Below are 72,089 nucleotides of genomic sequence, written 5' to 3' on the forward strand. Positions count from 1 at the left end.
AGTGAGATAGTGAAACCTTTGTTTTCTGATGGCTCAATGTACTCAATGTACACAAACTTTGTTTTATACACAAAGTTATTAAAGATATTGTATTACATGACATTCAGGCTGTGTGTATAAGGTGTATAAGAAACATAAATGAATTGTGTGAATGTACAAACACTTTGTTTAATGCACAAAGTTATTAAAAATATTGGCTAAAATTACCTTCAGGCTGTGTGTATAAGGTGTATATGTAACATAAATGCATTCTGTGCTTAGACTTAGGTCCCATCACCATGATATCTCATTATGGTATGCAATTATTCCAAAATACGGAAAAATCTGATATCCAAAATACTTCTGGTCCCAAGCATTTTGGTTAAGGGATACTCAACCTGTAATACAAAGCTGAATAAATGGAGAGTCTTACATATGCCTGGTAGGCAGTGACATGCTGTAAGGGGAGGCAGAGCCTTTCCTGTCATACTAATGTAGGGCCGTTGTGCCAAATCGCACAGCGGACAATTATCGAATGACTGCGCATGTGTATGGATCGTAATGGGCAGGCACGAGGCCAAACTGCAAAAAATCGTTTTTGATCGCTAGGCGAATGCAGGCTGATTGACAGGGAGCGGACGTATGGAGGTGATATCTGCCTGTTTTATGGGAGTTTCAGGAAAAGCTCAGGCGTTCCCATGCGTTGTCAGGGCGGGTATGTGACGTCAGCTCCGGCCCGATCAGCCTGTTCTTTTTCGCACTGTAGGAGTAAGTCCTGGGCTATGCACAGACTGCACAGACTGGAAAAAACATTAGATGATGAGTGAGTTGTAAATGGATTTGCAGCTGGCCGGCATATGCATAGCTTTTCGCACGGTGTATGCAGACATGCACGGGGCGGTTTTTCACTCTGTCTGGGCGCAACTATCTGGTTTTGGGTAAGGGTTTAACACTGAGGGGGAGGGTTAGCCATAGCCAACAACCATCGGAGTGTTAGGGTGGAAGGGGCTAGAAATACATACCCCCTCCGATGTCGAGATCTTCAGTGTCGGGATGCCACGGTCGGTCATGTGACTGCTGGCATGCCAACTGCCGGAATTTAGTCTGTATTCCAATTGCAAAGAAGAACACTGGGCCTAATTCAGTAAGGATTGCAATTGCAAAGCTGTTTGTATGTTTGCTTCTACCAATAGATCCAGTGGCAAACGCAGGATTTGCATGGGGGGGTTTCCAGAACTGGGTGGAGCCAATCACGGGGGTTGGGGACTGAGGTGACCCAGTATATGCTGGGTCCGTAAAACTAGTGTGTCTGTGTGTGTGTGTGTGTGTGTGTATATATATATATATATATATATATATACATATCTACACATATATAGGGTTCACTATGGTATGCCGGCGGACAGGCTCCCGGCGACCAGCATACCGGCGCCGGGAGCCCGACCGCCGGCTTACCGACAGTGTGGCGAGCGCAAATGAGCCCCTTGCGGCCTCGCTGTGCTCGCCACGCTACGGGCACGGTGGTGCGCTATGCACGCCACGCTATTTTATTCTCCCTCCAGGGGGGTCGTGGACCCCCACGAGGGAGAACAATTGTCGGTATGCCGGCTGTCGGGATCCCGGCGCCGGTATACTGTGCGCCGGGATCCCATCAGTCGGCATACTGAAGACCACCCCATATATATACCGTGTGTGTATATATATATATATCTATATATATATATATATACACACACACATACATATACACATACATAGCATATTAAACATGCATATATATATATATATATATATACACATACAGTACACGTATATATACACATGTATATATATATCATATGTGTGTGTGTGTGTTTATATGTATGTATGTATATACATGTGTATATATGTATGCACATGGATATATATGTACTATAATTAAAATAAAGTAAACTTTTATTGCACTTACAAGTGCCACCAGGAAGACAGCAGGCTGCAGAGGACGCTAGACAGCCATTAATAATACTCATGCAGCTAAATATTAAAAAAAAAAAAAAATTTTTTAGTGGAGGGGGGTTTCTGGGTGCTCGGAAACCCCCCCTGGGTGCGCCACTGAGATCTAATATCATATATTCTGCTTTAAAAGCATAGGGGGAAATTAAATTGGATGCAAAGTTTAGCGAGCTAAAAAATCTTGTGTACCTCGTGCCCAAATTTGGATTACCATGGGTATGCGCTCCCAGTACCCGTGGTAACCAATTAAAAAAAAGTGTATTTTTTTTTAAAAATGGGGTTTTTCAAATTTTTCGCCCTCAATTGAATTATTTATAGTGTTTGCACAATCACATGGCTATAAAGAACCATTTGAAATAATAACCTCCAGATAATGTTTGTGATACATTTCGCTGATGTGACTTGGCTTATTAGTAATGCAGTGTAGTGGCAACAGTGGTTCTCATTGCTGCCTCACAGCATCAGTGTCAGGGTTCTGAATCAGACCTGGTCATATGTGTGTGGAGCTTGTACTGTATGTTCTCCTGTCTTTCCTTTGGTTTCCCCCAGGTGCTTCAGTTTCCTCACAGTCCAAAGACATATTGTACTGGTAGCTGAATGATGATATTAAACCTACTGTGTACTGTATATATGTCCTTGTAGTGGATTACTAACTTCTCTACAGCAGGGACTGATGTGTTTGATTGAATTATTCTCTTTTTAATATGTAGGCATTATCTTACATAGTAATAGGCAGGGCTGTCTCCAGGCCTACTAGCACCCTGAGCGAGAAAAATTAAAAGCCCCCCCCCAACCCCTATGCGCTCCAGGAAAAGTAGGCGTGGCCTTCTGGAAAAGTGGTCGTGGTCTCGTAACTTCATATTATCAGACTATAAATATATTTTCACACCCCCTCTACGCACACAATTAGCAGCCCTACACATAACAGCCACAGTAGTGTTCCTTACACACAATGGCCCTCATTCCGAGCTGATCGCTCGCTAGCTGCTTTTAGCAGCAGTGCACACGCTAGGCCGCCGCCCTCTGGGAGTGTATCTTAGCTTAGCAGAAGTGCGAACGAAAGGTTAGCAGTTCTGCCACTAAAAAATTTCATGCAGCTTCAAGACTTACTCCTAGCTTGCGATGACTGCAGTTTGTTTAGTTCCTGGTTTGACGTCACAAACACGCCCTGTGTTTCGGCCAGCACTCCCCCATTTCTCCAGCCACTCCTGCGTTTTTACCTGGCACGCCTGCGTTTTTTAACACACTCCCTGAAAACACTGAGTTGCCGCCCAGAAACACCCACTTCCTGTCAATCAAACAACGAACACTCGAGCGACTGAAAAGCGTCGCTCGAGCTTGTGTAAAACTACAAAGTTTTGTGTGAAAGTACTTAGTGCATGTGCGCTGCGTACCATGCGCATGCGCATAAATGCCATTTTTTCACCTGATCGCTGCGCTGCGAAAAACGGCAGTGAGCGATCAACTCGGTATGAGGGCCAATGTCTCCAGTATAGTGTCAGATACACATAATGTCTCCAGTATAGTGCCAGATACACATAATGTACAGTGCCAGATAGATATGATATGCCCCCCAGCAGTGCCAGCTACACATGACATGCCCCGCAGCAGTGCCAGCTACACATGACATGCCCCGCAGCCGTGACAGCTACACATGACATGCCCCGTAGCCGTGCAAAATGATGTACATACTGTAATGCTTGGTGCCCACATCCTAAAGCATGGACAGTGTGCGCCGAAGGCACGCAGCAAATATTTAGGGGCGTTGCTTCGTGGGGAAGGCGCGTGGCCACATAATAGTGGCAATTCGCATTACAACACACAGTAGTGCAGTTAATACACATTGTACCATGTAGAACCTCCTAAACACTTTGCGCCAGGCAGAGCACGTTAGACACTTTGCGCCAGGCAGAGCACGTTAGACACTTTGCGCCAGGCAGAGCACGTTAGACACTTTGCGCCAGGCAGAGCACGTTAGACACTTTGCGCCAGGCAGAGCACTGAGACACATTGCGCCAGGAAGAGCACTGAGACACATTGCACCAGGTAGAGCACTGAGACACATTGCACCAGGAAGAGCACTGAGACACATTGCACCAGGAAGAGCACTGAGACACATTGCGCCAGGCAGAGCACTGAGACACATTGCCTAGCCACAGGCGCCTAGCGGGAACACTACATGATATGCTCCCCAGCCGTGCCAGCTACACATGACATGCCCCCCAGCAGTGCCAGCAACACGTGACATACCCCCCAGCAGTACCAGCAACACATGACATGCCCCCCAGCAGTGCCAGCAACACGTGACATACCCCCTAGCAGTACCAGCAACACATGACATGCCCCCCAGCAGTGCCAGATACACATGATATGCCCCCCAGCAATGCCAGATACATAAATGCCCCCACAGTGACAGATAAATAAATGCCCCCACAGTGCCAGATAAATAAATGCCCCCACAGTGCCGATATGCCCCCACAGTGCCAGATACATAAATGCCCCCACAGTGCCAGATAAATAAATGCCCCCACAGTGCAGATATGCCCCCACAGTGCCAGATACATAAATGCACCCACAGTGCCAGATATGCCCCCACAGTGCCAGATACATAAATGCCCCCACAGTGCCAGATAAATAAATGCCCCCACAGTGCCAGATAAATAAATGCCCCCACAGTGCCAGATAAATAAATGCATCCACAGTGCAGATATGCCCCCACAGTGCCAGACACATAAATGCCCCCACAGTGCCAGATAAATAAATGCCCCCACAGTGCAGCTATGCCCCCACAGTGCCAGATATGCCCCCACAGTGCCAGATACATAAATGCCTCCACAGTGCCAGATACATAAATGCCCCCACAGTGCCAGATAAATAAATGCTCCCACAGTGCAGATATGCCCCCACAGTGCCAGATACATAAATGCCCCCACAGTGCAGATATGCCCCCACAGTGCCAGATACATAAATGCTCCCACAGTGCAGATATGCCCCCACAGTGCCAGATACATAAATGCCCCCACAGTGCCAGATACATAAATGCCCCCACAGTGCAGATACATAAATGCCCCCACAGTGCAGATATGCCCCCACAGTGCCAGATACATAAATGCCCCCACAGTACAGATATGCCCCCACAGTGCCAGATACATAAATGCCCCCACAGTGCAGATATGCCCCCACAGTGCCAGATACATAAATGCCCCCACAGTGCAGATATGCCCCCACAGTGCCAGATACATAAATGCCCCCACAGTGCCAGATACATAAATGCCCCCACAGTGCAGATATGCCCCCACAGTGCCAGATACATAAATGCCCCCACAGTGACAGATATGCCCCCACACAGTGCCAGTGCCCCCACAGTGCAGATGACCCCACAGTGCCAGATATGCCCCCACAGTGCAGATATGCCCCCACAGTGACAGATATGCCCCCACACAGTGCCCGATCCATAAATGTTCCCCACAATACCTGCGGCGCTGGGAGGGGGAGTGCTGCTGTCTGAGGCACTGCCTTTAAAAAGACCCTGACTGCAAGGGTTGAAACGCGTCGGTATACGGTGTTGCGGACCCCTTGATTCCAGAGTTGTCCGGTGAGCACTGAACGGTACCCAAACATCTCATCCGAAGGATTGCCTACCCGGGTGGACTTTCTTTGGGTGTTTAACAACGCTTGCTTGAGAACTGTTTATTCACCAGTTCTCCACAACATTTGGTAATTGTTCAAGTCCTCTGGGGACACTTAAATGGAACCATAGTGGGAATTTGTCATTTTGTCTCATTGTATGTTCATGTGTAATTTATGTATTAAATTGATATTACTACACATGAGAATCTATATCTCTTTACATATGCTGAGCTGCTGAAGTCTGAGCTCTAAAGTGAAGAGGAGGTTGATGTCCACATAAGGAAAGTAAATTTATTTAAAATTTTCCACTATACAGTGATGTCACAATTTTGAGAGGGCGCCTTGTTAAGTGGGTTCACAGGCACAATTTTCTAGATATTTCTTGAGTGTACTGGAGAGACACTCACTGTCTGGATCTACTAGATAAGGCTGCCTATTGGTTTTCGCGCATAAGATTTATCACCTTAAGCATTCTATATACATGATGTTGACATTGTTAAACATGGCAGTATGTGCAGAATGTAGACATGTTCACACTGTTGTCATGTGAAATGTTGACATGTGAAACGCTGACATTCTGTATGGAACACAGCAGGGAGGTTTGGGTTAGGTAGTGGGAGGGAAGATCAGCATTAGGCACTAGGGGCAAGGTTAGGGTTTAAGGTTAGGAGTTAGGCATACTCACCACTGCAAGTGCCGCTGCAGCCGCACAACCCGCCATTAGACCCCCAGGGATGTTTTGTCAACATTCTAATCATGTCGACATTTCATCATTCTAATGATGTCGACATTTCCTCTGAATGGCATTTAGCACCAGCTAACAATTTCCTACACACCAGAACAGAATGGCGTGAATAAAAGAGCAATAAGAACAGTAGTTGAAAAAGAACCAGAGGGGAAGGCAGAACGATGCAGATACTGATGGACCGGGTTGACTGCAACTACGCCCATCCAGTCTACAATGCTTCAGGCAATGGCTCTGTCAGCCTGAACCTTGAGCCGCCCCTACTTCAGATACTTTAAAGGGACAAGCTCCTTAAAAATGTAAGGATGAAGATACTGTAATCCCCTTTCTGGCTGTTCCTCCTCCTCCCTCCCCAAAGCCCCGGTCTGCCTGCCTCCAAGGCCCTGATCTGCCCTGCACCCAGCTCCAGCCACTACAGTGTATGGATATTTACTGTGCCAAAATAATATCTTGTCCTTCCACCTAAAAATGTGGCACCCCTGCACGTCATATTCCTGTTATGTAACCAGAGACAGCCTTAAGCGAGGGATGGTGTTGTAGAAAAGGGCTCTACACTGTCTTTCTTACCAGCCACTGGACAGTAGGACCTGGAGTGCTAGTCTAAGGCGCGACTTCCAACCTGCACTACTGTGCATGCAAAGCTCCCCACCTCATCTTTTATTATTATTATTATTATTATTATTATTATCATCCTTTATTTATATGGCACCACAAGGGATCCACAGCGTCCATAACACAGTACATAATCAAATGAGAAAACAAGAAAATAGCACTTACAGTACAAGACAATATAGATCAGGTATAGAAAACCCTGGGTTAGGTGCCATCAAAGGGAGTATGGAGTATAAGATAGTGTAAGTAAGAAAAGGAAAGGCACATGAGGAAAGAAGTCCTTACTCTTGAGAGCTTACAATCTAAAAGGTGAGGGGCTAACAGACCGGAGTGATACAGAAGGGGTAGAGAGTGAGCATAGACAAGAGGGTTAGGAGGAGAGTTGGCTGGGTTTGGTGAAGAAGTGGGTCTCAAGAGCCCATTTGAAGTTTTGTAGAGAGGTGGAGAGTCGGATGGGGAGAGGTAGAGCATTCCAGAGATAGGGAGCAGCACGTGCAAAATCTTGTAGGTAGGAGTGGGAAGAGGTAATCAGTTGGCAGGAGAGACGGCGTGCATTAGCAGAGTGAATGTACAGAGAGATAAGGTCAGAGATGTAAGAGGGAGAAGAGTGGGTGAGGGCTTTGTAGGTGAGTGTGAGAAGCTTGAATTGGATTCTGAATGGGAAGGGTAGCTAGTGAAGGTCCTGCAAGAGAGGGGATGTGGATGTAGTATGTTTGGTGAGGAAGATGAGATGGGCAGCAGCATTGAGGATAGATTGAAGTGGGGAGAGGCATTTTTGAGGGAGACCAGATAGGAGGAGATTGCAGTAGTCCAATCTGGAGATGACCAGTGAGTGGATGAGGGTCTTAGTGGCATCCTAGGTGAGAAAGGGTCTGATCCTGGAGATGTTTTTGAGATGGAAATGGCAGGTTTTTGAGAGGTACTGAATGTATGGTTTGAAGGAGAGGAAGAAGTCAAGGTTTACTCCAAGACATCGCACTTGGGGGCTAGAGGAGATAGTTGTGCCATCAATGGATAATGAAATTGTGGGAGGTGGGGTTATACGGGAGGGAGGCAAGATGATCAGCTCAGTCTTAGACATGTTAAGTTTAAGAAAGCGCTGGGACATCCAGGAGGAGATAGCAGAGAGACAGTTGGAGATACGAGTGAGGAGAGCAGGGGAGAGGTCAGGGGAGGAAAGGTAGATTTGCTGCCAGCACTGCATATATAGGCACCAGTGAGTGCATGCCAGACCACTACAACACACAGCATACCTTTATAATGCTCCTGACAGTAACTGGACATTCCTTACATCCTGTACCTATCGCATATTGCTGTTAACCCTGTGTTCTCCTGATACCTGCTTCTACTAGTTAATAAGCCATTACCTGGTTACATTTATCTGCCGTGTGAACTGTCTTCCACTGCATACCACTGCCACCTACTAACACCGTAGGATCTACCAACAGTTCTGAAGTCTAAATTATCATTAATAAAGCTCTTTACAATCTACCATTGCTTAATTGCATTCATCATTTATTGCCATTTTTTCATTTTTTTTGCCAACAGCTGATTCAGAGTAGTTTCTTGAAGTATACCTATATGGACCTTATCTAAATTTTAAGCCACAACAATACCTGCATTCAAATGAGTGAGAATGAACCATTTTCTGAAGTCAGTTTGGTTGTGTATATAGTTTTATTGGGTTCGGTATGGCATCCCCACAGTCGGGATGCTGGCGGTCACATGACCAACAGCGGCATCCTAACATTGAAGATCCCTACATCAGAGGGGGAAAGTATTTTTACCTCCCCCCCCCACCCCTACTCTAAACCTCGGGGGGGGGGGGGGTTGGTGGCTAGGGCTAAACCTTAGGGGGTGGTGGCTAGGGCAACCTTCCTCCCCCCAGTGCCTAACCCTAACCACCACCCCAGCCCCTAACCCTAAGGCAAGCTCCAATAGTTACCTTTGGAATGTTGGCTGTTGGTGTTCCGGAGACGGTCTCTTAAGTGGTGTCAGGATTCTGGCGTCGGTCACACGACTATCAACATCCAGGCTGTCAGGTAGCTGAACGCATCCCGTTTTTTCCTCCAGCTGTATAACATAGCCCACTAACATCAACTACTGTAGTTACTAATGTGAATTCACAAGCAATTGGGAGATTAAACCAGAGCACATGAGAGTAGCGAACCAAAGAAACCTGCAAAATCTAGTTTACTTCTTCACACACTATTAAGGTATATTGGGGGTCATTCCGAGTTGATCGCTCGCTAGCTAGTTTTTGCAGCCGTGCAAACGCTATGCCACCGCCAACTGGGGAGTGTATTTTAGCTTAGCAGAAGCGCGAATGCTTGTGCAGCCGAGCTCTGCAAAAACAGTTTGTGCAGTTTCTGAGAAGCTCTGAACCTACTCAGCGCTTGCGATCACTTCAGCCTATTTGTGTCCAGATTTGATGTCATACACCCGCCCAGCGAATGCCCAGCCACGCCTGCGAGCGATCAACTCGGAATGACCCCCATAATTCAACAAAGTATGAATATAGATCTATAGGAAATGTACTTGATTTGTGAAATTACGTGAAACTGTGAAATTAACTATAATCTATTAACAATGAAAACCAAGAACATACAGTATTTGCTGATAGCTGAATTACAATAATTAAACATACTAAACATAGACTGATGAGTTTGGATGATGTGTTCAAATGAACCACAGTTCTTGTAAGGAAAAACAGGAAATTTCAATCCATATGAAAAGTAGAGATGTGCGGAGGGCACTTTTCGTGTTTTGGTTTTGGTTCTAATTCCCCGCTCGTGTTTTGGATTGGTTTTGCCAAAACCTCCCTTTCGTGTTCTGGATCTGGATGATTTTTGAAAAAAAAAAACATAAAAAGGCTAAAATCACAGAAATTGGGGGTAATTTTGATCCTACGGTATTATTAACCTAAATAACATTAATTTCCACTAATTTCCAGTCTATTCTGAACACCTCACACCTCACAATATTGTTTTTAGGCCAAAAGGTTGCATCGAGGTGGCTGTATGATTAAGCTAAGCGACACAAGTGTGCGGCACAAACACCTTGCCCATCTAGGAGTGGCACTGCAGTGGCAGACAGGATGGCAGATTTAAATAATAGGCCCCAAACAGCACATGATGCAAAGAAGAAAAATAATTGCAATGAGGTGGCTGTATGACTAAGCTAAGCGACACAAGTGTGCGGCACAAACACCTGGCCCATCTACAAGTGGCACTGCAGTGGCAGACAGGATGTCACTTTAAAAAACTAGTCGCCAAACAGCACATGATGCAAAGAAGAAAAAGAAGTGCACCGAGGTTGCTGTATGACTAAGCTAAGCAACACAACCACCTGTCCCATCTAGTAGTGGCATGCAGTGGCTGAATGTCGAAAGTGGCCCGCAATTTTTCAGTCCACTGACAGCATCTCCTGCACGCCCCTGTCATTTAAAAAAAAATCTGCAATTGGTGGACTTATACGGCAGTACCCCTGGACTAATACAGCAGTACCCCTGGACTTATACGGCAGTGTCAGACAGGATGGCACTTTAAAAAACCATGCCCCAATCAGCACATGATGCAAAGATGAAAAAGAGGTGCACCAAGGTTGATGTATGACTAAGCTAAGCAACACTAACAATTGCCCCATCTAGGAGTGGACTTATGGCAGCAGAGGACACAACCACTGTTACTGGACAGATGCAGCACAAGAGGACACTGAGGACGGTGACACGTCCTCTCTCTACACTCTCCAATGCTAGAGTGAAAATATCGGGAATGCGCGGCTCCTTATATGGAATCCAAACCCGAGAATCCGACAGGGGGATGATGACGTTTTGCCTCGTTATGGTTTCCGAGTCAGGCGGGAAAACCCGAGCCTGACTCAGATCCGGGCTTGTGACGTGAAGTCCGGGGAAGTCTGAGAACCGAACCCGCTCATCTCTAATGAAAAGCATACAGTACATTATTGATGAATGTAGTGCTTGATTGCAAAGTGACAGAAACGAAAGATAAACATTATATATAAAATACGGAGCACTCATTTGTATCCGTTCCAATAATGCCCTGTAGGTGGTGCTAATCACTTAGAAATTCCCTCTCTTAGCATAACTGTCTTTCATAAAAGGCTTACTGAAATAATCATTAAAACATTGCCCTACTTAAAGCAATCCGCTAAGCGAATACATTCAGTACATTCTTTGGAATCATGTGTTTGACTATTTCTTTTCCAGATATTTATGTCTCACTTGTATTAGATTGTACTGCTGCCAAATAGCAATGGGTTAGTTATGATGCAATGCCAATCACTGCTTCCTATTCCTATTTATTACTGGTAATCAGAACAACAATGTTGCTAAAACAGTAAAAATGAACACCAATAACCTACATTTACTGTAATGTTGTCATTATACAAGGCTGAAATACTAATTACTAGGCCACGGATTTCTTAGGATTTAAAAAACTAAAATTAGTTGTTTTTTTTAATTCATGTTTTAGGATTTTATAGGTTTTAAAAATTGTAGCTTAGGAATTTATAAGTTGCATGAAAATAAAGCAATCCACGCAACGTATTATGTGCCTTTATTACAAATGTGTCAGCGTTTGCTCCCAAGATGCGATATGCCACAAGAGGCTGCGATCCATTTACAGCCGTTGCTTTCCCATAGAAGAGAATGGATCACAGGCTGTGTGCATACACACCCACTGTACGAGGGCACATCTGAATTACATATGAAAAAGATTAATTTAACACATTTCCACAGAAAACTTATACAGTTTCACCTTAAGTAACAGAATTAGGTTCTTTTAGGTTCTAACAGTCAAAATAGATAATTTTAGGTCCCGTAGAAATTAAGCATATTATTCCCTGGTACATGAAACATAAAAGGCTACAGAAATTTTGAGTGCAATGGGAAAGTTTTAGAATAGGTAAGAATCCTGGGCTTACTAAATAAATTTAGTACATAAAGATTAGCTCTGCCTCACTGTCACTTTAGTGACATACAAAATGTAAAGGGAAAATGCACCCCGACTGACCTGTAAGATTTATTGTCACGTCATCTGTAATGATTCCTCTTTGTATCAGTCCAAAGGTCATAGCCAAAGGGCCATTCTAAGCCTAGTTCTCTGTACAGTCATACCCAATATACTACAATCCTTATTAAGATTACAACCAATACTACATGAGGGTTGACTTAGTAGATATCTGCAGCCCACATAAACACCATCGTTCATAAACACATGGCTAGACTGTCAGAAGACTACCAAGTACCAACAGTTTTAGAGCACGTGTAATAGAATTTACAATGTTTCAATCAAACTGTAAAATATAATGTGGGATTAGATTTATCTTGTTCTCATTATGTGGCCCACCATAATTTCACAATCGATAGCTTGTTGTCTGACTGATGTATTTAAGACTCTCACTTCAGAGCACTCTTATTCAAGAAATGATGTGGTTTAAGGACTGTCATAAATAATAAACACATTGTGGTAAGGCCTAGAAGTTCTAGCCTATTTGTAGTTCTTGCTTCAGCACATAGTTGCAATCTATACATGGGTTTTCATAATAAAATGACACTTGATAAAGTACTGAGGTGCTGAGGACCAGTGGAACTTATCCTCAACATTTATTATGAATATGCTGATAACGAGTCAGTCCTTATCTCTGAAGTTGTTAAAGGAGTCCCCAGTCAGTCATTTAATTCCATATGCGTATTAAACTTACATAAACTCATTTGGGCTAGAGTAAGAGTGCTGTTCAATACCAAACCGAATAAGGTAGAGACGGCAAAAAACAAACAAACAAAAACATTTAAACAACAATATATTAGACATGGATTACATAACCATTCAAGGAAAAAACATTGGAGCATGTGTCTGATTTACAGTTACATACAGTCGTGAGTGCAGAACTTTCAGCTGAATAAATCATGTTGCACTGAAAGGATTGCAAATACTGCATGCTCTTGCATGCTGCACATACGTACTGGCGACCTCTTTGCTAAACCTGATTAGATTTGGGCACATCACCAGGAATACCATCCTACTGGTCCTGGGGCACTAGTACAAAGATATGTGGTGGTGGTGATGATGATGATGATTATGGTGACAAAAAGCAACAGTAGCTACATGCTTTAGATTGGCTGTTTAAATATAGACGCCTCCAGCTGCTAATACTTCTTTCACTAATGATGCATCTATATTATGCAAAGTTGGTGCCAGGGACGGAAACTTTAAGCAGCTCCCCTCATCTTGAATCGTACTCCCAATGCTTACCTTAGTAGATGAGAGGCGTTGGATGGGCAACCTACACTCTTAGTAGTACTGTAAGTCAAGTGCCAGATCTCAGTGTAATAATAAAATAGAGGAAAAGCACCCAGCACTCCATGAAGAGGCGCCACAGGAGTCTAAGAGTAGGTCTGGCTATATAACTGCAGTACTCATTTGATATTTCCGTTTGGACTACTGCAGGAAAGAAGAGTCCTATTTAATTTTTAAAAGCGGAAGCAATGGTAGTGGAACTGTTTTCATTTAATTACATTTAGTTGACTTTTACATTTATTAATAACAATCAAGCCACAGTTCTCTCTTACTTATGTGACATGTCAATACATTATTATATTGGGAGTCATTCCGAGTTGATCGCTCGCTAGCAGTTTTTAACAGCGGTGCAAAAGCTATGCCACCGCCCACTGGGAGTGTATTTTAGCTTAGCAGAAGTGCGAACGGTTGTATCGCAGTGCGCATGCAAAATTTTTTTGTTTAGTTTCAGAGTAGCTCGAAACCTACTCAGCGCTTGCGATCACGTCAGACTATTTAGTTCCGGATTTGACGTCACAAACCCGCCCAGCGTTCGCCCAGCCACGCCTGCATTTTTTCTGGCACGCCTGCGTTTTCCCAAATACTCCCTTAAAACGGTCAGTTGCCACCCAGAAACGGCCACTTCATGTCAATCACTCTGCGGCAACCAGTGCGACTGAAATGCATCACTAGACCCTGTGCAAAACTACATCATTCGTTGTGCCCGTACGTCGCGCATGCGCATTGCGCTGCATACGCATGCGCAGAACTGCCATTTTTTAGCCTGATCGCTGCGCTGCAAACAAGTGCAGCTTGCGATCAACTCGGAATGACCCCCATTGTGTACTAATAGAGGAATGAGACATTATCATTTATTACTACCCCTTTTGAGCAATGTCTCTATGCTGCCATTAGCTGTAAATAAACCCCATTATACACTTGCCACAAAGACTACTGTTTTTGAGATATATCTGACTCAACATACACACGTAAGTACCAGGGATGTGCAGTCAGGGGAGGCAGAGTCTCCCCTGTCATGCTCCCTATCATACTCAGAGTTCTCATTATAAAAATGATTGGAAGAACAGAAAAAGAAGATATTTATAACTTACAGTATAAGCATCTTCTTTGTATTAATACAATCATCTTTATAGATAAAACTTACCAGAGTTGCAGAGCTCCTGGAACTGCAGGGAGAGATAGAGATGTGGCAGTGGCAGCTCAGCCTCATCTCTCACACTGTCAGACACTGCCTGTACAGATGGGCGGGGCTAATCAGACCGCATAGAACAGAGAAATGTGAGGCATGCCTTACAGTGGGGGCATGTGTGAGCTCTGATAGACAGCTCGGATTGGTCATGTGACCAATCTAGGAAGTGAAGAAAGGCAGACATCGGAGCTGAGCTTCTTGGCAGGGGAGGAGGGAAATAGGGACCTGCAGTGCCAGCAGCAGCCACCCGTGCACAGTGACTGGCGTGAGTATGCTGCCAGTACCTAGACTCTCTGTGAGTGTGTGTGTAATATTTGTAATGAGTGTGGGGACAGGACTGTGTGTGTGTATAATCTATAGTGAGTGTGGAGACAGGACACTGTGTGTGTGTGTGTGTGTGTGTGTGTGTGTGTAATCTGTAGTGAGTGTGGGGACAGGACACTGTGTGTGTGTGTGTGTGTGTGTGTGTGTGTGCACGTGCGTGTGTGTAAACTGTAGTGAGCGTGGGGACAGGACTGTGTGTGTGTACTCTGCAGTGAGTGTGGAGACAGGACACTGTGTGTGTGTGTGTGTGCGTGTGCGCGTGTGTGTGTGTGTACGCGTGCGTGTGTGTGTGTGTAATCTGTAGTGAGTGTGGGGACAGGACTGTGTGTGTGTAATCTGTAGTGAGGGTGGGGACAGGACACTGTGCGAGTGTGTGTGTGTGTGCGCGTGAGTGTGTGTGTAATCTGTAGTGAGCGTGGGGACAGGACTGTGTGTGTGTATTCTGTAGTGAGTGTGGGGACAGGACACTGTGTGTGTGTGTGTGTGTGTGCGCGTGCGTGTGTGTGTAATCTGTAGTGAGCGTGGGGACAGGACTGTGTGTGTGTATTCTGTAGTGAGTGTGGGGACAGGACACTGTGTGTGTGTGTGTGTGCGCGTGCGTGTGTGTGTAATCTGTAGTGAGCGTGGGGACAGGACTGTGTGTGTGTAATCTGTAGTGAGTGTGGGGACAGGACACTGTGTGTGTGTGTGTGTGTGCGCGTGCGTGTGTGTGTGTGTGTGTGTGTGCGCGTGCGTGTGTGTGTAATCTGTAGTGAGCGTGGGGACAGGACTGTGTGTGTGTATTCTGTAGTGAGCGTGGGGACAGGACTGTGTGTGTGTATTCTGTAGTGAGTGTGGGTACAGGACTCTGTGTGTATGAGTGTGTGTGTGGTATCTGTGGTAAGTGCTCTCCCTCCCCAGGTGCTGCTAACAATATCACTGATGATTGTATTGCCCTGTGCAACCTGCTGCACCAGGCCAGCTGTGTTTCTGCAGGTGAGGGGGCAATGGGGGGCACCTCACCACACCAGTTTACTCACAACACTAGGGGGAAGGCTGTGGCCTGGCTATTACTGTATATATGTTCTCCCTGTGATTGCATGGATGTAGTGTGGGGACATAACAGTTAAATTGTGTAGGGGGTGAGACAGACTCCTGGCACTGAGAGCATCCACCATTTGTGCCTCCCCAGTCTCTGACCTCACCGCACGTCACTGGTAAGTACACACTTACATGTTGTTTTTTCTATGTATGTTTGTTGTACAAATACTGTATGTACATCAAACTCTAAATACTGTCGGCCCTTTGTTTCCAATGACAAAGAATAAATAGTTTCAATAGTTCATCCACATTAAATGGCATAAAAAAGTAACATGTGCATTATGAAGAAACAGTTTGTTAGCCATTGAAAAGAAAATACTAATCTTAATTTCAATAATGGCTAATGGTTTCGTCATAGGAGAACCGGAGCATACAAGTTCTAACTGTTGACTCATGACATCTTTAGCAAAGTTGAATCATAATGTTAAAATGAATTAATTTCTTGACCTTTATTGCGTACAGAACTTCTATGGGTAGATCATTATTTTCTTTCATTGAGTTTTACTGAGGAACAAGAGAATATGTCATTAGGGAATTTTTAGGGGGTTTTGTAGTTATTAGGTAAGCAAATAGTTTTCAGAAACAAATTGTGAGAAAATCAATGTTTCACAGTGAGAAGATTTTAGAAGGGAACATAATAGTTACCTTGTATGATTTAATAGGTCACAACATATAGGGAGTTTAACCACAAAGTGGACATCTTTTAAAATGCTAAATAAGGCTTGGGACTATAATGTGAAAGTCATTTATTCTTTGCATGTAACATTATGGGTGGGATGTAATGGTGGCCAATTTCGGCGACCGTACAGGATGCCGGGCGAACTTGGACTTTTTTTTAAAGAAACAATCACTTGCAGTACAAGGCAAAACCATGCTTTATAAGAGATTGACCCTTAAAAAAAAACATCTGAGTTCGTCCGACATCCCACACGGCTGCCGATCTCGGGCGACATTACATCCCGCCCTATGACTCTAAAGTTTACATGTTGTGCTGTAAAATTATGTCTAGTGATGTGCTAGATTTCTGATGAGTGATTATTGTGATTAGCTTTCATCAAATAGAACTAAAATAGTAAAAGCAAATTTTTTATTAGTTTCTGTGTGTTATGGGAAATTTCTGCTATTGACACATAGACTTTCTAAGGTTAATACAGTAAACCTGCAAATCTGTTTTGGAATGTCACTAACAACTGCGTATCCAGTCTGTGGGGTAAATTTACTAAGATTCGTATTTTCCAGATTCAGGTCAAAGTTCAATCACGAATGACATCGAAAGTGTAAAACTGCAACTTTTTGAATTGATTACGACTAATTTACTAAGCTGTCGTATTCGGGTTTTTCTTTTGTTCCGATGTCGATGTCATTCGTGGTTTTTTTTCTATTTTTACGGCAGTGATTAGCAAAACACTGCCGACTTTTTTTACAATCAATCTCGGCCGGATCTGTGTGATCCGTGCTGGGGTTTATTTTTTTTTTATTTTTTTAATTAAACACTGTAAAATAATAAAAAAAAATGCGTGGGGTCCCCCCTCCTAAGCATAACCAGCCTCGGGCTCTTTGAGCCGATCCTGGTTGCAAAAATATGTGGAAAAAAATGACAGGGGTTCCCCCATATTTAAGCAACCAGCATCGGGCTCTGCGCCTGGTCCTGGTCCCAAAAATACAGGGGACAAAAAGAGTAGGGGTCCCCCGTATTTTTAAAACCAGCACCGGGCTCCACTAGCTGGACAGATAATGCCACAGCCGGGGGTCACTTTTATATAGTGCCCTGCGGCCGTGGCATCAAAAATCCAACTAGTCACTCCTGGCCGGGGTACCCTGGGGGAGTGGGGACCCCTTCAATTAAGGGGTCCCCCCCCCCCAGCCACCCAAGGGCCAGGGGTGAAGCCCGAGGCTGTCCCCCCCCATCCAATGGGCTGCGGATGGGGAGGCTGATAGCCTTTGTTGTAAAAGAAAAGATATTGTTTTTAGTAGCAGTACTACAAGGCCCAGCAAGCCTCCCCGCATGCTGGTACTTGGAGAACCACAAGTACCAGCATGCGACGGAAAAACGTGCCCGCTGGTACCTGTAGTACTACTACTAAAAAAATACCCAAAAAAAGACAAGACACACACACCGTGAAAGTATAATTTTAATACATACATACACACATACATACATACTTACCTTAAGTTCCCACGCAGGTCGGTCCTCTTCTCCAGTAGAATCCAAGGGGTACCTGTTGAAGAAATTATACTCACGAGATCCAGGGGTCCAGGCTCCTCGGGAAATCCAGGGGTAATCCACGTACTTGCATAAAATAAGAAAACGGAAAGCCGAGCCACGAACTGAAAGGGGCCCCATGTTTTCACATGGGACTCCTTTCCACGAATGCCAGAAACCCACTCTGACTGATGTCTAAGTGGGTTTCTTCAGCCAATCAGGGAGTGCCACGTTGTAGCACTCTCCTGATCGGCTGTGTGCTCCTGTCCTCACTGACATGCAGCACACGGCAGTGTTACAATGTAGCGCCTATGCGCTACATTGTAACCAATGATGGGAACTTTCTGCCCTGCGGTTGACCTAAAGTGACGTCACCGCTGAGCAGAAAGTTCCCAGCATTGGTTACAATGTAGCGCATAGGCGCTACATTGTAACACTGCCGTGTGCCGCCTGTCACTCAGTACAGGAGCACACAGCCGATCAGGAGAGTGCTACAACGTGGCACTCCCTGATTGGCTGAAGAAACCCACTTAGACATCAGTCAGAGTGGGTTTCTGGCATTCGTGGAAAGGAGTCCCATGTGAAAACATGGGGCCCCTTTCAGTTCGTGGCTCGGCTTTCCGTTTTCTTATTTTATGCAAGTACGTGGATTACCCCTGGATTTCCCGAGGAGCCTGGACCCCTGGATCTCGTGAGTATAATTTCTTCAACAGGTACCCCTTGGATTCTACTGGAGAAGAGGACCGACCTGCGTGGGAACTTAAGGTAAGTATGTATGTATGTGTGTATGTATGTAATAAAATTATACTTTCACGGTGTGTGTGTCTTGTCTTTTTTTGGGTATTTTTTTAGTAGTAGTACTACAGGTACCAGCGGGCACGTTTTTCCGTCGCATGCTGGTACTTGTGGTTCTCCAAGTACCAGCATGCGGGGGAGGCTTGCTGAGCCTTGTAGTACTGCTACTAAAAACAATATCTTTTCTTTTACAACAAAGGCTATCAGCCTCCCCATCCGCAGCCCATTGGATGGGGGGGGACAGCCTCGGGCTTCACCCCTGGCCCTTGGGTGGCTGGGGGGGGGGACCCCTTGATTGAAGGGGTCCCCACTCCCCCAGGGTACCCCGGCCAGGAGTGACTAGTTGGATTTTTGATGCCACGGCCGCAGGGCACTATATAAAAGTGACCCCCGGCTGTGGCATTATCTGTCCAGCTAGTGGAGCCCGGTGCTGGTTTTAAAAATACGGGGGACCCCTACTCTTTTTGTCCCCCGTATTTTTGGGACCAGGACCAGGCGCAGAGCCCGATGCTGGTTGCTTAAATATGGGGGAACCCCTGTCATTTTTTTCAACATATTTCTGCAACCAGGATCGGCTCAAAGAGCCCGAGGCTGGTTATGCTTAGGAGGGGGGACCCCACGCAATTTTTTTAAATAAAATAACAACTTTCCCACCCCTTCCCACTGATATACATGCACGGATCTCATGGATCCCTGCATGCCTATCCAATCACGGAAAAAAAAAGTAGGTCTGTTTTTTTTTAGCACTTTTTTACGAGTTGTAATTTTTCACGGCAGTGTTTGTTTGTTTTTTGCTTTGCACTTCTTAGTAAATGACCGAGATTCATACTTAAACAGCCGCGTTTTGACCGATGGTGTATTCATTCGTAATTTTTTACTTGGACTTGCAAAAAATTACGAATGCCCTCATCTCTGCCGTGATTAGTGTTTAGTAAATTACCGAGATGACACTTTGATGAAAAAACGGCATCTCGGTCAAAATCGGGAGCTTAGTAAATTTCCCCCTGTGTATGATTTGTATTGTATTTTAGTTTACAGCACTATGCAATAGCTTGGAGTTTAGACCAATCAGAAGGATTATGCAAATTTCTGAGAAACCTTAATAAATATTTCAATGGAAACATGTTCTGTTAACTTCAATAAGTACATTTACATATGAGAGCTAACTGAAAAATAATGACTAAATTACGGTACTCGTAGCCACTAATTATTTCTGCAGTTGAAATGGAAGTGAAATGACTAAAGTTAAGGAAAGAAAAATATTGTGAATGTCAAGGACATAGGAAAAGTCTAGAGGACGGAACAAAATGACTGCTGCATGTTACATTATAAACAATGTCAGGGAGGTCCCATGGGACGCACAGAAGTATAATAACACAGTCTCAGAGTGTGTTGGTAATGCAAGTAACAAAGGGGCAGATATATTAACCTGGAGAAGGCATAAGGAAGTGATAAACCAGTGATATATGCAAGGTGATAAATGCACCAGCCAATCAGCTCCAATATGTAAATTAACAATTAGGATCTGATTGGCTGGTGCCTTTATCACCTTGCACATATCACTCATTTATCACGTCCTTATGCCTTCTCCAGGTTAATACATCTGCCCCAAAAAGTTGCTTAACCCACCAACAGCAACAAACTGTGCAGTCAAATGCATTATTCTTAGGTGTGATTAGACATGCTGATGAAAACAGGATGGAATTCTATGTACTATAGCTGGAAGATGGCGTCTGTGAGGGCAAGAAGCCACTGGTACACTGGTGCCTGAATTTTTGGTGGCTAAGTGGCAGATTCCATTTAAGCACAAGATTCCATTAGAACTTTGCACAAATGTAAAACTGCGCACATAACTGATTTTTGCTTGCACCTCTATAGGACATAAAAACAAACAAGGTTTTCCTTCCCAGATAACTCGTGTAGTATTAGCATGAGTGTTTCCAATGCATCTTCACAGTTCGTGAAATTTGCCCTCCAATTTTCTAAATTCAATAATATAACATCATATAAAAAATGTTAAAGTGAGCAATGTTTACTTTATTTTTCAAGAAAGCTAAATCACATATTCACTCTAATTTATTTGTATTCTTTCAGATATTAAAAGTTATAAGAACTGCCTTCTTGGACAAAGTCAAAAGTAGTATCTTCGTTCTCTAACAACTAGATTATTGCTTGGTTATGTGGCATCCCAGAATATTGTGTGTGTGTCACTTTAAAAGTGAAAGCTAGTTTTGCAGCCCAGTGAGTGTCATGCTGGTACAGCAGGAGTTAAGGACAAACCTGAGCCCAGTCACGTATTATGAACTGATGAGCGCTGATTGGACAGAGAGCCAGAGGAGCCTTTTGGAAAGAAGGAGGAGTTGGAGAGAAGCCAATGAAGGAGCTGGATGTATTGTGAGGAGCGGAGTGAGAGAAGCTAAATTGGTGCAGACTGGATGAAACTTTGAGCAGTGGTTAGACCTGAGCAGTGCTGCAGAGTTAGAGCAGTGGGGTGCTTTTGGGAGTGCAGAGAACCAGGACAGAGGGCGTGAGATGTCACAGCTGGGGGCCAGGGACCACCAGGCCTATGCAGAGGCGCGGACGCCATGACCATCTTGAGAAGTTGAATACCGGTGAGACAGGTCCAGCCAGAGTGCGTAACCTGAAAGGTTCTGAGTGAGTAAATCAAGATTGTTTTGTGGTGGAAGTGCTAAGCCCAATTGGCTATATGTTACCCACACACTGCTCATGACTGCTTGAAAAGGAGGGCTGTGATCAGGACCTTAAGAAAGAATCTCACAGAGTGATCCCATGTTTGAGTACAGTTGACCACTACAGTAGCGTTTTTTGTGGAAGACACATAAGAGATACATTGAGCTATTTTAAAGAGTAAAGACTGAGTCATTTGTTCCAAGAATAATTACCACCAGAAAAGTTATATTATTAGAGAATCCACGATACCTTTGCTTTCATTATCCTTTTTGAAATACCCCAGAGAACAGTGACATTTTGCTAATGAGCCCAGGAACAATATTATCTACACTAGTGCCGTTTCCATCCCATTGCAATATTGTGACATTGTAGTATCCATATCCCCTTGTGCAACAAAAACAGTTTACCACAGCCCCATTGCAAAATGATGGCACTTCCGGTTTAAAAGAGAGCTTCAATGTAATTTGCCTGTGAAGATTGGTACATTGTTCGGGAACTTTAGGAATATAGAAATTGGCATTGAGATAGTATTTTTCATCACTCCTCTCATCACCCTCATTATTATAATCTTTTTGGAATATGCATGTACCTGTGATTATATTGATTGAATCGTATAATTCTTGAGTGATCCTGTATTGACTTGTCTTCTTTAATTGTTCATTATCATTGTGATTATGTTATTTTGCAAATTAACCCATCACCATCATCAATCCAGAGTCTTTGCAGCTCCATAAAAGACATTTCTTGTTGGAGATTGCTGTCAATGCATTCCTGTTGCATATCAATCTATCCTACCTCTCTGAACAAAGTACAGGAAAAAAGGTATGGGGACAACATCTTAAGGAAAGGATCCATCACATAGCCACCTAAAATCTGGGATTCCTCTTCTAACCACTTAGACACACATGCCATCCTCGGGGTGTTACAGTTACATGTTATCAATAGCTTAAGACTCTTATCCAATCCACTGAACAAAAAGAAACAAAAACACACAATGACAAAAACTTCTCAGAACCATATTCATAGTTACCTTTAAACATAGGACCTCAGTAAGAGACATAAGTCGCAATTTGGCTTTACATTATGACATTTTACTGTGCCTTGTATACTTTAGTGGACTTTCAGATCCATACAAGTTGCACTTGGAACATCCACAGTTTGTGGACATGCATCTGCAACTCAACCACAAAAAGGAATGTGCATGTTTAAGTACAGGTAGTGTAATGGTTAATGTTACTGCATCACAGCACTGAGGTCATGGGTAGGCTTCTCACCATGACCCTAACTGTATGGAGTTTGTATATTCTCCCCATGCTTGCGTGGGTTTCCTCTGGGTACTCTGGTTTCCTCCCACAAACCCCCCCTGCCCCCCCCCCCAAAAAAAAAATATCTATATCTACTGGTAGGTTAATTGGCTCCCAACAAAAAATTTACTCTAGTGTATAAGTGTGTGCAAGTACACGTATGTAGGGCAGACTAGATGGGCCAAGTGGTTCTTACCTACCATCAAAATTATAACCCCTTGTTGATGCATCCTATTTTGAATGGGTGGCATCTCCAGATTTCGAGGTGTATCTTTTGCAGGTACTCAACCTTAGGTACAGAGATCTTTGTTATGTTAAAAAAAAGATAAAATGATTAAATGAGAATACAACCCAAAGTGAAATGAACACTGTGCTCATATCAGGCTCTTATTAGAGAAAATGCAAGGGGAAGAACATTGTGCAGTCCCACTAGAAAAAAAATTAAAACAGCACCTGGCTGGTTATCACAGGGTGTTCTGGTATCACTTTTGCAGGGTAACCCCAGTGAGGGGCTCAGTCCCAGCCTATTAGCATGAGGCTGAATTCTTTAGGGGTCTTGGGCCAAAAACTAAGAGTGGGCTACTGTATTCTTCATTCTTGGAAAATCAGCTCATTACTGGTCTCTTCCAAACGCCACTAAGCAGAGGATGTTGGAGTAATAGTGTCAAATAGTATAATGTTAGTATGAGGCACTACTGGTTCCAGCAATCCCTTGCAGCCATTAACTGTTTGGGTATGTTAGTTATTTTAATAATTACAAGTGCCAGCATTCTTAGGTGTGATCTGAAGTGCTACAAAGTTAAGTAGGAAGAAAAATATAAAGACACGGTTTAAATTCGATATTTAAAATAAAGATGTGCCCAGTTTAATTAGTGTTCTTTATTGCGTGCCTTCCTTGGTTTCGTATTTTATTTAGTTAATTCAGTTCTTCTTTTGCCTCTTCTTTTTTTCCTTCGTCTTCAGCAATCTAAATAAAAATAAATAACCCTAATCAGGGGCATAACCAGACCTTTGTGGGACCCATAGCAACATTTTGAAGGGGCCCCTGTCCCAATGGTTCTTGAGAGCCGCCTCTCTGCAGCAGTTGTTAATTTTAAGCCCCATAATAGTGCCCTGATCATTTTCTGAAACATAGTAGTACCCAAGTTAATATTATGCCCATAGTAGTGCCCTAGTTTATTTTAAGAATCATAATAGTTACCTAGTTCAGGTTAAATCACATTGTAGGGCTGCCAGTACAAATCATGCCACACATTATCCCCAATTCACATTATGACACAGTGTCCCCAGTTCATATTATGCCACATTACAGTGTCCCCTGTTCATACTGTACCACATTAAGAGTGCACACCAGTTCAAATGATGCCATGTTACAGTGCTCTACTTCATTTTATACCACACTAGTGCCCCAGTTTATAATATGTAACATTATAGTTCCCTTCACATCATATGTCCAAACCAGATTCTGACACATTACAATGTTTATATTGTGCCACATTACAATGGCCTCCAGTTCAAATTATGGTACATAACATTGCCCCCTTACCATTATAACATCCACTACACACTCCTCTAACTGAAAATGTAATGTCACACAATTCAGGATGGGCGATGGATCAGACACAGGGCTTAATTCAGCATGGATCGCTATTTAGAGAAATTGCAGTTGTCAGCTAGTAGAAAGGTGCTACCTCGACAGGAAGAAAAACACCCCGTGCAAAATTGTGAATTAATCGCAGTTCGCTATCCTCTTGCAGATGCATACGCAATTCCCAGAACATCTAAGAAACTTTGCCATCTGAGAAAATCTGAGTAGGTCTGAGGCTGCCACTAATCTGCGACTGAGACGGTCTGGAAGTGGTCTGCGCTGACATCAGACACCCAAAAACGCCTGGGTACGCCTGTGTTTTTTTCTGACACATCCAGAAAATGGCAGGTTTCTGCCCAGGAATGCTGGCTTCCTGTCAGTCAAACAGTGGCTTCACTGAGAAAATGATCTGTACGCCATTTCTGTCACTATTTCTCCTATCGCATGCACAGTGTGACTGCATGCGCAGTCATTCGATAATCGCTAAATTTGCGATTTCTCTAAATAGCGGTCCATGCTGAATTAGACCCACAATTGCTTAGCAGGCAAATCTGGGAGACTGGTGTGCAACTTTAAAACCTAGGTACAGGCCCCCCTAAGCCTCTGGGCCCCATAGCAATGGCACCGATTGCACCCACTATAGTTACGCCCATGACCCTAAAAGACTACCCATGACTTACTCCTAGTGAAGCCCCAACAAACAACATACTGAGGGCTTGCCTGCACGCAACAACAAAAAAAAAAGTTATTTTGTAGCTAAACCTACCGAGTGTTGAATAGTGAATATTGAACTAGTCCCCTATTTGAGTGTAGCAAACTTGTTCTTAAGGTTTTGCCACCTCAGCTGCTCTTCTGTTGCCCAGCTTGCATTGTGGGCTAGTAGGCGCTTGATTTTTTTGTTCACCAGAATTGGTGTGAGTGTGTTCTATCACATGCCTTTCATGTGAAAGACATGCCTCTCAGGTCCTAGAGGCAACAGATCAGTGATACAGAAAGCAGTGTTGGAAGCCTCAGTAGGTCCAGGTCCTGACATCGTATGTAATTGTATTTAACCTAACATTCTAACAGGTCACTGAAGAACCCAGACAGGTGTCACTTCATTGGCCAATCTCTTACTATCATATACCAAAAAATTATGTACTCTAAGCTGGAAATTGTGTCTTAGTATAAGACTTATGCTTTTGTTTGGCACCTACTGGCAGTGCCTCTGGCAATATATGTATAGGATATACTGGTACTTTGCAATCTTCTGACAACCTTTAAATAGTTGATCACAATCTTTTGAGAGAGATAAAGTTGAGAAGTTGCCATGACAACAAATCAGCTTCTCAATGTTGTTTCATAGGCTTACTAGATAAATGATAGCTAGAAGCTGGTTGGTTGCTATGGGCAACTTCTCTATTTTATCTCTCTTGAAGGTTTTATACATTTCACTTAAGTGAGAAGGTGTCTTTTATTTTCAGATAATGCAGCCAGGAGTCAGGAAATCAACTGTTCCATCTGGCTCATACATTTCAAGAATCTTTTCTTTCTACCACTGATGTGATCATTGAATTGGACTATTCTTGGGTCTATTACTCTATTGTGGAACTAAAGGCTACTTTGTTAATCATAAAGCACCTAAGCCAGAAGAATTTAATGTATAGTATATGGAGTTGAAACACCAAACTCAATGAAAATAAATAATCTGCCATTTAAATAAATCTAATGCTTTTTTAGTGAAACCATTCTATCCTCCTCTGACTGAAGAAAATGTCATTGACAATGGTCTTTCACAACACCCTTGGACAAACCATTATCCCTAAGTACAGCTGACTGAGCTTCATTCCTAGGCGATCTATCCATATCTCCTAATCATCGAGATGATATTCTGCATAATGAGCACGTATTTTCTTGTTTCAGTTGTAAAGCACTGAAGAGTATGTTGGCATTATATTAGTGTTTTCATGATAATAACTGGTACGGCCTTTACACTGCTGCTTCTGAGACCTTTGTTGCTTTATACATATACTGTACTCTTCAGTTTCAGAGAATTAGTTTTTGAGGTTCCACCTGTTTTACACCCAGTTTTTGAGATAGTTGTCAGATGTACCTTATTGCCTATGGCATCTGCAGAAATCCTTCAGTATATTGCCTTAACTTTCTCCGAACACTAAAGAGGTCAGTACCGCTTGCACTGGATCACATTTATTTATTTATTGAAAACATAACTTTGGGCAGATTTAACAAAGAGTGGTTTTCTAGTTATCACTCATGAGCCATTACTAATCTTAAATGGTGCTCTAACTAATCAGCTCCTGTTGTGTGTTGACAGTTAGGAGCTGATAGGTTGGAGCACCATTTCAAATTTGTAACTAGTGATAACTAGAACATCACTCATTGTTAAATCTGAGTCTGGCTATTCATTATGTATCTGAGTACTCTCAGTACTGTATTTTGAACTTGAACTATTATTCAGAATTTTCACTTGAGCAACTAGCAACAACATCAGCCAAATAATGTGATTATCCTGCCTCTTAACAGCTACCTAGCAAGATGAGCTTGAGAGCTACAGAAAGTGCCACAATGACACATTTAATGAAAATAATGACTTAATGATACTATGGTAACCAAAATGTGTTTTTCTCTAACGTCCTAAGTGGATGCTGGGGACTCCGTCAGGACCATGGGGTTTAGCGGCTCCGCAGGAGACAGGGCACAATAATAAAAGCTTTAGGATCAGGTGGTGTGCACTGGCTCCTCCCCCTATGACCCTCCTCCAAGCCTCAGTTAGATTTTTGTGCCCGGCCGAGAAGGGTGCAATCTAGGTGGCTCTCCTGAGCTGCTTAGAATAAAAGTTTAAGTTAGGTTTTTTATTTTCAGTGAGTCCTGCTGGCAACAGGCTCACTGCTACGAGGGACTTAGGGGAGAGAAGTAAACTCACCTGCGTGCAGGATGGATTTGCTTCTTAGGCTACTGGACACCATTAGCTCCAGAGGGAGTCGGAACACAGGTCTCACCCTGGGGTTCGTCCCGGAGCCGTGCCGCCGACCCCCCTTGCAGATGCCGAAGTTGAAGAGGTCCAGAGGTCCAGAAACAGGCGGCAGAAGACTTTCAGTCTTCATAAGGTAGCGCACAGCACTGCAGCTGTGCGCCATTGTTGTCAGCACACTTCATACCAGCGGTCACTGAGGGTGCAGGGCGCTGGGGGGGGCGCCCTGGGCAGCAATGTATTATACCTTTTTTATGGCTAAAATACATCACATATAGCCCTTGAGGCTATATGGATGTATTTAACCCCTGCCAGATCTCACAAACTCCGGGAGAAGAGCCCGCCATTTTAGGGGGCGGGGCCTATTCTCCTCAGCACACGGCGCCATTTTCCTGCTCAGCTCTGCTGTGAGGAAGGCTCCCAGGCTCTCCCCTGCACTGCACTACAGAAACAGGGTTAAAACAGAGAGGGGGGGCACTTATTTGGCGATATGATTACATATGTGAAAATGCTATAAGGGAAAACACTTGTATAAGGGGTTGTCCCTGTATAATTATAGCGTTTTTGGTGTGTGCTGGCAAACTCTCCCTCTGTCTCCCCAAAGGGCTAGTGGGGTCCTGTCCTCTATCAGAGCATTCCCTGTGTGTGTGCTGTGTGTCGGTACGTGTGTGTCGACATGTAGGAGGACGATGTTGGTGAGGAGGCGGAGCAAATTGCCTGTATTGGTGATGTCACTCTCTAGGGAGTCGACACCGGAATGGATGGCTTATTTAGGAATTACGGGATAATGTCAACACGATGCAAGGTCGGTTGAATACATGAGACGGCCGGCAAACAAATTAGTACCTGTCCAGGCGTCTCAGACACCGTCAGGGGCTTGTAAAAACGCCCATTTACCTCAGTTGGTCGACACAGACACAGACACGGACACTGACTTCAGTGTCGACGGTGAAGAAACAAACGTATTTTCCTTTAGGGCCACACGTTACATGTTAAGGGCAATGAAGGAGGTGTTACATATTTCTGATACTACAAGTACCACAAATAAGGGTATTATGTAGGGTGGGAATAATCTACTTGTAGTTTTTCCTGAATCAGATAAATTAAAGTGTGTGATGATACGTGGGTTTCCTCCGATAGAAAATTATTGGAGGTATACCCTTTCCCGCCAGAAGTGAGGGCGAGTTGGGAAACACACCTTAGGGTGGATAAGGCGCTCACACGCTTATAAAAACAAGTGGCGTTATCGTCTCCAGATACGGCCGCCCTCAAAGAGCCAGCTGATAGGAAGCTGAAAAATATCCTAAAAAGTATATACACACATACTGGTGTTATACTACGACCAGCAATCGCCTCAGCCTGGATGTGCAGCGCTGGGGGGGCTTGGTCGGATTTCCTGACTGAAAATATTGATACCCTTGACAGAAACAATATTTTATTGACTATAGAGCATTTTAAGGATGCATTTCTATATATGCGAGATGCGCAGAGGGATATTTGCATTCTGGCATCAAGAGTAGATGTGATGTCCATATCTGCCAGACGATGTTTATAGACACGACAGTGGTCAGGTGATGCAGATTCCAGACGGCACATGGAAGTATTGCCGTATAAAGGGGCGGTCCTTCGGACCTGGTGGCCATGGCAACAGCTGGAAAATCCACTTTTGTTACCCCAAGTCACATCTCAGCAGAAAAGGACACAGTCTTTTCAGTCTCAGTCCTTTCGTACCCATAAAGGCAGGCGGGCAAAAGGCCAGTCATATCTGCCCAGGGTTAGAGGAAAGGGAAGAAGACTGCAGCAGGCAGCCCATTCCCAGGAACAGAAGTCCTCCACAGCTTCTGCCAAGTCCGCAGCATGACGCTGGGGCCATACAAGCGGACTCAGGTGCGGTGGGGGGTCATCTCAAGAGTTTCAGCACGCAGTGGGCTCACTCGCAAGTGGACTCCTGGATCCTACACGTAGTATCCCAGGTGTACATTGGAAATTCGAGACGTCTTCCCCTCACAAGTTCCTGAAGTCTGCTTTACCAACGTCTCCCTCCGACAGGGAGGCAGTATTGGAAAAAAATTCACAGGCTGTATTCCCAGCAGGTGATAATCAAAGTACCCCTCCTACAACAAGGGAAGGGGTATTATTCCACACTATATTGTGGTACTGAAGCCAAACGGCTCGGTGAGATCTAAAAGATTTGAACAATTACATACAAGGGTTCAAATCAAGATGGAGTCACTCAGAGCAGTGATAGCGAACCAGGACGATATGGTGTCACTGGATATCAGGGACGCTTACCTACATGTCCAAATTTTGCCCTTCTCACCAAGGGTATCTCAGGTAAGTGGTACAGAACTGTCACTATCAGTTCAGACGCTGCCGTTTGGATTGTCCACGGCACCCCGGGTCTTTACCATGGTAATGGCCGAAATGATGATTCTTCCTAAAAGAAATATGGACGCTTTCCTGACAAGGGCAAGGTCCAGAGAACAGTTGGCGGTCGGAGTAGCACTATCTCAAGTAGTTCTACGACAGCACGAGTGGATTCTAAATATTCCAAAATCGCAGCTTTTTCCGACGACACGTCTAATGTTCCTAGGAATGGTTCTGGACACAGTCCAGAAAAGGATGTTTTCTCCCGGATAAGAAGACCAGGGAGTTATCCGAGCTAGTCAGGAACCTCCTAAAACCAGGAAAAGTATCAGTGCATCATTGCACAAGGGTCCTGTGAAAAGTGGTGGTTTCTTACAAAGCGATCCCATTCGGTAGATTTCACGCAAGAACCTTTCAGTGGAATCTGCTGGGAAAATGGTCCGGATCGCATCTTCAGATGCATCAGCGGATAACCCTGTCTCCAAGGACAAGGGTGTTTTCTTCTGCGGTGGCTGCAGAGTGCTCATCTATGAAAGGGCCGCAGATTCGACATTCAGGACTGGGTCCTGGTGACCACGGATGCCAGCCTGAGTGGCTGGGGAGCAGTCACACAAGGAAAAAATTTCCAGGGAGTGTGATCAAGTCTGGAGACTTCTCTCCACATAAATATACTGGAGCTAAGGGCAATTTACAAGGCTCTAAGCTTAGCAAGACCTCTGCTTCAAGGTCAGCCGGTATTGATCCAGTGGGACAACATCACGGCAGTCGCCCACGTAAACAGACAGGGCGGCACATGAAGCAGGAGGGAAATGGCAGAAACTGCAAGGATTCTTCGCTGGGCGAAAAATCATGTGATAACACTCTCAGCAGTGTTAATTCCGGGAGTGGAAAACTGGGAAGCAAACTTCCTCAGCAGGCATAACCTCCACCCGGGAGAGTGGGGACTTCAGCGGGAAGTCTTCCACATGATTGTAAACCGTTGGGAAAAACCAAAGGTGGACATGATGGCGTCCCGCCTGAACAAAAAAAAACTAGACAAATATTGCGCCAGGTCAAGGGACCCTCAGGCAATAGCGGTGGACGCTCTGGTAACACTGTGGGTGTACCAGTCAGGGTATGTGTTCCCTCCTATGCATCTCATACCAAAAGTACTGAGAATCATAAGAAGGAGATGAGTAAGAACGATACTCGTGGTTCCGGATGGGTCAAGAAGGACTTGGTACCCGGAACTTCAAGAGATGCTCACGGAAGAACCGTGGCCTCTACCTTTAAGAAAGGACCTGCTCCAGCAGGGGCCTTGTCTGTCCCAAGACTTACCGCGGCTGCGTTTGACGGCATGGCAGTTGAACGCCGGATCCTGAAAGGGCATTCCAGATGAAGTCATCCCTACCCTGGTCGAAGCCAGGAAGGATGTAACCGCAAAACATTTTCACCGCATTTGGCGAAAATATGTTGCGTGGTGTGAGGCCAAGAAGGTCCCTACAGAGGAATTCCAACTGGGTCGTTTCCTACATTTCCTGAAAACAGGACTGTCTATGGGCCTAAAATTAGGGTCCATTAAGGTTCAAATTTCGACCCTGTCGAATCTCTTCCAGAAAGAACTGGCTTCAGTGCCTGAAGTTCAGACGTTTGTAAAAGGGGTACTGCATATACAGCCTCCTTTTGTGCCCCCAGTGGCACCTTGGGATCTCAATGTTGTTTTGAGTTTTCCTAAAGTCACATTGGTTTGATCCACTCACCACTGTGGAATTAAAATATTTCACATGGAAGGTGAAGATTCTATTAGCCCTGGCTTCAGCCAGGCGTGTGTCAGAATGGGCGGCTTTATCATATAAAAGCCCTTACTTAATTTTTCATTCTGACAGGGCAGAATTGAGGACTCGTCCTCAATTTCTCCTTAAGGTGTTTTCTGTCTTTCACATGAACCAACCTATTGTGGTACCTGCGGCTACTAGGGACTTGGAGGACTCCAAGTTACTTGACGATGTCAGGGCCCTGAAAATATATGTTTCCAGGACGACTGGAGTCAGAAAATCTGACTCGCTGTTTAGCCTGTATGCACCCAACAAGATGGGTGTTCCTGCTTCTAAGCAGACGATTGCTCGCTGGATTTGTAGTACAATTCAGCTTGCACATTCTGTGGCAGGCTTGCCACAGCCAAAATCAGTAAAAGCCCATTCCACAAGGAAGTGGGCTCATCTTGGGCGGCTGCCCGAGGGGTCTCGGCTTTACAACTTTGCCGAGCTGCTACTTGGTCAGGGGCACACCCTGACTGAGGAGGACCTGGAGTTCTCTCATTCGGTGCTGCAGAGTCATCCGCACTCTCCCGCCCGTTTGGGAGCTTTGGTATAATCCCCATGGTCCTGACGGAGTCCCCAGCATCCACTTAGGACGTTAGAGAAAATAAGAATTTACTTACCGATAATTCTATTTCTCGTAGTCCGTAGTGGATGCTGGGCGCCCATCCCAAGTGCGGATTGTCTGCAATACTTGTACATAGTTATTGTTACAAAAATCGGGTTATTCTTGTTGTGAGCCATCTTTTCAGAGGCTCCTTCGTTGTTATCATACTGTTAACTGGGTTCAGATCACAGGTTGTACGGTGTGATTGGTGTGGCTGGTATGAGTCTTACCCGGGATTCAATATCCTTCCTTATTATGCACGCTCGTCCGGGCACAGTATCCTAACTGAGGCTTGGAGGAGGGTCATAGGGGGAGGAGCCAGTGCACACCACCTGATCCTAAAGCTTTTATTATTGTGCCCTGTCTCCTGCGGAGCCGCTAAACCCCATGGTCCTGACGGAGTCCCCAGCATCCACTACGGACTACGAGAAATAGAATTATCGGTAAGTAAATTCTTATTTTTGCTCTGCAGCACCAGCTGTAGAAAGGTAATTACATACTCTAACTAAGGGTCATGTATTCATTTCAAAACATGCAGGCATTTAATATATGCATGTTGGGCCTTATTCAGAGTGAGATGCATCCAGAAAATGCATCCAGAAAATAAGTTAGTATTTTTGCGACCTATTCAGAAGGTTACAAATGCAGATCTGGAGGTGCTACTCCCTCCCCTTGATGTAAGTGGGTCTGATGCGGCTGAATTATGACTGGAGTACTGTATGGCTGGAAGCAGGTTTCACTGTGAGGTTTGAAATGGCTAATAATAGCAGTACACAAAGGGAACACATTACAGTAAATGGCTGGATAGTGCAGGTAATAAGTACTCAAGTGACTTGTAGAATGTAAAATAGCGACACTACTTAAATCCATGTGTCAGCTTTACGTTCCCTAACTGAGTATGCTTTCATTGTTTATTATATATTTCTTACCAGTAATTTATATAGGGCACACATATTCTGCAACGCTTTACATTAAATATTTGGCCATTCACACCATTCCCTACCCAGTGAAACTTACAATCTATAGTGTTTATGTGTGCGCTCTGAGATACAAAATCACTTTTTACACACTTGCAGCAGTTTTAAGGGTTTTGCATAAATGGGTGTGTTTTCGCCATGCGCATCCAATCACTTAAAGTCATCATTTTCAAAGTTACACTTACATCAGGGTCAGAGCACCTGCAAGTCCAGGCCCGGTATACTGTTCTGTATGTTTATGTTTGAGACTATTCCCCAGCCATTCTAGTTATATTTTGCAACTATACACTCACACCACACCCTATTTGTACTTTGACTGCTTTTGCATGCCCACTGTTCAGGTTCATATGCCCATTGTCCATGTCTGCACACCCATTCCAGCACCAGTCTAGATGTACATAGTCACACAGCAGTCATATGACTAAAAAACATGCAACTCGCTGATAAGAAAATCAGAAAATCGGGTTTATTTTACACTCTGAATAAGGATTTTTGTTTAACCAATTATGGGAATGAGGTCCCATAAAAATTGTCTGTGAAAGCAAAAATAAATATGGCACCTGAATGTCCTGGCTATTACTACTTGACAAACATTAATTCGTAGAAGGTTAAGGAGATACCATTGCCTCATATGATACATGGATTTGGCACTTAAAGGGGTCACTTTGCATTAACCAACCCATATTGAGTCAGAAACACCCTTATAAACCCAAATCCTCTCAATTAGTAGGATTTATCACATTTGGCGCCATCATGAAGCAGTATCCTTATACTAACCTGCAGGGCCATAACTAGGCCTATGCAAGTTAGACAACCGCCCAGGGCACAATTCTGAATAGAGCTACAGGGAAATGAATAGTTTAAGCTTATTTAGGTACAGTTGAGGGCTAGGGGGCATTTTCTTTTTTGTCTCAAGCACTAAAATGTCTAGTTACTGGCCTCATTAGGGGCGGGATGTTTTCTGACTTTGGGCGCATTTTCCATATGTACCAAGCTTGAATGTGGTGGGCAACGCCAACTTTTGGTGATGTTACCCTATAGAAACCTATGGGCTTCTTTCTGCATTTCTTCCTGAGAGGATCCCTCCCAGGACCCTCCGCGGCCGCCAAGATGCTCTGTGCATGCACAGAGGGACTCTGAGGGACGAAATCCAGAAATCCCAACATCGCAAAGGGCAGCTCTTATCAGGAGTCATCGGACGTTAGTACATATATGATTTGAATATCGACGGATGCGATGCTTAGTACATCCTACCCTACAGTATGTCACAAAATGTCCTTTGCACTATGGGCCAGCATTTCTTTCGTTTTGTAAATGATTATTACTCTCTTATTTCTCTCCTTTATCTTCAAAACAAAAAACTGCAACAAACGAGCGCCTAATCATCAAAATAAAAAGTGAAAACCAATACGTGTTTCATAGAATTAAATAATCCCAATTTTATGTTCCTGATAGTCTGCGCTTGCCGGAATACTATGTGTAGTATTGTGGTGATAGCATAGAAAAAGAACAAACGGCTGCGCTGAATATCAGGAACGGAACATAATGTACAGAGAGCCAACGTAAAAAATAACAATGTTTATTAATAAAACATATAAAAAGATTAATTATCAAATAACCGGTGAATAATATATATAAATATATATAAGAACAATCACTAGACGGGTTGTGAGAGAGACGGTCCATTCCTTTCCGCTGCACAGCGTATATGGGCATTGCAGGACATTGAAGCCGAGGACGCTCGGCTCTTACCAGCCCATTTTGGAAAGGTATTGAATATCATTTTCAACTGAGGGACTTTTAATTCATTAGGATCCTACCAACACACCTGGTATTTATCAATTATCTAACAAGTGAATCACGGAACTTTTCACCCCAATAAGCTGAGTTATTACAATATACCACTAGTCCACGTCTAGTGATTGTTCTTATATATATTTATATATATTATTCACCGGTTATTTGATAATTAATCTTTTTATATGTTTTATTAATAAACATTGTTATTTTTTACGTTGGCTCTCTGTACATTATGTTCCGTTCCTGATATTCAGCGCAGCCGTTTGTTCTTTTTCTCCTTTATCTTCTACTGCTTGTACTGCCCCAAAATAATTTTTGTCCAAACCATCAGTTGGAACACTTACTAAGTCGTCAATGGGTTTTTTCCAAGGAATAACCTGGATCTTGTACATAGAACAGGAATAAAGGGTCAGACAATCAGACATGGGTGCATTTACTTTTAATTGTAAGACTTTAGTTACAATACACTTGGTACTGTATGATGTTCTGTAAGAAATATTGCGCAAGCAATGCAGTGAGAATACATTTGATACTGTGGTTACTTTTCTTTATATATACTCGGCCTGCAAAATCTCAGCTCTGCTCTTGAAGTTGAAATGAAAGAGAAGAGGTTTCTCGGTTCCATCACAGATTTCTTCCTCTATGCTCCTTAGTTCAATTTTCCTTAGATTGTGGTTTATATTTAGAACCCATGGATGGAAAAGCTCATTGCTTAAAGCTTCTTTCCTTTTTCCTTAAATCTATTACAGTTTAGTGGGAATCTCCTGGGCATTACCCTTAGAAGTTGCATTCTTTCTTACTTTACTGTACTTTTGTCTTCTTGGAAAGCACTGACATCCATGTGACCAAAGGCAGAAAAGAGGAACATCGGTTTAATGAGAATACCTGCCAGGGAGATCAGATGTAGCATGGCTGAACGGCAAAGTTTAGCTAAAATGAATAATCACAGCAATCATACAAAAAGTTTTCAAATCTCTTTCTTGTATAGTCCTTCAGAAGCGATTTGCCATGTCATACAATAAGGGTCATTTATTAAAGTGAAAAATTGTATGCCTTTTGTGTTGTCAAATACCTAAACCCAGGCCCATGTCTGGGTACCTGACAGTCACAATTTATGTGGACTCCAGCCTCACTTGTAAACCCATTGCCCTATCTGAGCTGTATTATTATTGCATTGTATGGTAAAGTGATTGCATGGACAAATATTAAGGAATTATGTTTTGTCACATTCTATGGTTGTACCCCTATTGCATGAAAGCCATATATCTGTCACATAGGCCGCTCTATCGGTTGTCAAAATCTGCTACTAAGTAATATTAAATTATGCATTTGAGAGCTACTGAGTAATATTAGGTTATGCATTTGTGTACTAGTAAGTAATATTACGCTATGCATTTGTGTACTACTGAGTAATATTAGGATATGCATTTGTGTACTAGTGAGTAATATTACCCTATACATTTGTGTACTACTGAGTAATATTAGGCTATGCATTTGTTTACTAGTGAGTAATATTAGGTTATGCATTTGTATGCTACTGAGTAATATTAGGTTATTCATTTGTGTGCTACTGAGTAATGGCCCTCATTCCGAGTTCTTCGCTAGCTGTTTTCGGTCACTGTGCAGCGATCAGGCAAAAAATCGTCAATTCTGCGCATGTGTATGCGGCGCAATGCGCACGCACGACGTACTTTCACAACAGCCGATGCAGTTTCACACAAGGTCTAGCGACGCTTTCAATCGCACTGCTGACCGCAGAGTGATTGACAGGAAGTGGGTGTTTCTTGGAGGTAATTGACCGTTTTCGGGGAGTGTGTGTAAAAACGCAGGCGTGACACATACAAGCGCAGGCGTGTCTGGGGAAACGCAGGCGTGGCTGGCTGAACGCAGGGCGTGTTCGTGACGTCAAAACAGGAACTAAACAGTCTGAAGTGATCGCAAGCTAGGAGTAGGTCTCGAGCTGCTCAGAAACTGCACAATTTTTTTTGTAGCAGTGCTGCAATACTTTTGTTCGCACTTCTGCTAAGCTAAGATACACTCCCAGAGGGCGGCGGCTTAGCATTTACACAGCTGCTAAAAGCAGCTAGCGAGTGAACAACTAAGGAATGAGGGCCAATATTAGGTTATGCATTTGTGAGCTACTGAGTAATATTATGTTATGCATTTGTGTGCTACTGAGTAATATTACGCTATGCATTTTTGTGCTACTGAGTAATATTAGGTTATGCATTTGTGTGCTACTGAGTAATATGACACTATGCATTTGTGTGCTACTGAGTAATATTAGGTTATGCATTTGTGTACTATTGAGTAATATTACGCTATGCATTTGTGTGCTACTGAGTAATATTAGGTTATGCATTTGTGTACTATTGAGTAATATTAGGTTATGCATTTGTGTGCTACTGAGTAATATTTGGTTATGCATTTGTGTACTATTGAGTAATATTAGGTTATGCATTTGTGTGCTACTGAGTAATATTAGGTTATGCATTTGTGTACTATTGAGTAATATTAGGTTATGCATTTGTGTACTATTGAGTAATATTAGGTTATGCATTTGTGTACTATTGAGTAATATTAGATTATGCATTTGTGTGCTACTGAGTAATATTAGGTTATGCATTTGTGTGCTACTGAATAATATTACGCTGTGCATTTGTATATGAGTGAGTTTGAGAAAGAGATCTGTCACTGGTCACTCTGAAAACTGTTCTTATCTCTTGCAGGATTCTATGCATTATCAGGATCAAATGGCCCATGTTAATTAAGTATCACATTTGACACAATGTACTGGAACAATTCAGTATTGCTCCAGTTCTGAGAAAGCAGCTTTCCTGTGATCCTCAAAATACACCCTTTTACTATCCCTAAGTAGCGGTGGAAGTTTACACTGCCGGGCACTGTTAGGGGAAGAAGTTTCATTTATTGCAACAACATTTTTTTTTGTATAATGTCCTCCTCTATTCGCCTGTATTTCAGATGCTGGTATGCAGGAATACCTTCTTGCCAGGAAAGCTCTTCTGATATAGAGATGTAGAGCTCTCCCGACAATGCATAGACTTCCGGGTTTATTACTGGCTGAATTGGACTGTTGTTAAAGTGTAGACCATTTTATCTGCCTCAGGAGATCTCTGGGCTTCTTTTGGTTGCAGTTTATATTCCGCCTCAAGCAAATGTTTCATCAGCTTTGAACACTTTGCATAATGTTATCCATAGACAAGCAGTCTGATCATCCAGAATGTGAATTTATTGTTGCATGAGACTTTAATCAGTCTAATCTGAAGTCTGGTTTACCAAAGTTTTCCCAGAATGTGGATGTTCCACATGTGGTGATCAGGGCCGGATTAAGGTCTGGGGGGGCCCTAGGCAACAAACTTGTGGGGGCCCCTTTCAATTTTTATACAACACAGGACTACTGCAGGGGTTAAAATGCCTTCCCCCTTACTTCCCCCACCTGCTCCATCTGTGGAGGAGCCGTTAGGACACAATGAAAGCAACAGCTTTGGCCTCGCATGCTAAGACATCCGGGATCCCATAGGAGAGTTTATAAAAATGTAACTCACTGGCCATTGGAGTCCTGAGGGGATTGTTGGTGAGAGGGGCTGCACTGGCCAGGTCTCTTGTCACAGAGAAGGCTGCCTGTGTGAGTGATGGAATGGAGCTATGCTGTGTGAGGGTGAACGCACTTTAGAGAACGGAGGAGGTCCTGGTAGTACATGGAATGCCGGCTGCTGAGGGAGTGTGCCGCACATCCAAAGCCCTGCTGGCAGTGCCTTAGTGTGTGAGCCTCCAGCTAAGTACACCCCGCCTTAGCCACCTCACTCTCTGCTCCCGGAAACCATGCAGGCCTTGTGACTTTCGGGGAACTCTGAGAGGAGACAGAAAGGTGGTGCCAGGGTTCCGGAGGCAGAAAGTGAGGCTACCAAGACAGGGTATACTTATCTGGGTGTCACGGGGAAAAGTATGTGTGAGCCCTGGGACGACCGCTCCTGTCGCCCTGCCTATAATCTGGCTCTAGTGGTGATAATACACTAGACCATGTATATGGAAATATAAAAGATGCATACAATATAAGACCATCATGTTTGGCCTATGGGGGCATTATTAAAATTATAGAACTGTCTAGAATTTATGGATTGGGAAATATTTATAGTGGAGGCCAAAATGTTCTCCAGTATTAATGTAGACTCTTTCGCTTCAATGGTTCTACTGTATAGTATATTCAATGCTTTATTTAAAGTGCTACTCTTAGAAATACGATTTGGGTTTTTCCAATCGAGAAACCTTGGCTGAATAGTGAGATAAATTACTTGTAAAGATTAAGGGCTAGAGCATTAAGATCAAAGGATAATACAGCATACAAAATCGCTTATACGCTAGTGTTAGAGAATTAACAATCTTGATGTTAAATATAAAATGGACCATTAGTAAACATGCCCATCACTTCTTGACTCCCTTCGCAATACAGTGCATTAGATTATGTAAATCTAATAATGCTTAATGTAAAAAAAATGTTGTGTAACTCTTTTATGTAGATCCTTGTCTTTCCCTTCTATAAACATTAAATTATGCAGTTGCAGTAAATATTACGCTGTCCTCCTCCATGTCTGACTCGTAAATCCACTTTTATTTGCTGGGTAGAAATAAAATTATATATTTCTGTTTTCATTTCTATTCATTTACGTTGGCAATAAATAATAATAATATATAATATTATTATTGTATATCACCAGTTAACCAGGAAATTATAAAATAGCATTTACACTGAACAAAAATATTGGGGTCTCTATGTGTAAGCACGAGAGATGTGCGCAGACCCCCGTGTTTTGGTTCTAATTCATCATCATGTTTTGGTTTTGGTTCTAATTCATCATTGTGTTTTGGTATTGGCAAAAACACCCTCAAATTTTTTGATTTGGATTCAGTTTTCTTTTTGGTTTAAAATCTTTAAAAAAACACAACAATAATTATTGATAGAAATGGATGAACATTGATAAAAACAGCTAAAATCATGATTTTTTTTCCAATCCGAAACCTGGAAATCAGATAACAATTTGAATTACAGCTGCCACCGGAAACAGAAACCACCACTATATCTCCACACTGTACTGTTTAACATAGAACTGGAGATTAGATCTGTGTGGAGACCGTCATTTTCAGACAACACAGATCTAGTGCCTCTGTGAGATGGTGATCCTCTATTTCAGGGGCTACCAGCCATGCCACAGCGCAATAAAATGTGTCCACTGGGGAAGGGACTGATGTGAATGGTCAAAATAGTCGCTGTAAAGTGCTTCAGAGTATATGTGCACTAAATAAATAACTGGTAATAAATAAATAGGCAGTTGAGGTGCTGTTAATACTTTTGTAAAGTGCAAATTTTTCTCCATTTTTTACTCTTCATGCGTGTTGCACTTTTAATTTGGTCTCTTGAGGACACACCTTTGCTGTGCACACGGGATATGACCTCCTATTATTTGCAGGCTATTTTGGGCAGAATAAATAAATGGTACAAAAATTCTATGTGTTGGTAATTAGAAGAAGTGTGCTCATTTTCACAAGTCATTTTTTTTAAGTGGTAAAATAATGGCTGTTATACAAGACACTTCATATGGACCGTGCTTCCTCTTTTTAAAGGTAATGAAACTTAACCTCTCTACCATTAAAGTCTATTTACTGGTGTTTTACTGAACACTGCTCAAAACAACATTATCATTACCAGCACATCTGTGGTTGATCATAACAAGGATGCTTTAATTAGTGATAATTGGATCCTGCTTTTTTTGAACCCAGTTTTATAAATTCAATCACTGCTTATGGACGTGTTAGAAGCTATAGCACAAGTGTGGTTAATTTCATATAGGATCTTTGTTTAGTGAATAAACAGATGCAAGCAAGGCAAAGTGCACTATAAACAGGACCAGAAAATGAATAGAACTCGAAATGGACACTCTGGGCCTAATTCAGATTTCTAGACACATGCCTATGCAGCTGCGATTATGGACTTGCCTATGGACTTGCTAATTATCGCCGGTAGTTGCTACATCTACTGCATTGGATCAGGCAACTAGGTTTCGGGAGCAAGACAGGAAGATGATTCTTATGTGTAAGTTGCATCCTTATGTATAAGTAGCTTCCTTTCAAGTATCTTTTGGTTAAAAAGGTTTAAACTCCTTGCAATTATAGATTAGTTAGGCCCTCATTGGAGGCAGGGGCGGATAGGGATCGAACACCAGCCCGGGAAATTTATGGAAGAAGCCCTAATGGGGGCAGAGTCTGTTGAGGGGGAGGGGCCTGTCAATGGGGCGGGGTCACTCCTCAGAGGTCCTGATTTTGATATAGACACAGTTGGGGCCTCCTTTGCTTTACGTTATGCTAATGTTTACCTGCGACTTTATGCATATGCTGCTACAATGCCCTTCCCTGATGTACATCTGTACGTCTGAATATACAAGGACTGATATGCCCACTTTCAGTATCTATTGACACTGCAGTCATGCCTTTAATCTACTTCTGATTCTATTGATTTTTTCATTCTACAAACCCATTTTTTTTTAACCTTATATGTTTCAAAGTACAGTGAGGGGGAGCACATACTACATACAGCACAGTACAGGGAGGGAGCACACACTACATACAGCACAGTACAGGGAGGGAGCACACACTACATACAGCACAGTACAGGGAGGGAGCACACACTACATACAGCACAGTACAGGGAGGGAGCACACACTACATACAGTACAGTACAGGGAGGGGGAGCACACACTACATACAGTACAGGGAGGGAGCACACACTACATACAGCACAGTACAGGGAGGGAGTACACACTACATACAGTACAGTACAGGTAGGGAGCACACACTACATACAGTACAGGGAGGAGGAGCACACACTACATACAGCACAGTACAGGGAGGGAGCACACACTACATACAGCACAGTACAGGGAGGGAGCACACACTACATACAGCACAGTACAGGGAGGGAGCACACACTACATACAGTACAGTACAGGGAGGGGGAGCACACACTACATACAGTACAGGGAGGGAGCACACACTACATACAGCACAGTACAGGGAGGGAGTACACACTACATACAGTACAGGGAGGCGGAACACACACTACATACAGCACAGTACAGGGAGGGAGCACACACTATATACAGCACAGTACAAGGAGGGAGCACACACAAGTAGTGAAACACAGACAAAGGGGACAAGCACAGCGGAATCTGTTCCAGTAGCCAATCAGCCCCGATTACATATATAGCCACCACATTATTACATGAATAGCACCACATTACACGAATAGCACCACATTACACGTATAGCACCGCATTACATGTATAGCATCGCACTACACGTATAGCACCAGTGGCAAACGCAGGATTTGCATGGGGGGGTTTCCAGAACTGGGTGGAGCCAAGCACGGGGGTGGGGACTGAGGTGACCCAGTATATGCTGTGTCCGTAAAACTAGTGTGTCTGTGTGTGTGTATATATATATATATATATATACACATATATATACACCGTATATACATCTATGTGTATATATATATATATATATACATATACACATAGCATATTAAACATGCATACATATATATATATATACACACACACACATACAGTACACGTATATATACGCATGTATTTATATCATATGTGTGTGTGTTTATATGTATGTATGTATATACATGTGTATATATATGTATGCACAAATTGCACATGGATAAATATGTACTATAATTAAAATAAAGTAAACTTTTATTAAGCACTTACAAGTGCCACCAGGAAGAAAGCAGGCTGCAGGGGACGCTAGACAGCCATTAATAATACTCATGCAGCAAAAAAAAAAAAAAAATATATATATATATATAGATTTTTTTTTTTGGTGGAGGGGGTTTCTGGGTGCTCGGAAACCCCCCTGGGTGTGCCACTGAGCACTGCATTACACAAATAGCACCACATAACACGAATAGCACATTACATACATAGCACCGCATTACGGTGGTCATTCCGAGTTGATCGTTCGCTAGCTGTTTTTAGCAGCCGTGCAAACGCTATGCCGCCTCCCACTGGGAGTGTATTTTAGCTTATCAGATGTGCGAACGAAAGGATCGCAGAGCGGCTACAAAGTATTTTTGTGCAGTTTTAGAGTAGCTCAAAACCTACTCAGCGCTTGCGATCACTTCAGACTGTTCAGTTCCTGTTTTGACATCACAAACACGCCCTGCGTTCGCCCAACCACGCCTGCGTTTTTCCTGGCACGCCTGCGTTTTTTCGAGCACTCTCTGAAAACGGTCAGTTGACACCCAGAAACGCCCACTTCATGTCAATCACTCTGCGGCCAGCAGTGCGACTGAAAAGCTTTGCTAGACCTTGTGTGAAACTACATCATTCATTGTAATAGTACGTCGTGCGTGCACATTGCGCCGCATACGCATGCGCAGAAGTGCCGTTTTTTTTGCCTCATCGCTGCACAGCAAACGAATGCAGCTAGCGATCAACTCGGAATGACCACCTACATGTGTAGCACGTAATCTCTGTCTCCAAGTTCCTTCTATGAAGTTTGCTCCACGGTTCATTGGTCCATTTCGAGTTGAACGTGTCATCAATCCAGTTGCCTACAAGCTGAAGTTACCTCCTTATTTAAAAGTCCCCAACTCATATCATATTTCTCTCCTCAGACCCCTGATTCTTAACCGTTTTCAGAAAGCTCTTTCATCAGCTCCAAAAGTTCAAACTCATCGGGCCGTAGAGTACGAGGTTGAAAAGATCCTGGATTCCTGTTGTCGATATGGTCATGAAGAGAGGAGTTGGGTCAACGCAACTGTGGTACATGCTCCACAGTTAGTTAAAGCATTTCATAGACTTTTTCCTTCCCAGCCTCGTGGGTGTTCGGTGTCCACCCATAAAGGGGGGTACTGTCAGGAATCGGCGTTCAGTGGCATCTCACTTACCAGCGCGCTGGTGTGAAGGCCTCCGGAGGTCACGGCCCCAGTCTGCGGCTGCATGAATGCTCTGTCCGCGGGCATGGTGCCCATTGTTATTGTGTACCCCTGAAGTCCATCTAGTGTGTACTCACCATCTGTGCAGCATGGGTGCCGCCATGACACTTGCAGTCAGCTGACCTGCAAACACCCAATCCTACGCTGTGGCTGCACACATGATTCAAGCATCCAATGCCTACTGACCAGGGGGTATAAATCCAGAACATCGGCTCAGTCTCATTGCCTTGAACAACGCGTCACATCCAGCGTACTGCGTCTCCTGGCTCCAGTATCTCCGTGGAACTACAGGCTCCAGCCATCCAGCTCTGCTACTTCTTCCACAGTCAGCGTTCACTCTCTCCAGGTGCTGCCTCACCATTCTCACCTGTATGTTGTTAATCTGCAATCTGCACTGAGCTTTTACATCCAGCACTTAAAACAACCAACCTGGGAATTACCATCTGTCTCCTCCTGCTATAGCCTTGCTTGGCTTTGTGGACTTTGTGCATATCTATTGACTGTGTGGATATATTGCTGCCAGTTTCCAGACCGATTATCGGAGTTACTTGTTGCCTGTAATTACTACCATCAGTTGCATTACTTACTATTGCATATTGAATCTGTCACCATTGGCTTCCAGGCCGACCATCGTTTTTTGTTAAACCATACTGGTTTCCAGACCAGCCCATTACCTGTGACTGTTTTCGATGTTCGCCATCAGCTTCCAGGCTGATCATCGCAGTTTGTTTATCACAGTGGTTTCCAGACCAGCTCACTACTTGTGACTGTTTTTTACCTCTGCCAGTTTCTCTGCAAAGTACCATCTGTATTACTGTTTGCTCCAGTTGCCGTGTATACTTTTGTGTGCTAAATAAAACATCATTGTGCACATGCACAGGAACTTACTGCAGCCTCCTCGTTTCCTCCACAGCACCACCACTGACCCACTAGTGCCCCCTCCGGGAACAGACACAGTTACAGACCTGACACAGTGACAGTAGACATGTCAGTATTCGTAGGCAGGTCCTTCAGTCCGGACCAGATGTCAGCACTCGCTCCTGACTGCCCTGCATCACCACCAGCGGGTGGGCTAGGAAATCTTATCTTTTTCCTCTGAGCCCCAGTTGCAGGAGAAAATGAAGGAGGAGCTGTTGACGGGTCATGTTCCGCTTGAGTTGACAATTTTCTCACCAGCAGGTCTTTGAACCTCTGCAGACTTGTGTCTGCCGGAGAGAGAGATACAACGTAGGCTTTAAACCTAGGATCGAGCACGGTGGCCAAAATGTAGTGCTCTGATTTCAACAGATTGACCACCCTTGAATCCTGGCAAGGCGAATGAAGGGCTCCATCCACAAGTCCCACATACATTGCGGAATCGCTCCATCTTAGCTCCTCCTTCAATTTCTCCAGCTGCTTCTTCAAAAGCCTGATGAGGGGAATGACCTGACTTAAGCTGGCAGTGTTTGAACTGACTTCACGTGTGGCAAGTTCGAAGGGTTAGAGAACCTTGCACAAGATGGAAATCATTCTCCACTGCGCTTGAGTCATGTGCATTCCCCCTCCTTTGCCTATATCGTAGGTGGATGTATAGGCTTACATGGCCTTTTGCTGCTCCTCCATCCTCTGAAGCATATAGTGTTGAATTCCACTTTGTTACCACCTCTTGCTTCAGGTGATGTCAGGGCAGGTTCAGGAGTGTTTGCTGGTGCTCCAGTCTTTGGCACGCAGTGGCTAAATGTCGAAAGTGGTCGGAATTTCTCGGGCCACCGACAGCATCTGATGCACCCCTCTGTAATTTTTTTTAAAATTCTGCACCACCAAATTAATTGTACTTGCAAAACATGGGACGTGCTGTAATTTGCCCAGATGTAATGCACGTACAATATTGGTGGCATTGTCCGATATCACAAATCCCCAGGAGAGTCTAATTGGGGTAAGCCATTGTGCGATGATGTCCCTCAGTTCCTGTGAGGTTATTAGCAGTGTGCCTCTTTTGGAAAGCAGTGATACATAGCGTAGCCTGTGTAGGAATGAGTTGGCGTTTTCGAGATGCTGCTACTGGTGCTGTTGTTGTTGTTGCTGCGGTAAGCAATACATCTACCCAGTGGGCTGTCACAGTCATATAGTCCTTAGTCTGCCCTGTTCCACTTGTCCACATGTCCATGGTTAAGTGGACAGTGGGTACAACTGCATTTTTTAGGACACTGAGGACACTTTTTTTGACGTCTCTGTACATTCTCGCTATTGCCTGCCTAGTGAAGTGGAACCTAAATGGGATTTGGTCTCGGGGACACACTACCTCCATCAAGTCTCTAAGCCCCACTGAACTAATGGCGGATACCGGATGCATGTCTAACACCAACATAGCTGTCAAGGCCTCAGTTATCCGCTTTGCAACAGGATGACTGCTGTCATATTTCATCTTCCTCACAAAGGACTGTTGGACAGTCAATTGCTTACTGGAAGTAGTACAAGTGGTCTCAGGACTCCCCCTCTGGGATGACGATCGACTCCCAGCAGCGGCAGCAGCAGTAGGCGTACCACTGAAGGATACTCCGGAGATATCCTGGTTAGGAGAGGACTCCTCAGTCTTGCCAGTGACATGGCCTGCAAGACTATTGACGTTCCTGACTGAGGAGGAAGTTGACGTTGAGGGAGTTGGTGGTGTGGCTTGCAGGAGCTTGGGTACAAGAGGAAGAAGGGATTTAGGTGTCAGTGGACTGCTTACACTCTTACCCAAAGTTTCACAACTTGACACTGATTCTGATGAATGCGCAGCAGGTGACGTATAAGGGAGGATGTTCCTAGGTGGTTAACTTCCTTACCCCTTACTTATTACAGATTGACAGAGGCAACACACAGCTTGACACCTGTGGAGAAATAATTCCACACCGAAGAGGTGCCTTTTTTGATATTTTGCCCAGGCATCACAATGGGCTTCTTCACTCCATGGACAGCAGGTGTCTCCCCCGGTGCCTGATTTATACAAACCACATCACCATCAGAATCCTCATCGTCAATTTCCTCCTCAGCACCAGCAACATCTTCAATTTAAATATCAGAAACTGGACTGTGGGTGCTCCTTCCAGCACTTGCAGAGGGTGTGCAAATGGTGGAAGGAGCCACCTCTTCCCGTCCAGTGTTGGGAAGGTCAGGCATTGCAACCACCGACACACTTGTGGGTAAATTTACTAAGGTGGGAGATTTTTAGAACTGGTGTTGTTGCCCATAGCAACCAATCAGATTATATCTATTATCTGCTAGAAGCAGCTAGATAAATGATAAGTAGGATCTGATTGGTTGCCATGGGCAACATCACCAGTTCTAAAAATCTCACACCTTAGTAAATTTACCCCCTGGACTCTCCTTGGGGATTTGTGATACCATCTTAGAACGCACAGTTCTTTGCTGTGCTTTTGCCAGCTTAACTCTTATCATTTTTGTAGTGGGAGGATGAGGGCTTCCATCATTATGTGAAGCTGAACCACTAGTCATGAACCTAGGCCAGGGCCTCAGCCGTTCCTTGTCACTCTATGTCGTAAATGGCATATTGGCAAGTTTACGTTTCTCCTCAGACCATTTCAATTAATTTGTTGGGGTCTTTTTACTGAACTTTGGCTTTTTGGATTTTACAAGCCCTCTACTATCACATTGGGCATCGGCCTTGGCAGATGACGTCGATGGCATTTCATCATCTATGTCATGGCTAGTGGCAGCAGCAGCTTCAGCACTAGGAGGAAGTGGTTCTTGAGCTTTTCCTATTTCATCCTCCAAATTTTTGTTCTCTATTACTTTTCTGAAGTTATTTAACAATGGTGGTCATTCCGAGTTGTTCGCTCGCTAGCTACTTTTAGCAGAAATGCAAACACAAAGCAACACCCACTTCCTGTCAATCATTTACCGATCAACAGAGCGACTGAAAAGCTTTGTTCGCCTGTGAGTAAAATAGCATAGTTTTGTGTAAAATTGCTTAGCGCGTGCGCCCTGCAGTGCATACGCATGCGCAGAACTGCTGGATTTTAGCCTATTAGCAATTCTGCTAAAAATAGCAGCGAGCGAACAACTCGGAATGACCACCAATATGCGGTACAGGAGAGCATACCTCTACACCACACAGGGAAAACCCTGTGAAAATTATTTGGATTAAATTTTAATAACCCCTTTATTTGGAGTAAATAATATACATCACAGGACAGCACCCCTGAACTTATATGGCAGCACCACTGGACTGGATTTATACGGCAGTACCACTGGAATTATACGGCAGTATCACTGGAATTATACGGAAGTACCACTGGACTGGATTTATACGGCAGTATCACTGGATTTATATGCCAGTTCCACTGGAATTATACGGCAGTATCACTGGAATTATATGGCAGGAACACTGGAATTATACGGCAGTACCACTGGACATATACGGCAGTACCACTGGACTGGATTTATACGGCAGTATCACTGGATTTATATGCCAGTACTACTGGAATTATACGGTAGTATCACTGGAATTATACGGCAGTACCACTGGACTTATACGCCAGTACCACTGAACTGGATTTATATGGCAGTTTCACTGGATTTATACACTAGTACCATTGGAATTATACGGCAGTATCACTGGAATTATACGGCAGTAGCACTGGACATATATGACAGTATCACTGGACTGAATTTATACGCCAGTACCACTGGATTTACTGTATATGGCAGTATCACTGGACATATACGGCAGTATCACTGGACTGGATTTATACGCCAGTACCACTGGATTTATATGGCAGTACCACTGGACATATACGGCAGTATCACTGGATTTATACGGCAGTACCACTGGACATATGGCAGTATCACTGGACTGGATTTATACGCCAGTACCACTGGATTTATACGGCAGTACAACTGGACATATATGGCAGTATCAATGGACATATATACGGCAGTATCACTGGACATATACGGCAGTATAGCTGGATTTATATGGCAGTACCATTGGACTTATACGGCAGTATCACTGGAAATATATGGCAGTATCACTGGACTGGATTTATATGCCAGTACCACTGGATTTATACGGCAATACCACTGGACATATACGGCAGTATCGCTGGATTTATATGGCAGTACCACTGGACATATACAGCAGTATCACTGGACTGGATTTATATGCCAGTACCACTGGATTTACATGGCATGACCACTGGACATATACTGCAGTATCACTGGAATTATATGGCAGTACCACTGGACATATACGGCAGTATAACTGGACTGGATTTATATGCCAGTAACACTGAATTTTATATGGCAATACCAGTGGACATATACAACAGTTTCACTGGACATATACGGCAGTATCATTGGACATATACGGCAGTATCGCTGGACATATACGGCTGTATCACTGGACATATACGGCAGTATTACTGGACTGGATTTATACCCCAGTACCACTGGACATATATAGCAGTACCACGGGACATATACGGCAGTATCACTGGAATTATATGGCAGTACCACTGGACATATACAACAGTATCACTGGACTGGATTTATACACCAGTTCCACTGGATTTATACGCCAGTACCACTGGAATTATATGGCAGTATCACTGGAATAATACGGCAGTACAACTGGACACATACAGCAGTATCAATGGACTGGATTTATACGCCAGTACCACTTCATTTATACAGCAGTACAACTGGACATACAGTATACGGCAGTATCACTGGATTTATACAGCAGTACCACTGGACATATACGGCAGTATCACTGGACTGGATTTATACACCAGTACCACTGGATTATATTGCATGACCACTGGACATATACGGCAGTATCACTGGAATTATATGGCAGTATCACTGGACTGGATTTATACACCAGTACCACTGGAATTATATGGCAGTATCACTGGAATTATACAGCAGTACCACTGGAATTGTACGGCAGTACCACTGGACATATACGGCAGTATCACTGGACTGGATTTATATGCCAGTACCACTGGAATTATACGCCAGTATCACTGGGCATATACACCAGTATCACTGGACTGGATTTCTACGCCAGTACCACTGGAATTATATGGCAGTACCACTGGATATATACGGCAGTATCACTGGATTTATATGGCAGTATCACTGGACATATACGGCAGTACCACTGGACATATGCAGCAGCACAGGGACACCACCACTGGACTGATGCAGGATAACACAGCACCACTGCAATGGACTGGACTTATACAGCAGCACTGGACATATGAAAGCAGAGGACACCGCCACTGTGACTGGACTGATGCAGCACAATACACCACCACTGTACTGATGCAGCACAACACAGCACCATTGGACTGGACTTATGCAGCAGCACTGGACATATGGCAGCAGAGGACACCATCAACGTGACTGGACTGATGCAGCACAAGACACCACCACTGGACTGATGCAGCACAACAGAGTACCACTGGACTGGACTTATACAGCAGCACTTGACATATGGCAGCAGAGGACACCACCACTGTGACTGGACTGATGCAGCACAAGACAGTACCAATGAACTGATGCAGGACACTGAGAACGGAGACACGTCCTCTCCCTACACTCTTCAATGCTGGAGTGAAAATGGCTGCAATACGCGGCTCCTTATATGGAATCCAAACCCTGCGAGAATCCGACAGCGGGATGATGATGTTCTGCCTCATTCTGGTTTCCGAGTCAATTGGGAAAACCTGAGCCTGAGTCGGATCTGTGCTCGGGTAGTGAAGTTCGGGAGGGGGGGGGGGTTTCGGTTCTCAGGGAATTGAACCCGCTCATCTCTAGGTGAGACACTATCCACTGGAATTATATGGCAGTACCATTGGATATATACGCCAGTACCACTGGATTTATATGCAAGTTCCACTGGACATATGAGGCAGTATCACTGGATTTATACGGCAGTAACAGGACATGTATGGCAGTGTCACTGGACTGGATTTATATGCCAGTACCACTGGATTTATATGGCAGTACCAGTTGACATATATGGCAGTATCAATGGACATTTACGGCAGTATCACTGGACATATACGGCAGTATCACTGGATTTATACGGCAGTACCACTGTATTTATGCGGCAGTATCACTGGACATATATGGCAGTATCACTGGACTAGATTTATATGCCATTACCACTGGATTTATACGGCAGTACCACTGGACATATACGGCAGTATCACTGGATTTATATGGCAGTACCACTGGACATATACGGCATAATCACTGGACTGGATTTATATGCCAGTAACACTGGATTTTATACGGCAATACCAGTGGACATATACGACAGTTTCACTGGACATATACGGCAGTATCATTGGACATATACGGCAGTATCGCTGGATTTATACGACAGTACCGCTGGACATATATACGGCAGTATCACTGGACATACAGATGGGTCCATGTTTATCTTGACCTTTAATAGGATTAACTGAGACTGGGCAGTCGGACTTAATCCCCTGCTGTAATGACTTAATCCCCTGCTGTATTGTTCTCTGTATTGTATTGCAGCTGAGAACAATAGATGAAGGGTTTATGTTTATGGACTGGATTTATACGCCAGTACCACTGTACATATATGGCAGTACCACGGGAGACATATACGCCAGTATCACTGGAATTATATGGCAGTACCATTGGACATATATGGCAGTATCACTGGACTGGATTTATACGCCAGTTCCACTGGATTTATACACCAGTACCACAGGAATTATATAGCAGTATCACTGGACTGGATTTATACGCCAGTACCACTTCATTTATACAGCAGTACAACTGGACATATATGGCAGTATCACTGGATTTATACGGCAGTACCACTGGACATATATACGGCAATATCACTGAACTGGATTTATACGCCAGTACCACTGGATTTATATGGCATGACCACTGGACATATACGGCAGTATCACTGGAATTATATGGGAGTACCACTGGAATTATACGGCAGTATCACTGGACTGGATTTATACGCCAGTACCACTGGAATTATACGGCAGTATCACTGGAATTATACAGCACTATCACTGGAATTATACAGCAGCACTGGACATATGGCAGCAGAGGACACCACCACTGTGACTTGACTGATGCAGCACAAGACACCACCACTGGACTGATGCAGCACAACACAGCACCACTGGTCTGGACTTATACAGCAGCACTGGACATATGTCAGCAGAGGACACCACCACTGTGACTGGACTGATGCAGCACATGACAGTACCAATGAACTGATACAGGACACTGAGAACGGAGCACGTCCTCTCCCTACACTCTCCAATGCCGAAGTGAAAATGGCGGAGACACTCGGCTCCTTATAAGGAATCCAAACCTTGTGAGAATCTGACAGCGGGATGATGATGTTTTGCCTCGTTCTGGTTTCCGAGTCAATTGGGAAAACCTGATCCTGACTCGGATCCGGACTCGGGTACTGAAGTTTGGGGGGGGGTTCGGTTCTCAGCGAACTGAACCCGCTTGTCTCTAGGTGAGACACTATCCAATGTGTGCAGGTGCTAGTCATCTGAAAATGCAAGAGCTCATACACCACAAAGGTTCCTGAGGCACTTGTGTCTGTGATGACAGTATAGCTAACCATGGTCCTAGGGTATCCTGTTTACATTAAGATACTGTAAGTGATGTGTACTTATAATGTCTTCTTAAACCTAGTTTCTTTCAGTACTATGTTCTAGGATGGTGCAACATCCTGAAGGTAATTGTGGGTATGATCTGTGAGTAGCCCTTTCCACACATTTTAAAGATCATGCTCCATCAAGCTTGTTTACAGTCACTGTCACTGCATTTTCTTGAATTTGTTTCTATATTTTTAAAGAAAATGAGAATGTCACTTCCTCTTTCTCTCATCGGCCACCAGAGCAGTCCCCACCATTCATTCAACTGGTAGGGAATGTATTTTTTTTACAGAACCCCAGTGACATCCATATACAGCATACATTATAATACACACATTGTATGCAGCAAAGGTGTTAACCAGGTACACTACTTCAGTAATTTCTGTATTTCATTGTTCTTCATTGTTTCCACTGCAACCCTACTTAATTTATTTCTTAACAATTTTACATTGGGGCAGATTCATGGGTGGACACTACAGTATTTGGATATGGTCACAATTGACCAGTCTATTTGCACGAGTCGGATCCACAGTGCGCATGTTCAGCAATAGTTTTGTGGCCACGGGGGCACTGTGAATTCTCTTGCAATGTGATTGACACACTGGAAACATGTGGGGGCAAGGAGGGATGGGGGGTTTAGTGAATGGGCAGCATTGGCCCATTTCTGAGGTGTGCTGAAGCCAGCAACTTCATCTTCTGATGCAGATTCACTGGCCTCTGAGGTTTAGATGCAATGGACATTCAGATGTCCATTGGTCTGCCCAGTGTTCTCAATGGTGATCCCAATGTGTGTCTTCCAATGTATGCAGCAGATCTGAAAATCCACAGATGGGCATCCCATTTCAAAAGATGTAACCTGCATAATTTCCAATACATACCTTCTCAGATCCATTGCTACCATAGTCCACCTTTGAATCACGCCCATAGTACAGAGAAGCTCGATTAATTTTTTTATTTTATGTCTGTCATCATGATTTATGACTCTATACATGTATCGACATTTATTTCAAGATGGCAGACATTGGAGCTTTAACAATGGATCGCATTAATTGTTATTGAAATAAATAATGCTTGGTAGAAAACTTAATTTTACTGTATTTTCCATTGAAATGAAACAACAGCTGATTAATAGTTCCTCAAATAAAATCCTATTCTTTTATCATGTAGCTGACATTCATCCATCAGCAAGTCGAAATGTTTATTCAGCGTATGTCTACTTATCTTAGAAATAAACTTATTTTGGGTAAATCTGATCAACATTATTCTGTTGGATGGAGAACAATAGTGCTGGAATTTCATAACCGTGTCATTATATACTGTATGTCCCTTTTCAATATCATAGCTTGTGTTGTATAGTCTCCAGTATGATACTGTAAGGAAAAGGTTAGTGATGACAAGGTGAATTTTAGCACAGAACCACCACATTCTATAATATAGATTTAGTTGGGAGAATTAGAAAGATGAAAACAAAAGGTGATGTAAAATGATGCATAAATTGGTACAAAAAAAACAACATTTGCAAATGTTATTAAAGGAATATGTCATTAAAAGAATGTTTAAGTACTATATTTTGTAATGGGGGGAGGGGAGGGGTGTTTATAGACTCTTATATGCAGCTTGCTAAAATATAGTTAACTATAGGAAAATAGCAAAGTTAAGAAAATAAAATAAATTATAAAATGCACAACAAACACAAAAACAAAACGTTAAGCCTAGTTAAGACAAATAGGAGGCTGACATTCTTGAAAATCCAATTTTGTATTAATAGATTAAATCCCACTGAGGCTAATAAGAAAACCAAATCGTCAGAAAAGTAAAGTTTAATGTATTGGTAACTTAAGTGATTGAAATCTACACATCTGTATAGAATACAAATATTCTTCTGCAATTAGTGTCTAGAACAAATCATGTTATTCATCCACCAGTTATTCATCCATCAGTCTAATTAGACTTAGCAAGGTGACAAAAATTTTCGTCATACTTTGTAAAATGCCAATTGCTGATGGCACCACTTTTTATGGACACCCATATGTAGGGTTAGTCAACATGTTTTTAGGTCTGATTTGAGGAAATGGTAAAGGTTACCAGGAGGTTATATCCAGTTTAGAGTTTCCCTTTCATTAGACCATGGGATAATTCTGCACAATCCACAACCCATTAGAGAGTGAGGTGCAGAATCGCGGTACTCATATGACAGGGAGTTTAAAGGCCTTTGTGCCTCATATATTAACATTTTAAAGCCATAAAAATAACCACAATATATAAATAGGCCACAGTGCATTCTTCTGAAACATAAATCATAGTGTTCTATTTCCTAAAGTTACCATGATCATAAAACAGATTATATAAACTATTAATGATATTTTTGCTCAGTTTGTAAATATAAAATTTCTTTATATTTAAATTAACTTTATTGCAATATTATATAACAGTAATCAAGATATTAACCTCTTCTTAATGTTGAGCCATTTTAAAAGAACATTCTGGATGTCATTGTAATATTTTTAATGTACACTAATGGATGGACATTGAAGTTGATGCTCATCTTTAGACCTCTACTGCCAGCTGACAACAACAGTCTGGGAAATCAGTCTATGAGCCAGATTCTTGTTCATTTGATTCATGGCCTTCACCATCACTTCATGGGGTAAAATTAATAGTCACCATCAGATTCCCGGTAAGTCTGGATGATGTTTTAAAGTACCAATCTTTTAAAAGCCAAACCTGGTATTGTTTTTTAAATTAATTCTACTTTAAAACACTGGGTAAACTTGCCGGTAAACCACCGATCCTTCAGTTTGCAGGCTATTACATTTGTTCCATATGTTATTCACACTGAGGGGCCCATTAATCAAGCCTTGGAGAGTGATAAATAGCACACTGATAAAGGGGCAGCCAATCAGCTCCTAACTGCATGTTACAGGCTGTGTTTGAAAATGACAGTTATGAGCTGATTGGTTAGCACTTTATCACCGTGCAATTTATCACTCTCCAAGGCTTGATAAATCTGTGCATAAAAACTGTATGTTTCTAATATACATTGCACAGTAATTCTGCATTAGAAAGATAATACCCAGAGATAGTACCTAAAATGTACATATTTTCTCTAGAGATGAGCGGGTTCGGTTCCTCGGAATCCGAACCCGCCCGAACTTCATGTTTTTTTCCACGGGTCCGAGCGACTCGGATCTTCCCGCCTTGCTCGGTTAACCCGAGCGCGCCCGAACGTCATCATGACACTGTCGGATTCTCGCGAGACTCGGATTCTATATAAGGAGCCGCGCGTCGCCGCCATTTTCACACGTGCATTGAGATTGATATGGAGAGGACGTGGCTGGCGTCCTCTCCATTTAGATTAGAAGAGAGAGAGTGAGATTGATTTGAGACAGAGACACTTGATTTACTGGAGCTTAGGAGTACTGTAGAGAGTGCAGAGTTTAGTAGTGACTGACCACAGTGACCACCAGACAGTGCAGTTTTATTTAATATAATCCGTTCTCTGCCTGAAAAAAACGATACACAGTGACTCAGTCACATACCATATCTGTGTGCACTGCTCAGCCCAGTGTGCTGCATCATCTATGTATATATCTGACTGTGCTCACACAGCTTATAATTGTGGGGGAGACTGGGGAGCAGTGCCAGTTATAGGTTATAGCAGGAGCCAGGAGTACATATTATTAAAATTAAACAGTGCACACTTTTGCTGCAGGAGTGCCACTGCCAGTGTGACTGACCAGTGACCTGACCACACTGACCACCAGTATAGTTAGTAGTATACTATATTGTGATTGCCTGAAAAAGTTAAACACTCGTCGTGTGACTTGTGTGGTGTTTTTTTTTTTTATTCTATAAAAAACTCATTCTGCTGACAGACAGTGTCCAGCAGGTCCGTCATTATATAATATATACCTGTCCGGCTGCAGTAGTGATATATATATATATTTTATATCATTATTTATCATCCAGTCGCAGCAGACACAGTACGGTAGTTCACGGCTGTAGCTACCTCTGTGTCGGCACTCGGCAGTCCATCCATAATTGTATACCACCTACCCGTGGTTTTTTTTTCTTTCTTCTTTATACATACATACTACATCTCTTTATCAACCAGTCTATATTAGCAGCAGACACAGTACAGTAGTCCACGGCTGTAGCTACCTCTGTGTCGGCACTCGGCAGTCCATCCATAATTGTATACCACCTACCCGTGGTTTTTTTTTTCTTTCTTCTTTATACATACATACTACATCTCTTTATCAACCAGTCTATATTAGCAGCAGACACAGTACAGTACGGTAGTCCACGGCTGTAGCTACCTCTGTGTCGGCACTCGGCAGTCCGTCCATAATTGTATACCACCTACCCGTGGTTTTTTTTTCTTTCTTCTTTATACATACATACTACATCTCTTTATCAACCAGTCTATATTAGCAGCAGACACAGTACAGTAGTCCACGGCTGTAGCTACCTCTGTGTCGGCACTCGGCAGTCCATCCATAATTGTATACCACCTACCCGTGGTTTTTTTTTCTTTCTTCTTTATACATACATACTACATCTCTTTATCAACCAGTCTATATTAGCAGCAGACACAGTACAGTACGGTAGTCCACGGCTGTAGCTACCTCTGTGTCGGCACTCGGCAGTCCGTCCATAATTGTATACCACCTACCCGTGGTTTTTTTTTCTTTCTTCTTTATACATACATACTACATCTCTTTATCAACCAGTCTATATTAGCAGCAGACACAGTACAGTAGTCCACGGCTGTAGCTACCTCTGTGTCGGCACTCGGCAGTCCATCCATAATTGTATACCACCTACCCGTGGTTTTTTTTTCTTTCTTCTTTATACATACATACTACATCTCTTTATCAACCAGTCTATATTAGCAGCAGACACAGTACAGTACGGTAGTCCACGGCTGTAGCTACCTCTGTGTCGGCACTCGGCAGTCCGTCCATAATTGTATACCACCTACCCGTGGTTTTTTTTTCTTTCTTCTTTATACATACATACTACATCTCTTTATCAACCAGTCTATATTAGCAGCAGACACAGTACAGTAGTCCACGGCTGTAGCTACCTCTGTGTCGGCACTCGGCAGTCCATCCATAATTGTATACCACCTACCCGTGGTTTTTTTTTTCTTTCTTCTTTATACATACTACATCTCATTATCAACCAGTCTATATTAGCAGCAGACACAGTACAGTAGTCCACGGCTGTAGCTACCTCTGTGTCGGCACTCGGCAGTCCATTCATAATTGTATACCACCTACCCGTGTTTTTTTTTCTTTCTTCTTTATACATACATACTACATCTCATTATCATCCAGTCTATATTAGCAGCAGACACAGTACAGTACAATAGTCCACGGCTGTAGCTACCTCTGTGTCGGCACTCAGCAGTCCATCCATAATTGTATACTAGTATCCATCCATCTCCATTGTTTACCTGAGGTGCCTTTTAGTTGTGCCTATTAAAATATGGAGAACAAAAATGTTGAGGTTCCAAAATTAGGGAAAGATCAAGATCCACTTCCACCTCGTGCTGAAGCTGCTGCCACTAGTCATGGCCGAGACGATGAAATGCCAGCAACGTCGTCTGCCAAGGCCGATGCCCAATGTCATAGTACAGAGCATGTCAAATCCAAAACACCAAATATCAGTAAAAAAAGGACTCCAAAACCTAAAATAAAATTGTCGGAGGAGAAGCGTAAACTTGCCAATATGCCATTTACCACACGGAGTGGCAAGGAACGGCTGAGGCCCTGGCCTATGTTCATGGCTAGTGGTTCAGCTTCACATGAGGATGGAAGCACTCAGCCTCTCGCTAGAAAACTGAAAAGACTCAAGCTGGCAAAAGCACCGCAAAGAACTGTGCGTTCTTCGAAATCCCAAATCCACAAGGAGAGTCCAATTGTGTCGGTTGCGATGCCTGACCTTCCCAACACTGGACGTGAAGAGCATGCGCCTTCCACCATTTGCACGCCCCCTGCAAGTGCTGGAAGGAGCACCCGCAGTCCAGTTCCTGATAGTCAGATTGAAGATGTCAGTGTTGAAGTACACCAGGATGAGGAGGATATGGGTGTTGCTGGCGCTGGGGAGGAAATTGACCAGGAGGATTCTGATGGTGAGGTGGTTTGTTTAAGTCAGGCACCCGGGGAGACACCTGTTGTCCGTGGGAGGAATATGGCCGTTGACATGCCTGGTGAAAATACCAAAAAAATCAGCTCTTCGGTGTGGAAGTATTTCACCAGAAATGCGGACAACATTTGTCAAGCCGTGTGTTCCCTTTGTCAAGCTGTAATAAGTAGGGGTAAGGACGTTAACCACCTCGGAACATCCTCCCTTATACGTCACCTGCAGCGCATTCATAATAAGTCAGTGACAAGTTCAAAAACTTTGGGCGACAGCGGAAGCAGTCCACTGACCAGTAAATCCCTTCCTCTTGTAACCAAGCTCACGCAAACCACCCCACCAACTCCCTCAGTGTCAATTTCCTCCTTCCCTAGGAATGCCAATAGTCCTGCAGGCCATGTCACTGGCAATTCTGACGAGTCCTCTGCTGCCTGGGATTCCTCCGATGCATCCTTGCGTGTAACGCCTACTGCTGCTGGCGCTGCTGTTGTTGCTGCTGGGAGTCGATGGTCATCCCAGAGGGGAAGTCGTAAGCCCACTTGTACTACTTCCAGTAAGCAATTGACTGTCCAACAGTCCTTTGCGAGGAAGATGAAATATCACAGCAGTCATCCTGCTGCAAAGCGGATAACTGAGGCCTTGACAACTATGTTGGTGTTAGACGTGCGTCCGGTATCCGCCGTTAGTTCACAGGGAACTAGACAATTTATTGAGGCAGTGTGCCCCCGTTACCAAATACCATCTAGGTTCCACTTCTGTAGGCAGGCGATACCGAGAATGTACACGGACGTCAGAAAAAGACTCACCAGTGTCCTAAAAAATGCAGTTGTACCCAATGTCCACTTAACCACGGACATGTGGACAAGTGGAGCAGGGCAGGGTCAGGACTATATGACTGTGACAGCCCACTGGGTAGATGTATGGACTCCCGCCGCAAGAACAGCAGCGGCGGCACCAGTAGCAGCATCTCGCAAACGCCAACTCTTTCCTAGGCAGGCTACGCTTTGTATCACCGCTTTCCAGAATACGCACACAGCTAAAAACCTCTTACGGCAACTGAGGAAGATCATCGCAGAATGGCTTACCCCAATTGGACTCTCCTGTGGATTTGTGGCATCGGACAACGCCAGCAATATTGTGTGTGCATTAAATATGGGCAAATTCCAGCACGTCCCATGTTTTGCACATACCTTGAATTTGGTGGTGCAGAATTTTTTAAAAAACGACAGGGGCGTGCAAGAGATGCTGTCGGTGGCCAGAAGAATTGCGGGACACTTTCGGCGTACAGGCACCACGTACAGAAGACTGGAGCACCACCAAAAACTACTGAACCTGCCCTGCCATCATCTGAAGCAAGAAGTGGTAACGAGGTGGAATTCAACCCTCTATATGCTTCAGAGGTTGGAGGAGCAGCAAAAGGCCATTCAAGCCTATACAATTGAGCACGATATAGGAGGTGGAATGCACCTGTCTCAAGTGCAGTGGAGAATGATTTCAACGTTGTGCAAGGTTCTGATGCCCTTTGAACTTGCCACACGTGAAGTCAGTTCAGACACTGCCAGCCTGAGTCAGGTCATTCCCCTCATCAGGCTTTTGCAGAAGAAGCTGGAGACATTGAAGGAGGAGCTAACACGGAGCGATTCCGCTAGGCATGTGGGACTTGTGGATGGAGCCCTTAATTCGCTTAACAAGGATTCACGGGTGGTCAATCTGTTGAAATCAGAGCACTACATTTTGGCCACCGTGCTCGATCCTAGATTTAAAACCTACCTTGGATCTCTCTTTCCGGCAGACACAAGTCTGCTGGGGTTGAAAGACCTGCTGGTGAGAAAATTGTCAAGTCAAGCGGAACGCGACCTGTCAACATCTCCTCCTTCACATTCTCCCGCAACTGGGGGTGCGAGGAAAAGGCTCAGAATTCCGAGCCCACCCGCTGGCGGTGATGCAGGGCAGTCTGGAGCGACTGCTGATGCTGACATCTGGTCCGGACTGAAGGACCTGCCAACGATTACGGACATGTCGTCTACTGTCACTGCATATGATTCTCTCCCCATTGAAAGAATGGTGGAGGATTATATGAGTGACCGCATCCAAGTAGGCACGTCACACAGTCCGTACTTATACTGGCAGGAAAAAGAGGCAATTTGGAGGCCCTTGCACAAACTGGCTTTATTCTACCTAAGTTGCCCTCCCACAAGTGTGTACTCCGAAAGAGTGTTTAGTGCCGCCGCTCACCTTGTCAGCTATCGGCGTACGAGGTTACATCCAGAAAATGTGGAGAAGATGATGTTCATTAAAATGAATTATAATCAATTCCTCCGCGGAGACATTGACCAGCAGCAATTGCCTCCACAAAGTACACAGGGAGCTGAGATGGTGGATTCCAGTGGGGACGAATTGATAATCTGTGAGGAGGGGGATGTACACGGTGATATATCGGAGGATGATGATGAGGTGGACATCTTGCCTCTGTAGAGCCAGTTTGTGCAAGGAGAGATTAATTGCTTCTTTTTTGGGGGGGGTCCAAACCAACCCGTCATATCAGTCACAGTCGTGTGGCAGACCCTGTCACTGAAATGATGGGTTGGTTAAAGTGTGCATGTCCTGTTTATACAACATAAGGGTGGGTGGGAGGGCCCAAGGACAATTCCATCTTGCACCTCTTTTTTCTTTTATTTTTCTTTGCGTCATGTGCTGTTTGGGGAGGGTTTTTTGGAAGGGCCATCCTGCGTGACACTGCAGTGCCACTCCTAGATGGGCCCGGTGTTTGTGTCGGCCACTAGGGTCGCTTATCTTACTCACACAGTCAGCTACCTCATTGCGCCTCTTTTTTTCTTTGCGTCATGTGCTGTTTGGGGAGGGTTTTTTGGAAGGGCCATCCTGCGTGACACTGCAGTGCCACTCCTAGATGGGCCCGGTGTTTGTGTCGGCCACTAGGGTCGCTTATCTTACTCACACAGTCAGCTACCTCATTGCGCCTCTTTTTTTCTTTGCATCATGTGCTGTTTGGGGAGGGTTTTTTGGAAGGGCCATCCTGCGTGACACTGCAGTGCCACTCCTAGATGGGCCCGGTGTTTGTGTCGGCCACTAGGGTCGCTTATCTTACTCACACAGTCAGCTACCTCATTGCGCCTCTTTTTTTCTTTGCGTCATGTGCTGTTTGGGGAGGGTTTTTTGGAAGGGCCATCCTGCGTGACACTGCAGTGCCACTCCTAGATGGGCCCGGTGTTTGTGTCGGCCACTAGGGTCGCTTATCTTACTCACACAGTCAGCTACCTCATTGCGCCTCTTTTTTTCTTTGCGTCATGTGCTGTTTGGGGAGGGTTTTTTGGAAGGGACATCCTGCGTGACACTGCAGTGCCACTCCTAGATGGGCCCGGTGTTTGTGTCGGCCACTAGGGTCGCTTATCTTACTCACACAGCTACCTCATTGCGCCTCTTTTTTTCTTTGCGTCATGTGCTGTTTGGGGAGGGTTTTTTGGAAGGGACATCCTGCGTGACACTGCAGTGCCACTCCTAGATGGGCCCGGTGTTTGTGTCGGCCACTAGGGTCGCTTATCTTACTCACACAGCGACCTCGGTGCAAATTTTAGGACTAAAAATAATATTGTGAGGTGTGAGGTATTCAGAATAGACTGAAAATGAGTGTAAATTATGGTTTTTGAGGTTAATAATACTTTGGGATCAAAATGACCCCCAAATTCTATGATTTAAGCTGTTTTTTAGGGTTTTTTGAAAAAAACACCCGAATCCAAAACACACCCGAATCCGACAAAAAAAATTCGGTGAGGTTTTGCCAAAACGCGGTCGAACCCAAAACACGGCCGCGGAACCGAACCCAAAACCAAAACACAAAACCCGAAAAATTTCCGGCGCTCATCTCTAATTTTCTCTAATGTAGTCAGTTTCACACTCAAATAAATAGAGAGATGCCAATCCCCATTTTTATTCTGAGACATAATTATTTATTTACTAGTGACCCGACCCAGCTTTGCACGAGAGCTGACTTGCTTCACTGCAATCGTCACTGTTCAGCTCCCTTTTGTCATAGATTACAGTTTCATAGACCTAAACCTTCCTCAACAAATGCTCTATAGAAATGCGACAACGACATCAAAATATGTCTAGTGGTTCTTGAATTAGCCCGAATAAACAGACGGATGTCCACTGGGTACTTTGTTTTTTTACTGTGTAGAGATACAGGCAGGGTCATAGCTAGAACTTTGTGTGCCCCATAGCAAAATTTAAAGGGCCCCCAATGCTTTAAATTTAGCATTGTATTTGCTGAAAACACACAGCTCATTGAACTCTGTACCTACTACATAATCCCTTTAATCATTATTAAAGGACAATTGTTCTTACCTGCCATCTTTAGGTTCAGTTATGTGGCTCTGAACATGGACTTGTCTGCTTTCGTCTATGCTACTTCTGATCAGCAGCCACCAGCCTTGGGTAAGGGGAAAAGGCATAGTAGGGATGGTGGCCGAGGCAGAGTTACAGATAAGGAGAGGGATTCAAAGGAATATATGGGGAAAGGGGGTCAGAGGAGCATATGGAGAGGTGGTCAGAGGAACACATGAGCAGTGTCGGTCTGGGGCATGAAGAGCCCACCAGGAAAATGCAGTGGTAGGAGCCCATGCTTAGTGGTGTGCAGGGCCGTCTTAACAGCAGTGTAGGCCCCTGGGCACAGCAATGCACTGGGCCCCCTACCCATCCTCCAGCGGTAGGGGTGGGAGGTGCTAACCGCTGAGCATGTAGGACCTGGAGCAGTAATTTCTGCTAATTACTCCATTACTGCACAGAAGGGGCTAAACTGTAGAGGGGGCATTGGGCTGCATGAAGAAGCCCTGGTGCATGACTTCCAGGGTGGTAGGGGGTGTTTAATATGTAGGGGAGGGTGTATAGTGGAGTGGGCTTAATAGTCATCATTTTCTGGTAGGAGGGCAGCTTGCTTGACTGCAGATATCTCAAGTTACTGAAAATATATTTCTTAGCTTTGAATGGGATAAAAAAACTAGAGAGTCCCACCTGTCAGAAGGTTCTGGGGACTTGGGGATCAGAGTTCAGGAGCCAGAGCAATTCACCAACAAAAATCTAAAACTGCATATTAGGCGTGTGTAACTGGAGCAGGGACCAGCTGCTGGAAGGCTTATATCTCTGGTTCTGGGCATAGTAGAGACAAGCTGTTAGTGTCCACCAAAAGGAGAGAGTCCCAGATTTTGGAGTATACCCTCAGAAAAACTCTTAAGTCAGACAGAACCCAAGATATCTAGCTGGGAAGAGCAATTATCAGGGTCAGATGGGGACCACTGTTTTCACGTTGGATATCTCCGGTTCCCCAAGGCCGATTTTCAAAAATCTGGTACCCCTGGAAAGAGGGGACCCTCAGCTATCAGCCTAGGGCCCTTATACTCCTGGGGACCTTGGGCAAGAGCCCATTGAGCCCATACGAAAAGACGGCCCTGGTGGTGTGGCCAGCCACCCCAGAGATTTTGGCTAGCCAATAGAGACTGCATGGGCCCCTTGATGAATATATATAGTAAATACTGCTAATGCATGCATGATAATAACAGCAATGCCCTGCAGTGAATACACCATATCCGTGTATAGACTTATGTATAACTCAAGTCCATAGTCTAGAACTTAGTCCTTAAAGGAGCTGGTGGGCCCACAGGCAGTGGAGCCCACCATGAGTTTCTTCTGTACCCCTGTGGGCCAGTCCGACCTTGCACATGAGGAGGAAGATGCCAGAGGTACACTGGGGATGGGAGTCAGGGGCACGCTTAGGGAATGTGAGAGGCAAATATGGGGAGGGAAGATCAAAGGCACACATGGGGAGGCAAGAGGCAGAGGCACTCATAGGTAGGGGGGTCAGAGGCACAATTGGGGAGGCAGTGGTCAGGGGCACTCATGGGGAGAGGGGGAAGAGATACATATGAGATGGGGAGATGAGAGGTGCACATGGGGATGGGGTAAGAGGCACTCATGGGGAAGGGGCAGAGGCATGCTTAGTGAGGCAGGAGGCAGAGTTACATATGGGGAGGGGAAATGATAGGTGCACATGGGGAGACATTCTTCTCTTACTGACTTGCTTCACTAAAATTATCACTGCTCAACTCCCTTTTGTCATACAAATGGAGCCAGGCTAATCGTGGTGCCATCTGCGACTAAATGCACCAAGCGAGGCAGACCACCGGGCATGAATTGGACGGGCATGCGTTGTAGCCCCCGCTTGCGATGTAGCCATGCTCCATCTGTAGATTAATGTTCTATCTGTGGCTCCATCTGTAGATTAATGTTTCATACACCTAACCCTTTCTCAACAAATGCTTTATAAATTTGTGAAAACTGCATCAAAATCCATTCAACGGTTCTCAAGATTGGCCCAAACAGAGAGATAGATGCTTACCAGGGACTTTATTTTATACTATGTAGAGATTTATTACCAGTTACTTATATAGCACATACATATTCCACTGGGCTTTACAGACAATATTTGACCATTCACAACAATATTTGCCCCTGTGGAGCTTACAATCTATATTCCCTACCACATGAACACACATACACAATATGGTTATTTTTTGTAAGGAGCCAACTAACCTGCCAGTATATTTTTGGAGTGTGGGAAGAAATTAGAATATTCGGGGGAATCTATGGACACACATTGAGAATATACAAACTCCACACAGTTAGGACCATGGCAGGAATTAAAACCAAGACCTCAGTTCTATGAGGCAATTATGCTAACCATTACACCAACCATTTAACACCAAACCCCACTACCAATGCATATGGATCAGTCAGTTTCATTGACACTGTTTGAGTGCTTGTTACTACTTTTATCACCTGAAAAACCTTCTCTGCTGTGGAATCCATTTGATCATAAATGACTTAGTAAGGTCAGACAATGGGACATCTGTAGTGGAAAACTTTTGTATAAATCTCCTGCAATATCCTGTTTTTTATTTGCTGTCCGGAGACAGTATTGTATGACCTTATTTTATTAAGTTGTGGCTTAATCAAACCTCTGCCTATAGGGTAGTCAAGATAGCTTTGACCCTATGCAGCAGTTTGTGGGCTGGCCTCAATCCTTGTATTGCTACTGATCTCCCGAGGCTGTATTCTGTTTTGCCTTGTCACATAACAGCATATGCCAGTACCTTTTCAGTATTGTGCTGTTCCCAGCACTGGAATTTGTGCAGTGTGGTTTAACGACTATGTGACTCTTCAGTTCCATCTAATTCCAACATTTTTAATTTTCTTTGGAAGCCAGCTTTCATTGGGCATCTGGTTTTCTATGTTTTAGATTAACACCTGTTTTAGTGACTATATTATGACTGATAGCTGTTGTTTAACCACTTATTTCAGAATAAATTCCTGCTTTTCAATAGATGATATAGATTTTGCTATTGTTACTTCAGGAACCTAGCATTTTGATCCTGCCGAAGCTCAATGCTTGGCTGACAGAGCTAGCATATCCTACCCACCACCTCACCAACCTGATGATGGAGATATCTACTGTTTCTATCTATCTATCTATCTATCTATCTATCTATCTATCTATCTATCTATCTATCTAGACACAGACGCACACTTTTATTTAAAAAAGCATAGAGGATACTATGTGGAATTCAGATAATAGTGTATTAGAAGAAAAATACAACATTAAGGGGCTCATTAACTGTGTATTGAGGTTAACCTTGATAGGAACCTATCCCAGCAATGTGTAAACTAAAGTGATCGCATCAGGGATCACTTTACTTTGTGCTGCGGACCTACTGCACATGTGTTGTCATTAGACAGCGCATGCACCAATGGCTGTTCTAGGAGAGGGATTGTCCAGATCCCTACCTGGTAAATTGTGATATGTGTAGCCCATAGACTACAATGGCTAATGCCATCACTGTTGCGATGGGAAACAAGGGACATGCAGCAGATATCTTTGATATCTAATGCAAAACCCCTGTAATACTTACAGGGGATACTAACATTTTAATGGTATCCTGATTTTTCGGATGATTTCTCACAAAATGTGTATCATAAATACGCTCCAAAAACATACCTGTAACATGTGATTGACCTTATGTAGAAGATTAAGAGACAGGATCCACTCATAGGTCACACCCATGCTGAGGCTGTCCATGGAAGGTATTGAAAATTTACAGGGCACATTTTCAACTGAAACCAAATGGAAATGGGAGGCCAGGTGGTTCCATGTGGGAAGGGAGTACAAAGGGGAGTTGAGAGGGTAGAGGTGAGGAATATATAAAGTGGGAGGTGAGAAGGGCACAGGGATGGTCCCAGAGGAGGGGCCAGCCCAAAATAACTGACCACACACTCTAGGAGTTAGAGATGGGTGCACAGGGGAGTAGCGCTCTGGAGGCAGGCGGAGTAGGGCTGAGGGGAGGTGGAGCAGCTGAAAAGGGTATTATCTGTAGATGGCAGCCACACTGCACCCCACGACCAATTACTTTGTCACCTCTCAAATATTTGAGGGGGGGGGGAGCTGCCCCCTTGCACCCCCCTCCCAATCCTTTCAGCACCTATGCTTCCTGGAGTTTATTAGATTTGCATAATAAATTTGTTCTGGCCAAAGTATCTTAACCTAGGCTGGAAAGTTACTAACCATAGGTCAGAAATCTGGAACATACATGCATCCAGTCTATAACTTCCCTAGCATTTCCCTCATACTGTATACACATAATAGTCCCTCATTGGTCAGGACTCGGTGTAATACTAAAAAAGAGTGCCTAGGTGCTTTGAGGGTCATTCCGACCCGTTCGCACACAGCGGTTTATCACTGCAGTGTGAACGGGTATGGAATGCGCATGCGCGGCAGCCACAGTGCGCGACGTTGCCCGGCGACAGGGGTCACCGTGTTACGTCGCGGCTAACGAAGGAAGCGGTCACAGAGCCGACCGCAAAGAAGATTGACAAGAAGAAGGCATTCCAGGGCGGATCCGGACCATTGGCTGCCGTTTTCGGGGAGTGGTGAGGAAAACGCAGGCGTGTCCAGGAGAACGGAGGGCGGGTGTCTGTCATCAAAGCCGGCCCCAGCATCACAGAGATCGTCGCACAGGGTAAGTATGTCCAAGCCTAGTCTTCTTTTGCTTGAAATTTTTTTAGCTTAGCAGGGCTGCACATGCGATCGCAGCCCTGCTAAGCTAAAATACACTCCCCCATAGGCGTGTACTAGTTGATCGCAGCAGCAGCAAAAAGTTGCTGGCTGCAATCAACTCGGAATGACCACCTTTCTCTTTTAGAATAACAATAATCACCATAAAAAATGTTTTTATCAAAGTCACCAACGTTTCAGGATGGTGCAACATCCTTTTCTCATGGTGTAACACACTAAATGTAAAATATGTGTGTGTTGCAGGGAATTTAGTCTATAAACAGAGACTGATGCAAGTTATTACAGATTCTCTGTGCAGTGCTGTACAATATCATTGGTGCTATATAAATAAAATAAAACAATACTAATCCTGGTGATGTTTCAAAAGTGAAATGGGCGTTCAGAAAAAGACTGGGTGTGATGAAGAGAATGGCGTCAAAAGTGACGCAAAGGCAGCAGAAATGATTCATTTTAAAGAGAGTAGTATTGTCTAAGGTGAGATAGGTGGGGCTAGAAGATTATGGAGGGATGATTTTAGTATTTATGTTGAGTTTTACATATTGTTAGGAGTGGACATCAATAAAGAACTGATTATGTCAAAGTGACTGGGAAAAAGAAATTGGTGACAAATAGAAATGTGTAATTTGTATTGTTGTGCATCCCCTGGGATTTGTATGCAAATTGTATACATTTTTGTGGTGTGCATCTTAATAATAAATTAGTGTCTCTTTTAGTCACTGTTTGCTTAAGTGATTTTTTATACACTCATTGAGCTACCAAGAAGGCCATGGGTGATTTATTTGGCAGACCTACAAGTTGAGCAATTGCCTGGAATGGGGAAAAGTGACAGAAGGGAAGAGGGTGGGGGAGGAGAGGAAGATTTGGTTGCCATTATTGAATATGAGTTGGTAGTTCACCAGTGATGAAGCTGTACAGGGAGAAGAGCAGTGGGCAGAGGAATTATGTCTTCTAGTAACCCCCTCAAGGAATCAGTGAAAACTGGACAAAAAGAACAGACTAAACAGGTTACAATAGCTTGCATAGGCTCTGAAGGTGATTCAGACCTGATCGCTGGGCTGCTAACTTTGCTGTCCTGCGTTCATATAGTCACCGCCCCAGGTGGAGTGTAAATTCGCTGTGCAAGTGTGCGATCCCATGTGTACGCCGAGCTGCAAAAATACACAGTGTGCAGTCTCTGTGCAGCTCAGGACTTACTCCTACAGTTTGATCAGAACAGGCTGATCGGGGCGGGAGCTGACGTCAGACACCCTCCCTGAAAACGCTTGAGAACGCCTGCGTTTTTCCGGACACTTCCAGTAAATGATCAGTTACCACCCAAAAATAGCCTATTCCTGTCAATCATGAACAAATTGCGATCGCCCGTGCAAACGTCGCTGACCAGCGATTCCCGTTGTTGATGGTCAACGCGCGTGCGCATTGCATTGCAGTTGGAACCTGATCAAAAACGCACAGCAGCGATCAGATCTGAATCCCCCCCTCTGTTAGTGCTGGCAATAGGGCAAATTAACTGGATTCCCCTGTGACTCTGAAGGTATTGCCAGGTTAAGAAAAATGTGAAAAATATTAAGTAAAAAATAAACAAATATGTCTGCATACTCTGCATACAGTAGCCAAGCGAGAGAGCACAAATCGGTGCATAGTGCATCTTTTTTTATTAATAATTTAATAATATGTAATAATACAACATTCCATCAAGAGTTGTCACACAAATAATAAAATCCTACCACCACACATACAGTACCACTACAATGCATTCTCACAAACATCACCACACTACTCTCCTGGTCCCACATACATGATCTCTGCACTGCTTTGCTGTCACAAACACCCAAACACTACTCTCTGGGGCTCACATAAATGATCGTTGCACTGGATGGCAGCATACACATCCTCACACCACTGTCTGTGACCCGCATACATTATCTCTGAACCACATGTTCATCACAAAAATTTCTCAATTTGTGAAAATCATTTAACATGTATAAATATAAATCAAAGACAAATATTATTTTTTCCCCCCATAATCCTAGCTGAAAAAGTTAAAATAAAAAAATGCATACCTTTATTAATTTGTTGTATCATGCCAGCAAGGTCTGGGGCATCATCTACAGTAATGGCAGAAGAAGCCAGCCACAAAGCACACCTGTCTTACATAAAGGTCTACGGGTCTAATTCAGACCTGTCTTACCATGTCTTACATAAAGGTCTATGGGCCTAATTCAGACCTGATCGCTAGCAGGCAATTTTTGCACTGCTGCGAACAGATGGTCGCCACCTACAGGGGGAGTGTATTTTCGCTGTGCAAGTGTGTGAACGCATGTGTAGCAGAGCTGTACAAACAGATCTTGTGCAGTCTCTGCGTAGCCCAGGACTTACTCAGCCGCTGCGACCACTTCAGCCTGTCCGGGACCGGAAATTGATGTCAGGAACCCTCCCAGCAAATGCTTGGACACGCCTGCGTTTTTCCAGCCACTTCCAGAAAACGGTCAGTTGCTACCCACAAACGCCTTCTTTCTGTCAATCTCCTTGCGAATGCCCGTGCGAATGTGTCCTTCGCACAAACCCATCACTGAGCGGTGATCCGCTCTGTACCCGTGTGACGCACCTGCGCATTGTGGTGCATACGCATGCGCAGTTTAGACCTGATCGCCCGCTGTACGAAAACGCAGCCTAGCAATCAGGTCTGAATTACCCCCTATGTGACAACAACAATGTAGCAATATTGTAGAAAAAGCTGTTCCTGGACTAAACAAATTTCAGCAACACTACATTTCCTGGGCTCTGGTTCTTCTTTTCATTCCACAGTTTTCTACTGTTCATTTATGACATTAAGGGGCAGATGTATTAACCTGGTGATAGCATAAGGAAGTGATAAACCAGTGATATGTGCAAGGTATTAAACACACCAGCCAATCAACTCCAATATGCAAATTAACAGTTAGGAGCTGATTGGCCGATGCGTGTATCACCTTGCACATATCACTGGTTTATCACTTCCTTATGCCTTCTCCAGGTTAATACATCTGCCCCTCAGTCATATTTTTGAACAAGGTCATCAACACTCTGATGAAACATACTGCACATTATTCTTTCCATGAGATTCATGACAATGGCATGAAGATAAGACATGTTTATACAACATAGCAGAAAATTCCAGCCATTATAGACACCAAAGATTGCGCCCACATTGCATTTTACACCCACTCAGGATATGGTTGAAATCTGTGGCCATATTGTTTTGATAGGCATCCTTGGTCATTTACTTGCAATTCAAAATAGCACATACATCAGTGTGAGAAGAATCAACTTTCCTTTGCCTTAGAAGACAACATGCAAAAATGTTAGTGCACAGCTAAAGATAGTGACTAAAAACTAGCTTTTATAGGTCTACATATAAAAAGTAACATTGAATCAAAAATAAAATAAACATTGTGACATACTCTATTTACATATTACAGTGTAGGCTCGTAAAACAACACAATATACAAAGCATCCCTGCCTAGCAATGGCTATATCCTGTTATAGTACTATCCACTAGAATCAGGTCTAAATGTTACAAATTTAGGACAGATTGACGACAGAATTTTCTGACCTATGTTGCTAATGATAACCTATGCAGTGACACCAGGGCACCATGTACTGCTAATAAGGCTGCTTGAGAAGTCAGATACATTCTTTGAATTCTTTTATTGACCTACAGAGACAGATGAAACACATTCGGTATTGTGGTCTAAGATCAGTACATGCGTTAGTTAGAAAGCACTGTGGACTTCTGGACACTGATGCACAGACCTCTATTATATGAACAAACTGACAGTGAATTAGTACCAAACAAAGGCTAGCCACAGGCAATCATGTTCAATAAAATGCACTATTGAAGACACAATTACTGTGCAAACTCAAGGTCATCTAATAATTACTTTGGCTAATAATGGATAATTAGAGTAATACAATGTTATTTTTTTTTAAGTATGTTTGAAACAACTTTGCTATGTATTAGTGATACCTCATCCTAGCACTCATGGAACATACAATTTGTTTGTTAGTTTAGTCCAGTCTGGTCTAAATTTTAAATGGACTGGACTGTTCCATTGTAAATGCTAAAGTGTGCAGAATGTTAATATCTATAATAATGTATTAGAAAA

The sequence above is a fragment of the Pseudophryne corroboree genome, chromosome 1, assembly GCF_028390025.1.
Source record: "Pseudophryne corroboree isolate aPseCor3 chromosome 1, aPseCor3.hap2, whole genome shotgun sequence".
In the NCBI taxonomy this organism is placed as follows: domain Eukaryota; kingdom Metazoa; phylum Chordata; class Amphibia; order Anura; family Myobatrachidae; genus Pseudophryne; species Pseudophryne corroboree.